Genomic DNA, 72,089 nt, shown 5'->3' with positions numbered 1-72,089 from the left:
ACTCCCATGTCTCCCTATTGCCTTCAGGAACAAGCATAAAATTTTCTGTTTTAAAGGCCTCCATCAGCCCCTTCCTACCTTTCTTGTCTCCTTACACCTTACACCCCATCTATGTATTCTCTGATCCAGTGACTCAGGCCTCCTACTATGCTGCTCTGTCTCATCAACTCTGGGCTGACCCCATTCCTAGAACTTGTCCCCCTCTTCATCTCCAGTCCCTTATTTCTCTCGCTTCCTTCAGATTGCAGCTGAAGTTCCACCTTTTGTAAGAAACCTTTCCTGAACCCCCTTCATGTTAGCGCCTCTCTCTGATACTATCTACAATTTATCCTGGACATAGCTTGTTTGTACATGGTGGTTTGGAGGCTGTCTTGTTGTAGCTGTTCAGTCATTTCAGGTGCATCCCATTCTTCATGACCCCATTTTGGAATTTTCTTGGCAGAGATACTGGACTCGTTTGCCATTTCCTTTTTCAGCTCCTTTTACAGATGAGGAAACTGAGTTAAACAGAGGTTAAGTGACTTGCCCAGGGTCACACCCAGCCAGTAAGTGTCTGAGGTCAGATTTGAACTCAGGAAGATGAATCTTCCTAATTCCAGTACTCTATCCACTAACCCTTGGATGATGTCCACTCCCATTAGATTGCAAGCTGCTTCCGGGCAGGGACAATTTTCCCCTTTCTTTGTATCCCTAGCCCTTAGCCCCATGCCCAGCTCTTAATAAATGTTTATTGATTGATTGGAAATAATTCTCCCTATGGCCCATCTGACAAGGGATCATTTGGCCTTTGCTTGAAGGCATCCAGTCCAAGCCTTGCCAGGCAGTTCATCCCATTCTGGGACATTTCCAGATCTTAAGAAGCTTTTCCTGACATCAAGTCTCATTTTGGCTCCTTGTAACACAAGGCTCCTAGCTCTGCCCTCTAGGGACAGGCAGGAAAAGTCCAGTCCCTCTTCCAAATGGCAGCCTTGAAATACTTCAAAACAGCTGTTAGGTTTCCCCTTCAAATCCCAGCATCTTCTCTTCTCCAAGCTACATGTTACACCCCCAGGTCCTTCAAGCTATCTTCATGATGTGGACTTGAGCTCCCTCCCTACCCTTGGACACTGGGTCCCATCTAGAAGGTAGCACCCAGAAATTATTATTGTTATTAATTTATTAAATTAATATTATAACACAATTATTTCAGATGTGGGCTGAAAATGTGGGCTGGGTTCAATGGGACTAGAACCTCCCAAGTCCCGGAAGCCCTGCCTCTCCAAACACAGCCCCAGGTCGCGTTAACATTTATTTTCCTCTCTATGTCAGCAGTGTTGACTCATCTCAAGCTTGCTGTCCACCGCCACTCAGATGTGTTTTTTTTCTAAGGAAATGTTGTCTAGCTACTCCTCCCCCATCTGGTACTGGTGACGTCTGCCCAATATCCTGTGTGATTGTTGTTGAAGAACAGCTGCTTGGTTTGGCTGTTCTGTGGCTGATGGGTCTATTCTGGCTGCTCGTTGGGTTTACATCTGCTACCTCCAAACCCTGTCCCCTCTGCCCCTCCATTCCTAGGGTAGAAGTAGAGTGTGCTGCCTCTGAAAGGAGGGGGCTCTTCTCCACTGGAGGTCTCCAAGCAAAGGCTGGATGGCCACTTATAGGATATGTTCCTGAGTGAATCCTTTTTTTAGGGATGGATTAGACTATGTGACCACTCTAGCCCTTCCCAAATCTGAAAGTCTGTGTTCTCTCCTTGAGGTATGTTGAGGTTAAGTGATTTGCCTAGGGTCACACAGCTAGTCAGTGTCTAAGTCCAAATTTGAACTCAGGTTCAAATTCCTGACTCCAGTGCCAATGCTCTATCCACTGCATCACCTGGCTGCCCCAGATCAGTCTTAATTAGGCACAGTGGATGGAGCACTAGACATGGAGTCAGGAAAACATGAGTTCAAATCTGGATTCAGACACTTGTTAATTGTGTGACCTGGCCAAGTCTTTGGTCTGCCTCAGTTTCCCCAACTATAAAATGGAGATCATAATAGTACCTACTTCCCAGGGTTGCTATAAGGATGAGGTGAGATAATATTTGTAAAGCACTTAGCACAGTGCCCAGAACATAGTAGGCATTTAATAAATGCTTATTTTCATCCTTATGGAAGGTAACAAAAACCCCTTTTATCACAGTTGGTGCCATGAGACTTTCTTTAGGTTCCAGCCACTGATGGAAATCAGCAACTGGTCTATAAGATATACTCTTACAGATAGCTGGGGCACAGCCTTTTTTTTTTTAATGTCCAGCATCTCAAGCAGAATTACAGTCTAGGGTTTCCTGACTCCAAGGTCTGGTCCCCCACACACTATTGTCAGGCTGTCTGTTAATGAGTTAAGAGGAACATTAAAAATTTGGCAAGTAAGGCACTCACAGACCAAGCATGAGATTTGTCTATCCATCAAAACAGGTAACCAACGTGAGCCTCAGTTTCCAAATTTGTAAAATAGGAATTATTAGTAATACCTGTGGAATCTACCTCACAAGCATGCTGTGGGGAATAAATTTAATAAGGCATTTGGCAAAGGCCATAAGGTATCATTTTCTAAACTTCAAAGGACAGGCTGTAGACCTGTGATTTTACTGACATAGGCAACTGGCAGGTAGGATAATTCCCTCCATCTTCTCTTAGAAAGTTGCCTAGAGCTCTGTATATTGACCAGGGTCATATAGCCAGCATGTCAGAAGAAGGTCTTGAACTCAGGTCTTCCTGGCTTTGAGGCCAGTTTTCTATCCTCTACACCACTCTGTGTAAATCATTTTTTCTTTGAATCAATTGGGGTGAAATGACTTGCTCAGGATCACAGAGCTAGTAAGGCAGGATCAATCAAATCCTGAGGCAGGATTTGAACTCTGGTCTTCTTGACTCCAGGCCTAGAGCACAATACCACCTGAATGTCCCCTGTGTAAAGATTCTAAATTTTGATGCACTATAAAAATGTAGTCATTGTTATTATCATTAAAATATCATTTTCCCTCAGCCTTGTATATTTCTGTCTAGACTCCTGAGTTACACTCTATCTAGAACTTTCTATCCCACTTCTCAAAAAGACCAGGTGGTAAAAAATCTCCCCATTCATTATGAACACCTTTAACAAACACTTTGTAGATAAGATATGAAGCTCTCTGTGTTAGAATTTACAAATGCATAATGAGTTATGGAAAAAGGAGAAAAGTCTACATGCTGACCCTGGCTGGCTTAGGTAAACAGTGGGAAGAAAGTCAAGGCTCAACAAGGTTATCTGTGCGGCAGGAGGAACAGAGAGTAAAGAAAAGACCAGGAGGCAGGAATGAGGTAGGAAGGAAGAAACAATGTTTTTTTTTAAAGTTTACGGAACAAATGTCTTAGAGGAGATGAAAGTGGAGACTTTCACCGGTGCAGACGAAGAGAATGTTGTTCATTGCAATATCACTTTTCCTCAGCCTTGTATATTTCTGTCTAGACCCTGAGTTCCCTCTATTCTAGGTCCTCAACTAGGTTCTAGTCTAGGAATTTATAGTCATAACTCACCTTTACGTTGTGCTTTCAGTTTTGCAACATGCTACACTTTATCCCATTTGCTCCTCATGAATTTTTGTTTTGGTATCCTCAGCTCCTGGCATATAGAAAATCCTTTAAAAAAAAAAGCCAGAGCTGTGATTTCATTCCTCTGCAACCCCAGGACATAGGTGCCAATATTATCCCCATTTTACAGATGAGGAAACTGAGGCTTTGAGAAATTAAGTGACTCGTCTAGGGTCACATAGCTAGCAATTGTTAGGCTGAATTTGAACACAGGTCTTCCTGACTCTAGGTCCATTGCTGTAGCTGCTGGACTTCAGGGGTTATTGAGTATAACCCAGTACCCTGACCAAGAATCCCTCCTCGATCACCCCCAAAAAGCAGCCAGCTAGCTTTGGCTTGAGGGTCACCAGCGAAGTGGACTAATACATATGGTAATAATAATAACAATGACGCTAACATTTCTGCAGCTTTAAGGTTTGCAAAGCACTTTACATATTAGCAATCTCATTTGTTCCTGGAAACAATCCAGTGAGATAAGGGCTATATTTACTCCATTTTACTGGGTAGGAAACAGTCCAGGGGGATTCAATGTCTTGCTCAAGAACTTGTAGCTAGTAAGTGTCTGAGGGAAGATTCCAATGGATTCTTCCTGGCTCCAAACTCAGCCCTCTGTCCACTAGTCCATCCTCCTCCCCAGGTCACCCCTTCCTCTTATTTCAGCAGCTGTAATTGTTAGGAATCTAAATCTTTCTCTTTGTCATTTCAATCAATCTGTTTATTAGGTGAAGGAGGATAGGGAGCTGTCCTCCGAGTCAGAAAGACTCAGGTCCCAGTCTAACTTCTGATACCTCCTGGCTATGTGACCCTGGGCAAGTCCCTACACCTCAAAGCGCCCCAGATAATTCTCCAGCACTATACATTGCAGAATGGGTAGTGACCTGCATTGGTAGAGAGAGTTTCCTCAATGAAATCACAACTGGTTTTTTTTTTTAAAGGATTTACTATGGGCCAAGCACAGTGCTAGAAACTGGAGATAGCAAAACAAAAATGTCCTCAAGGAGTTTATAGTCTATTGTGGAAATATATAACTTGCATGCATTTTAAGTAAAAACAAAATCTATTCGAAGTAAATATAAGATGATTTCAGGAACAGGAAAGGTACTAGAAACTGGATTAGGAAAGCAGTCCTTTAGGTGGTGCTCTTTAAGCTATGCTTTGAAGGAGGCTAAGGATTCCAAGAAGTGGAGGTAAAGAGGTAGTGCACTCCAGGCATGAGGCACAGCCTGTGCAAAGGCATGGAGATGGGAGATAACATATACTATGTAAAAAAACCAGTAAGAACTGTTTAGCTAGATCGTAGATTGAGTAATAGGGGAGTTGTGTTGCATAAATCTGGAAAAATAGGCTGGAATCAAGTTGTGAAAAGCTGTAAATATCAAATAGAAGAGTATGTGTATGGAGCTTTTTGAACAAAAGAATGATCTATGCTTTAGGGCACTGGGTCTAGTTCTGCCTTCTGCAGCAAGCAGAACAAATCTAATTCCCCCTCCAATTAACAGTATAGACAGTCAATATATTCAGAGGAACCTAGTTGGCACAGTGCATAGTATGGATGGACTCATCTTCATGAGTCCAAATCCAGGATCAGACATTTACTAGCCATGTTACACTGAGTGAGTCACTTAACCCTGTTTTCCTCAGTTTCCTCATCTGTAAAATGAGCTGGGGAAGGAAATGACAAACCACTCTAGTATCTTTGCCAAGAAAACTTCAAATGGCATCACAAAGAGTCAGACATGACTGAAAGACAACAATCATGTTGTATCTACATCTTCTCGGTTACATGGATCAGTGGATAGACTAGTTGAATATGAAGCTTGGAAGACCTGAGTTCAAATGTAGCCTCAGACGCCTAAAAAGACCAAAGTCTCCCATTGCATCCTGGGCCATCTCCAGTCATCCTGATGAATATCAGGCCACTAGATCCAGATGGCTCAGGAGGAGAAAGTGAAGTTGGTGACCTTGCACAGCCCTCCCTCACTCAAAACAAAGTCAAGTACAACTTATGTCATCATTTCTCTGATGTCGTGGTCTTCAAAAATGAAGGACAAACACAACAGACACTTACTAGCTATATGGCTTTGGGCAAGTCATTTAACTTTTGTCTGCCTCAGTTTCCTCATCAGTATGAGAATAATAATAGCAGCTACCTCCCAGTGTTGTTGTGTGGATCAAATGAGATGATATTTGTAAAGTACTTTGCAAACCTTACAATGTTATATAAATTCTTCTTTTTCTCCTCTTCCTCTTCATCCTTCTCTTTCTTCATCTTCTTCTCCTCCTCCTCCTTTTGTTAAATGTCCCCAACGACTTCAGCTGATCCTCATATGACATGTTCTCTGACTATGTGAGCTACCCTCCTCTGGATGCTCTCCCTTTTGTCTATTCTCCCCCAAAGGTGGTGCCTATATTTGAATACATTATCTCAGATGTGGTCTAACCAGAGCAGAGGCCAACTGGACTCTCAGTTCCCTTATTTAAAACATTATGCTCCTCCCAATTATCAGTGATTCCCTGCCCCCATCCTTTTCATTATTTTATATTTATGCTGCTCATTTTTTTCATACTTTTTTGTCTAAGGGTTGTGCTGGAACCTTCTTCTAATTGAGTCAGTTGTTAAATGTTTAGTGTGAACATCTTTACCTCAGAAACTAGCAAATTCTATAAATAAATCAGGGCTTAATTTATTGTTTTGTCAATTGTCTCAGCTTAAGAAAGTGATGGAGAAATTAAACAAAGTGTGTCCTATCTATATTTTGGGGGCATTTTTTGATTAATATTCACCAGCACACCCCTGTCTAAGTCCTTATCATTTCTCCATCCGTAGAATGTAAACTCCTTGAAGGAAGGAATTTTCATTTTTGTCTTCGTACCCCCCAGCACCAGCTCATGGCATACAGTAGGCATTTAATAAATGATAGTTGAATTGAATCTCAACAAAGGCTAAGATCACTTTAGCTTTTTTTCCCACTACCTGAAGTATCAAAGAGGCCACCTGGGAGTGATTTGGCATTAAATAAGGATAGATTCTAGAGAACAAGAAAGAATGAATTCTTGAGGGAGCATGTTCCTTGAAGTAAGAGAATCTTAACCTGAATTGGGGATTATGAGGAGTACTGGTGAATCAGCATTGATGATGCTGTGGTTCAGTTGTTTTGGTCATGTCTGACTCTTCATGACCTCATTTGAGTTTTGTTTTGGGCAAAAATACTGGAGTGGTTTGTCATTTCCTTCTCTAGCTCATTTTACAGACAAGGAAACTGAGGCAAAAAGGGTTAAGTGACTTGCCCAGGGTCACACAGCTAGTAAGTGTCAGAAGCTAGATTTGAACTCATGTTTTCCTGACTCAAGGCCTGGCACTTTATCTATTGTGCCACCTAGATCCCTTGCACTGACGATACTATGGATCCGTTGAAATACGGAGGAAAAAAGGAAACGATTTGTACATTAAAACACATTCAGGTTATCTACCATCATGGAAACAGAGACAAATAGGGTCTTAAATAGATGCATATGAATGTATATGTCTATATATGAGTATAATTATAGATATCTAAGTATATGTATGTGTATGTATGGGTATATGTATGTGTGTATGTCTACATATGTATGTGTGTTTGTGTGTGTGTGTGTGTGTGTATACAAGCTTAGGGAGGAAGGGGAAAAATAAGAAAGCAAAAAGGGCACAGCAGAGAACAAAAGGAAACTTACAAAAAAGCAAAAAGATGGACAGCTCTCAGCACAAGGAGTATTTATTAAACAGGCTTTCTTGAAATGGAAATTTATGGCTGTATATTTTGAATCCTCTCTTCCATTCTGCTGTGCACATGACAATGCTTTTTTTCCTTTCTTATTTTGTACTATTTTAGCTTTGTTCTTTTTTTCTTTTCTTATTTTGTATTTAAATTTAAAATAAAATAGAAATTTTTAAAAAAAACTTCTAAATTCAGAAAGAAATAAAAGGCAAAGGGGATAATGAGGGGTGACAGGATAAGAGAAGAATTTTTAGAGAGGAGGGTGGGGGAATAGGATAAGGGCTATGGAAGGGTGTTTAGATTAATGGGAATGGAAGGTTAAAGGAGGGATCCTGGGGGGGGGGGGAGGGACTAGGTTAAGTAATTTTTTTGAAAAAGTACATTCAGAGTGGTGTGTACAGGTACACTGTAGGAGGCAGCTTGGTGTAGTAGGAATAGTGGTAAGCATGGAGTCATGCTATTCTCCATGCCTGGAATGCTCTCCTTCCTGAGTTGCATCTCTTTGCTTCTTTGACTTCCTCCTAGTCCCAGTGAAAACCCCATCTTCTTCAGAAATCTTTCCCTTCTAGTGCCTTCCCTCTGTTGGTTATTTTCCATTTATCCTTTTATTATCTCTTTTGTACCTAGTGATTTGCATATTGTCTATCCTCCATTAGATCCCGAGCTGCTCAAAGGCAGTCTACCTTTTGCCTTTCTTTGTATCCCCATGGCTTGGCACAGTGCTTAGTACATTCTTGGCATTTAATAAATGTTTATTGAACTGACTTAATCTTGCTATGAATCCCAGATCTAACCCTACCCACAAAGACCCCATGTTATATATTCCAAGTCTAAAGGTACTGGCAAATTAGTTTGGAATTAGTTAGTCTAGGGTGTAGTACTTTGTCCTACCCAATGAAAATGGTGCTATTTGGGGGCTAGAACTGACCTAGAAAATCTTTGAGTTCCATTTCTTTCCTAGGAGTCTAAGAAGCTTACAGTGGTCACTAAGTGTGCATCAACCTTCCATTTGTTGATATAAATAAACCTATTTGACAAGGAGAAGGGAATGGAGGTAAGAATAGGCACAAGGACTAAACCTGAGATTGAATTAATATGTTGAACTCACAGGAGCAGAAATTCCTTTTACAATTCAGGTTGGTGCCTTCTCAGCAATATCTTAGAGAAATGTCTAGGGTAGTGATGTAAATGACTTGCCCAGGATCCATAACCAGTATGTGTCAGAGAGTCAAGACTTGATCCCTGATCTTCCATTACCTCACACTGCCTCCCATTTTCAGACAAGAGTCAATGTCTAATGGGCGTTGCTGGATTCAAGAGCAATAAAAAAAAAGTCCTTTCTCTACTTCATTCTTAATCTGTTTCTTTTACCCTCTGTGTCTAAATTCCTGAATTACAATAGGTGCCTCCACTTTCTCCCCCTTACTCTCTTCCTAATCCCTTATAAATGGCTTCTGACTATCATCCCAATGAAACTGCTCTCTCCAGAGTAACTAATGGTCTCTTGGTTGCTCTATCTCTTAGTTGATCTCTTAGTGTGAGACGAAATGTTTTGTATGAAACAGTTATCAGTTCAGTTTACGAAGAGGCAGAAAGTCCATAGAGAAAGACAAGGCTGAAGAGGTGGGTAAGGGCCAATATTGTGGAAGGTAGAGACAGAGGAAATCTTAAAGACAAGTCTGTGACTCTTGCTCATTGGTATCTTCAGGCCAAATGGGGCAATTATACTGTCATTACAATGACTGCTAATGAAAACAATGCAACCCTTTCCCTAGTGATGTAATCCTAATAGCTTGCATTTATATAATGTTTTAAGGTTTCAAAACTTTAATATAACCCATCTTACCTGGTTCTTGCAACAACCCCGTTTGAAGTAGGTGGTATTATTACCATCTCTATTTTACAGATGGAAAAACTGAGGCTCAGAGAAATGATTACACAGCACGTGTCAGAAGCAGGATTCCAGCACAGGTTTTCCTGACTTACACTAGGCTGCCTCTATTAATGACTCATAGCCAGCTTTTCTTTTCACTCTTGCTTGTATACCTCAGCAGGCATTTGGTGGAATTCTCAGTCTGGGGTTAATATGGGAGCAGTTGTAGGAGTAGCCACCCCATGTTCCTCCATCTGGTAGCATACATAACAGCGTGGTCCGTAGACTCCTCAACCTAGAACATTCCTCTGCTCTACCCCTTCCCTTCTCCCTAGACCTCCATTTTGGGGACAATCTTCATTCCACTCCCCATATTTCACCCTCCCTTCTCAGAGTTTCTCTATATCTCCTTTCAGCTAACTTTTATATATTGTTTTCCCCCATGAGAATGTGAGTTCCTTGCGGCAAGGGCTATCTTTCTTCTTGCTTGCGCTTGTAAGCTTAGGACTTAGCACCCTGCCTGGCACATGGTAAAAGCCCTCTTTGCCTTAAGTACATATTTCCCCTATGCCAACCCCCACTATCTCAGGACCCTGGAGAGCGTTAGCCTTGTCCGAGTCCACCCTGCTGTCTAGAGGTGAGAACGCTGTTATTAGGAGAGCTCTCAGGGAGAGAGGAGCTGTAAGCAGGTGGCTTGGGGCCCATGGGGGATGTGTTGGGGAAGTGTGCAGCAGCTGGTTCCCTCTCACAACCTTTGTAAAGTGAATTGTGCTTCTGTTTGGCTACCCTCCCCCACCGCCCCACTCCAGATCACAGGACTCTTCATCAGAAGGGGGGAGAAAGCCCCCAGTCATTGCAGCCTCTTCTTTTTCCACTGTTTTCTTTAGGGATGCCTTGATGAGGAAGGCACCATACGGCACCCAGAACCAGGGACAAAGCCTGAAAGCCAACCTGCTGGTACATGAAATCACACGCTAGAAATATGATTGGATGGCCTTCAAAAACCTCAAGCCAGCCCCCAAACCTTGTGACCCTCGGCTGCGGAAGAGACTCTTATGGGGCTAAACAGGAAGACTTCATATCCTATAAATAGTCAATTACCAGATTCTCCAATGACTGAGTCCAGTTGGCCCAGGGAGAGGATTGTGCGACACCTGGTGGCCATCCCCCTGCATCGCCCTCAGGGTAGGGTGCAAGCTTCCTCAGCATCATTCTATGGGCCAGGTGAACATTTGTAAGGATACTGGTTAAACTCCATAGGACTGCTCTTATTTTTCAGGTATAGAAAATGTTCTGGTACTGAATCATTTCTTCGAAGACGGGGTTACAGTGTTGGATTCTGTTATTTAATTGTTATAGGAAACACTCAAACACACAGTGAGAAAACTCTTACCACCATTGATCAACTCATGTTCTGCAACTTATAATCTTAGAAAATAGGGCCCCAAACCGAAAATAAAATTTAATTTGGAAGAGAGAAAGGAAGGCAGGAGGGAAGGAAGGAAGGAAGGAAGGAAGGAAGGAAGGAAGGAAGGAAGGAAGGAAGGAAAAAAGGTAGGAAAGTAGAAGAGGAAGGGGAGGGAGACATTTCAGAAATGAAAATAAAATTGAACATAGAAAATAAAAGAAAAGAGAGAATTTGGAGCTGAAAATAAAATAAAACTGAATTTAGAAAAAAAAGAAAATGGGATCCATTTTCTAGAGGGTCTCAAGGACCCATCTAGCTATGACCCTATAACTCAAAACCAATCTGGTTTTAAATCTCCCTTTGTGAGCCTCAGTTTCCTCCTCTGTAAAATGAAAAAGTTGGATTAAATGATCTCTAAAATCTATCAGTGTAAAATCGTATTAAAAAAAGAAGCAAATCTCTGCCAGATTTCAAATTCTGTTCCCCATGCTTATTAGACATATAACCCTAGCCAAGTCACTTTACTACCCCAAGTCTCAGTTTCTTCATTTGTAAAGTATGAATAATAATATTTGTACTTTGAGGAAGGTGAGTAGGGGACAAAGAACTGCTCTCAGAGTCAGGAAGGCTTGGATTCAAGTCTTGCCTCTGACACACATTGGCTGTATGACCCTGGAAAAATCATTCAACCTCTCAGTGCCCCAGTCAAGGTTCTAAGACTCTTGAGTTTCAGAACATCTGCTCATCTTCCCATTCATATTAGTAGAAGGAGTTTCCACAGAAATAAACTCACAGATTTCCAGATCTATATGTGTTTACATTCTTGTCTGTGCATATATACATACATGATGTGTCTAAATACATGCATGTATGAACATAGATGTCTGCTTTACCTACTTCTCAGGATATGGAGAGTATGTTGTAAGCCTCACGTGATACTATTTGTTATAATGAGACTTGACCTAAATGGTATTATAAATAATTCTTCTTAATTATCTGTGTGGATTATCTTTTTTAGTTTTTAAAAACAATATATTTTCCCCAATTATAAGTAAAGACAAATTTTAACATTCATTTAAAAAATTATTTTGAGTTCCAAATTTTTTCCTTTCTTTCTTCACCTCCTCCCTCACAACAGTAAGCAATTTGATATAGGCTATATATGTACAATTATGCAGACATATTTCCATATTAGTCATGTTGTTAAAGAAGTCTGCTCATTATCCAACGGTGTTTGGTAGAGGTGTCAAACTGCAGCTAGCTGGTCATAAACAGCCATGAAACTTTCAATTTGACACCTTGATGCAGTGGATAGAAAGCCCAGCTTGAAGTCAGAAAGACTTTGGATTTAAATTCTGACTCTAATATTTGTATCTAATAGTTGTATGACCCTGGACAAGTCAATTAACCTCTAGAAGTACCTAAGTAGCAAAAGATAGAGTGATAGGCCTGGAATCAGGAAGGCCTGAGTTCAAATTTGACATCAGACACTTACTAGCTATATGACCCTGGGCAAATTATTTAACTTCTTTTTAACTCGGTTTCCTCAACTGAAAAATGGGAAGAGGGCTTGTTGTGAAGATCACATGAGATAATATTTATAAAGTGCCTGGCACATAGTTGGTGTTTTGTGGTTGTTCATTTGTGGCCAACTCTCCATGACTCCATGGTCTAACTGTCCATGGGATTTCCCCTGGCAAAGATGCTGGAGTGGTTTGCCATTTCCTTCACCAGCAGATTAAGGCAAACAGAGGTTAAGTGACTTGTCCAAGTTCACATAACTAGTAGTGTCTAAGGCCAGATTTGAGCTCAGGTCTTCCAGACTCCTTGCCCAGCTCTCTATCCACCTAGCCGCCTCCTATATAAGAGCTAGCTATAACTATTGTGACTTTACCTCTATACCACACAGAGGCAACTTTCTAGAACTTATATATTGACTCATAAACTGGTTATGAACTAGGCAAGTCCTCACAATCTAACTGTCCAGACCACAATTCCATATATATACTGACAACATTACAGACCATTAAGTACATAGATGACTGACGATGATTCCTACATTGTTGGCTGCTTTCTTCCTCTGCACGTTTCTGGGCTACTCCGTGCTACTGTGCCCAGGTATGTATACTGGCACTGCAAACCAAGGTTAGCACCAACAACCAAGAAGATTACCATGAAGTTGGTCTGGTGCTGCAGAAAAAATAAAAAATCACATCATGCATCATTGCCTCTTCTCCACTAGGAGGGACTCACTGTGAGTTAACAATAACACTAGTTGGGTAGTTAATGGCTATTTCTACAGCATTCACACAGTGCTGTGTGAATCCATCTGTTTTGTTCAGTCTTGTCTGACCCTCTGTGACCCCATTTGGGGTTTTCTTGAAAGATATACTGGACTGGTTTGTCATTTCTCCAACTCATTTTACAAAGGGAGAAACTGAGGCAAAAGGGGTTAAGTGACTTACCCAGTGTCACACAGCTAGTAAGTGTCTGAGGCCAGATTTAAACTCAAAAAGATGAGCCTTCCTGACTCCAGGTCTGACAGAGTCTGTCTGTTGAGCTCCTTATATGAGGAAAGTCTCTTTCCCCAATCGCCCTCCTGTATCTGTTTATGCCTCAAAGGCACACATTGGATATCCTATCCCATTGAAGGAAAGAACTTTATTTTAAGAGTTTAGTCCGCATCAAATGCCTTCCCTTTAATACAATCAACATTATAGGCCAGACACTGAGGATACAGATAAGAGAAAGAAAGACAGTCCCTGCATTCAAGGAACTTCCAATCTAAAGCGGAAGAACATACAAAGAACATTTCTTTCCCACCCTCTTTGCAACCCCCTTCCCCATCTGCCAGAATTTTTCTGGCATTAAAAATAAATGCATTATGCCACCCATCTTCAGACAGGGGGAGTTTTTTAGACATGGCAAATGGGTAAGATTATTTTGTTTGAGTACACTTTAAAAAAAAGGATTGTTTTTCCTTTTTTTAATTTTGGGGAGATTTGAGGAGAGAAGAGGGGAATTAAAATAGGGTTACCCTCCCAAAAAAGAACAAAAAGAACAAACAAAGAGGATCACTGAACCATTTAAATATATATATACAGAAGAGAACTGGAGGTTCAGAGAACACAGGCAAGTAGGACAGCTTCGAAACTAACATGTTGAATACATTATATACTTAAAGGAAGAGGGAGATTCCTGTGTTCACATGCAGTTCTCCTGTTCCGCTTCATTGATGGAAATCTTATTTATTTTTTCTTGTTCTTGTTCAGAATAAAAATATATAAAAATCAATTATTTTTCAAAATATATTTTATAAAAAGTAGTATGAAAATGTTACCTTCCTTTCACACCCTCTTCTTGGTTCTGTCAGCATGTGCATTTTATCTCTGGGTAATATTTAACAAGAAGGCCTTTTGTCTGGGGTCCTGCTGTTACAGGCAGAAGCAGCACCCTTTGTAGAGGGGAGTCAAAGTCAGGACTGAAAAGGACTTTGAAATCTTAAGCCCATCCTATTCCCCCCAGGTAAACCATCCCACATTGTGTGGTTAAAAGACCTTAGAGGAAAAAGATTCTACCTTCTCAACCAAATAGAAAAATGCTACAATTCACTCAACAGACATTTAAACCTTTACTGCGTGCAATGCACCAAGGAAGCCACAATGTATAGAAACAATCCTTGCTTTCATGGAGCGCTTACATATGCTTACATGAGTACCTGTTGTTTTTCTCAATGAAGTATAAGTTTCTTGAGAGAAGGGACAATTTCATTGTTGTCTTTGTATCACGAATGTCTATCAAAGCAGACCCTTAATAAATAAATTTTTGTCTGCTTGATGGTTAAGACTCAAAACGAAATAAGCCAAGGTCACATAGGTAGTAAATGACAGGGCTTATTTAACAAGCAGCTGCCCCTCCATTGACGAAGTTTAGCAAATAGATCCTGTGCCCACTCTGGCAGGTATGTGTAAGCACCATGCTGCACCAAAGAAAGTCCCAAGCTCTCGACATTCCACAGAAAGTCTCTTCTGTCTCTCATCTCCAACTTTCACTATGAAGGCAGCACCATTCACTATTTGTGTAATCAGAAATGAACTCTGAGGGCTACACACACATACACACGCACGCACGCACACACATACACCTTTTGGTCAAAGCTTGCCTCTTGTTGAACTTCATATGTTTCAGTGAGTTCAGTCATGTTGGGAGCATAATGGAAGGGAATGAGCATTTATGTGGTACCTACTGTGTACCAAGCCCTGTGCTAAGTGCTTTACAATTCTTGTCTCATTTGATTTAAAGGAAGTGTCTCTTCACAGAACAAATCTGTTTGACCACGGGATACAGGGGTTTTGTTATTGAAATAGAATTGATTTTGTTAATAGTGAAATAACAAAAAAAGATGGTGATAAAAATCTACTGAGGGGATGTGAAAATCTCTCTCCCAGACCCTAGAAGTCCCTAGAAAGGATTGATACAAATCTAGAAATTCTAGGAATTTCACAGATTGTGTCAGTCTGTGAGGGCACATGCATTCAGGAGTGTAGAATCTTTGGAATTAAGATGCCAACTCAACCCAAGATGCAGTGAAAAGACTCTGGGTATTGGAATCAGAGGAAATGACTTCTACCACCTTATGTCACCCTAGACAAATCATTTGACCTTTCTGTTCATCAGTTTCACCATCTTCAAAATGAGGGGGTTGGTCTAAACAATTATAACTAGCATTTATACAGTACTTTCAGGTTGGTAAAATGTTTTATGAATATTATCTTGTTCTACCCCCACAAAAGCCCTGGCAGGTAAGTTATGTTTACCCCTATTTTACAGATGAAGAAACTGAGGCAGGTAGAGGTTAAGAGACTTGCCCAAGGTCACACAGCTAGTAAGTGTCTGAAGCAGGATTTGAATTCAGATCCTCCTGACTCTGGGTCCATCAGCTCTATCTATTGTGCCTCCTAGCTGCTTCTAGATGTTCTCTACAGATCTTGCTCAGCTCTAGATCTGGTTAGCTGGGTAGATATCAGTGGGTAGAGCACTGGAGTTGGAGTCAGAAAGATCCAAACATAGGAAATACCTGTTCTGTCAGACCTCACCCCCCCCACCCCGCCCCCACCCCATCCTCCCAACCGTGACAGACCACTCCTAGCCTTGGGTGATCTAGGCAGAAAAATCTGTCTCCACCCAAGCCTGAGTGGAACACAAATGGAACTTTCGTATTTTTGGTTACATCAATTCAGGCTTGGGTTGGAGTTTGACCAGGATAAGACTCCTTGCAATCTCATTATCAGTGATGTCCTTCTGAAGAACTTTAGAGAAGGGGACTGGGGAGAGGGGGGGAGCTCTGAGTCTCCAAGACACAGATTACTAAGAAAACTCATTTTTCACAATACCCAGTACTGGCATTTTTTCTTTTTCTTTTTTGTTTTTAATGGACCTATGATTTCATTGGTGGGATGATTTCACTCGGTGAGCAAACTCCCTCTAGCGAAAAAGATTGGCAATTGTTCTGAAACATAATCTCCAAAACTGTGCCTAGCACTGCTTAATAAAACTCTTGTTTGGTTGATTAACTATGGTATCTCCGAAGGTTTCAGCTCTCTCTGTCTCTCTTCTCTCTGTTTCTCTATCCCCTCTCAAAAATTTGATATGTGACCTTGGGGGAGTCATTTCACTTCTTGGTTTCTTCATACACAAAAGAAGGTTATGCTAGATCTGAGGTGCTTAATCTTTCCATGTATCTTGGATCCCTTTGGCAATCTAACGCTGGATAATGTTCAACAAAACAATAAGGCTTTAAATGCATAGGATTACAAAGGAAACTAATTCATTTGAAATACAGCTATCAAAATACGTTTAAAAATTGTTATAATCTGGCATTCATTCTACTTATATTTACATATAAGTAGATAAGAGGTGTAGTGGATAGAGCCTGGATTCAGGAAGACTTGAGTGCAAATATGACCTCAAACACTTCTTAGCTGTGTGAACCTGTGCAGGCTCTGGGTAAAGCACTTTACAAACCTTATGAAGATAGGTAGATAGTAGGTGCTTAATAATGAAGGAAACAAGCATTTATTAAGCACTTACTATTTACCTGTTCACCTTTAGCACTATGCTAAAGCCTTTACAAATATCATCTCATTTAATCCTCACCACAACCCTGTGAAGTAGGTGCTATTATTAGCCCCATTTTACAAAACTGAGGCATGCAGAGGTTAAGTAACTTGCTCAAGGTCACACAATTAGTAGGTGTCTAAAGTTCAATTTGAATTCAGGTCTTCCTTACTCCAGGCCCAGAGCTCTATCTACTTCAACACCTAGATGTCTATATAAACAATTTCAGGGCCTCCCAGGTTAAAAACTCCTCCACTAGTGGTTTCTAAGGTCTCTTCCAGCTCCAAATTCATGATTCTATGATCCTATGGACTGTGCCTACTGAGTGATGCCAGGTAGATCCTCACTGACCCCTGGGAGGCTTCCTCATGTTATGTGAACATCAATATAGGAAAACTGACCCTGTTGTGATGGGTGCTGGGAGCTCTCTGCTCTTGTAACTGTGCCTTTAGTACTGATAGTGAGAGCCCAGATTCCTGAGACAACCATTCTCTTAGAGGACTCAGGAAAAGGGAAAGAGAAACATCTCAGGGTAGTGACCACAAAGTAGTTGTGCTTGTCCTTTGTTGCCTAAGAAGACCATGCCATCAGAGAAATGATGACATGACTTGACCTTGACTTTGTTTTGAGTGAAAGTACTTTGTAACTCAGCTATTGTGACCTCGTCTAACTCATCTAAGTTCCTGAGGTCTGGGATCCCCATGATTTTGTAGACCATCCAGTTAAGGGAGGCAGCATGGTGACAAGGAAAGGACAGCAGATCCCCCAAAGTCAGGAGCTATCTGTGTTCGAATTGTACCATGACAGTTCCACATGCCATCTGGCCATTCACCCAGGGCCTCTCCTCATCTGCTCCTCCTTCTGTCATCACCCCTCCTCTAAATGTTTCAGAATGGAAGCTCTCCAGGGCAAGGACTCCCTCTCTCTCTCTCTCATACACACACACACACACACACACACACACACGTCAATAAACATTTATTAAGTGCCTATTGTATGCCTTGTACTAAGCATCAGGGATACAAAACAAGGCAAAAGACAGTCTCTGCTGTCACGGAGCTCAGTCTACCTGGGAAGAGAACATAAATTACATACAAATAAACTACAGACAGGACAACTAGAAACTAATTGACAGAAGGAAGGCACTAGAATAAATAAGAAGGAGAAATGGCTTCCAGTAGAAGGTGAGGCTTCAGCCTTGAAAGAGGCCAGGAGGGCAGGAGGCAGAGATGAGGAGGGAGAATGTTCCAGTAATGAGGGACAGTCAGAGAAAATGCTGGAGCCAAGCGGTGGAGTCTTGCCCTAGGAACATCCAGGAGGTCAATGTCACTGGACCAAGGAGGATGTCGGAGTGAGATTTAAGAAGACTGGAAAGAGCGGGGTTATGAAGGGCTCTGAATGCCAAACAGAGGATTTTGTATGTAACACTGGCCACCTGACCCCCACTGCTAAGGCCAAGTAGATTACATTTTACCCCTCCTCCAGGGTACCTTTAAGTACCTCTCAGGGGGATCGAAGGCATCTAGGCTCTTTGCCATTGGTTGCAGTTCCCACTAATGGTGTTCCCCCAAGTGTAGGGGGGTCCCCTGCACTCTAGTTCCATTTAAACACTTATAGGTAGATTAGCTTTCACAAAGAAATATTAACTTCAACGGTACAAAGCTAATACACAAAGAGCTTAGCTGGGTCCTTAGAGAGTCTACAATCCCAGTTCCAAATCTAAAAGGTCCCTTAGGCTTGAGGCCCCGGCCTCACCTTCATTCCTGGAATCACCTCTGATGGAATTTCTGGTCCATGAGAATCACCTCCAGCACCAACAACCCCAGCCAAAGGGTCTACAAGGAGAGAAGAGGAGGAAGAGGTACCTTCCTCCTCCCCACCTCCTGGTTCAGTTCTTGAAGCCCAGGACAATGGTCTTTCTCCTAGGAAGGTAGTCATTTTAAAGATGCCACCTGGTCTGGTCAGACAGCCAATCAAAGCAGGCTCCACATACCATTGCACTTTGGAATTTGGGACTGTAAAAAATAAGCCCATTTGCCCAGGACAGCAAATTTCAGATATGGGAGAAATGTGTTTTGGGGCCTTTGAAACATGCCCAAGCATTCTGTGTCCCCTACCACATGGGTGTGAGTAGGCTCCTCATATGAAAACAGATACAAGTTGGTCCCTCTGCCCTTTCTGGCTAGAGATGCCCTCTGCACTCCTTCCTGTTGTGTCTAGAGGATGATGATCACAGTGTATCCACAGCACAGAAGCTATGACCTAAACCAGGTAGGAGTGGAGATATCTCCCCCCACCCTTCTCTTAGACCCTTGGGGGCTGGGGACATTTGTCTTGGTCGGTGCTCTATACCCTCAGTTTCACGTGCCAGTGGGGAACCCCTCTGACCAGGAGTGTTTGAGCCATGGTGATCTTACTGTGGTTCTGATTACTAGTAGTTAAATGGAACTAGGGTGCAGGGGAGCCCACCCTACAATTGAGGGAATATCATCAGTGGAAGCTGAAGCCAATGACATAGCCTCAGACTCCCAGTCCCCCTTCAGGATTCCAGAGAACCCTGGGGGAGGGGTGAAATGTGACACACCTGACCTTAAGGCAGTGGGGGCCAAGGTGAGCAGTGTTACAAGGGATTTGATCCTGAATATAATGGGGAACCACTGGCCTTTACCGAGTAGAGGAGTGACACGGTTGCACTTTCACTTTAGGAAAATCATTTGAATAGCTGGATGGAAAATGGTATGTAGTGAAAAGATACTTGTAGCAGGGAGACACATTCATGTATCCCCAGCACTTAGCACAGAGCCTTACATATAATAATAATTATAGCTAACATTTATATAAATGCCTACTGTGTGCCAAACATTGTGCTTTACAAGTATTATCTCATTTGATCTTTACAACAACCCTGGGAGGTAGATGTTATTATGACCCTCATTTTAACAGATGAGGAAACTAAGGCAGACGAAGGTTAAATAACTTGGTCAGGACCACATAGCTATTAAGTGTGTGAGGCAGGATTTGAACTCAGGTCTTGTTGACTCCAGGCCCAGTGCTCTATCCACTGCACCACCTAGTAAGCACAATGTTTTTTCATTCATTTTTTGACACTGAATAGCTAGTTAATGATCAGGGAAAAGTCCTAAAGTCATAATTTTAGACCTCCAAGAGAAAGAAGAGGTCACTTAGTCCAATCTCTTTATTTTATAAACAAGAAAATTGAGACCTAGAAAAGTCCCAGAAGTACTTAGAATCACAGGTAAGATATGAACCCAAGTCTTTTGACTCCAAACTGAGCATTTGCTACTTCATACATATATACATCATTACTTATGTTGTTTCTTCCATTAGAACGTGAGTTTTTTGAGAGTAGGGTCTCTATTTTTTGCCTTTCTTTGCATTTCCAGCATCTAGCACAGTCCTCCGCACATAATAAAGGGCTTAACAAATGCTTGTTGACAGATGATTCTCTCTGCTTCAATTTCTCCATCTGTAAAAAGGAGACATCCTCACCTACCCCAAGGATACCCCAAGATTCATGTATCCTGCCTATGGCCTGCACATGAACTGGGGAGGTAGAGAATTCCAAGAAATTCAGAACCTGGGGGAGATTTAACAAAGCTCATAGACCATAGCCAAAGAAAGCTGAGTGTTCAGGGCATCGCTATAGCATGCAGACTTGGGGGAATGAGGTTTTAAAGAGTGATTTCAACTATCTTGATGGCTCATGGCTTCTGGGTGGAACCAGGTCTTTCTACTGTAATGGGAAAAAAAAGACAAGGTTATGGGGCATAGGATCAAATATCTGGAAGTTGAAGGGACTTCAGAGGCCAATTTCTGAACCCTGTCATTTTCCAGAGCAGGAAACTGAGACCTGCAGAGCTTAAGAAACTTACCTAAGGCCACAAAGACGAGCAAAGAGGATAAGATTAAAACCTATCCAGTTTACCAAAGACCATAATTGGCACTACAATTGGCTTCACCAAAAGCCTCCAGGAAGATGAAGAAAGAGCAAGGTCAAGCTCAATCTCACAGGAGGAATCTCTGGAAGGAAAGAGCTTTGTTGCCTGCAGGGCCAGGGACCAGAGCTAGATTTCAAGGAGTTCAAAGTCCAAGGTGCCATCGTGGATGGGGAAAGCTTTGTAGGGAGGCCAAATAGCAATGTCCAGAAGCCCCAGCTCCAAGTCCAAGGACTGGAAAATAGATTCTAGAGTAACTGAGAAGCCAATAGTTTTGCCAAATGTAGACTTACCTGGGTTAGAAATCTAAGTTTGGGCTAGCATGTAACCTCAGACAGGACTGCATCTAGTTGATTCCAGGGACAAAATCTGGGGAAAGAATGAAGCCTAGAAAGTTCTAGGTCAACTGGTCTGCATTAGGTGTAGAAGACTAGAGTTGATATTTAAGACATATCAGTGAGTACCTTTTTCCCTTTAGTGATTTTGAACCCCAACACATTTTATTCAGTCATGACATATAGAGCTGGAAGAGACAGTCATTAATAATAATCACTAGCTTTTAAACAGCACTTTAAGGTTGTAAAACATATCTTCACAACAACCCTGGGAGATAGGTGCAATTATCATCCCCATTTTACATACAAGGAAACTGAGGCAGACAGTGGTTTAAGCATCTTGCTCAAGGTCACATGACTAGTGTCTGAAGCCAGATCTGAGCTCGTCTTCCTTACTCCAGGTCCAGCACGCTATACAGTGGGCTCTCTAGCTGCCTCCACGAATATCAGAGTCCAAACTCTTCTTTTTACAGATGAGAAAACTGAGGCTGGAAAAGATGAAAAGGTTATATGGCTATCCTTTGTGTGGAGGACAGATCCTTTGAGCCCCAAACCAATGTTCTTTCCAGTATACCACATTCTCTTTGGGAATTCTTTTACATTATATTGTTGCTCTTAGGGGCATCTATAGAGTGTGAGGAGGTTACCATTGGAAGGAGTTTGCATATGACTAGGGACTCTTTAGATGGATGCAAGATGCTGAGAAAGGTATTGAAGAAAGAAGACAATATGATTACTCAAATTGTGAGGACTATTTGAAACTGGGGCCCTCAGAGAGCCACCCCAAAGCATGTGAAGACTTTCTCTGACAGAATGGGTACATGAAAACAATGTGTTCCAGCTACCATGAAGGAGGCAACAGAAGCCTGGGCTGAGGGGCTCAGAGATTGTTTGTCATGGAAGAGACCAAGGTCATCCACTGCATCTGGGACCATCACTAGTTATCCTGACTTTTGTCCCGCCACTAGACTTTGATGACTCAGGAAGAGTGAAGCTGATGACTATGCAACTCTGTCTTGAGGACAAGAATTGACTTTTGACTTTTTTAGTACCATAGCACAGTGCCTGGCACATAGTAGGTATTTAATAAATGTTACTTGACTGACCTAAGAGAGAACTACAGGTACCTAGGGAGAGATCTGAATGGAATCCTGAGAACAAAAGTGTTTGGAAGTTACTGTTACCTTTTCCTACTTTAGGGAACTCCATCACATACCTATATAATATACCTATGTAATAAATCTTGGCTCCAATCATCTTCTCCTCATGTATCAGTCTCATGAAGCCTGACTCCTGGCACTAAATCATGTAAGTCTATGTGGGGCACTGGAAGGAGCCCTGCCCTGAAAGACATCAGGAGACTTACATGGTAGTCCCAGCTCTGCCACTAACGAGCTTCTCTGGTCCCCCATTTCCTCATCTCTAAAATGAGAGATTTGGAATAAATGATCTCTAAGGTCCCTTCTCATTAGACTGTGAACTCCTCAATATCAGGAACTGTCTTTTACCTTTCCTCAGCATAGTGCTTGGAACATAGTAAGTCCTTAATTGTTTCATTGACTGACCTTTTAACTCTAACACTCCCTCTCTAAACATGAAGTGTCCTGATAAGGTGCACTGCTTCACCCATAGGGGTCATCTTACCTATCTCAATCATCATCCTCACTCGGTAGAAACCCTCAGGATTTGGCGCTCCTCCAAAGGTGGCTATCAGCCCCCTGTATAAGCCCTCAAATTCACAAGGCTTCAAATCATAGGATTATTTCATTTATGTAAGAAAGAACACAGAATTGTCTTGAACCTACACTGAAGAGGGTCGAGATTCCCAAGGGATCTGGTCTTCCATAATTTACAGCACTTCCCTGAGCAGATCTCCAGGTAAAGGGAAGGACTCTAGGTTTATTCCTTCATGTTAAGACTCTCCCTCCCATTTGATCTTTTCTAGAACTTCTTTCCAAGGTTCTACATTAGGTTGTATCTTCACTGGCAACACCTTTGTTGCTCTGCTCCCCTCTGGTTCAAATTGATCTTTCATTCAATCAATTACAAGTTCATAAGGCTAGAGCTGGAAGGGACCTCAGAGACTGTCAGTTCAATCCTTTGTTTTACATTTAAGGAAACTGAGGCCCAAAGAGGTTAAGTGATTTGCCCTTGGTCACATAGCTAGTTGAGTGTTGGAGGCAAGATCTGAACTCAAGTTGTCCACACACCAAATCCAATGTTCTAGCTGTATGATGCCTCTGGAGATAGACAAAAATGAAACAGTCCTTATTCTCAAAGAGCTTACATTCCATTAAGGAGGACAACATGTACGTATATAAATATGTAGAAAATAAATCCAAAATAAAGACAAAGTAGGAGGGCATTAGCCATTGTGAGTATTGGGAAAGTTTGTTTTGTAGAAAGTAGTTCTTGAGCTGGGTCTTAACAGAAGTAAAGGATTCTGAAAAATGAAGTTGAGGAGGGAGAGCATTCTCACCATGAGGGACTACCTGAGACCCACAAAAGCCTGGAGTTCCATGTGTGACAAACAGCAAAAAGGCCTTTTAGGCTGGATGTAGAGTGTGGGAAGGGGAATCATGTATAATGAGGCTGGCTGAAAAGTTAGGTAGGAGTTTTAAGGGTTGTTAAGGGGTTGACTTGACTTTTTGAGTTGTCATATTTTCCAGAAACACTGGACCCAGAGCACTCAGGAGGCGCTGAATGTGTCAAACACAAAACCCAGCCCCAGCTGACATGATTTGTTGTTTACACCCAAGCTAGATTCCTGTGTGTCCTTGGGAGGCAAGACAGGTGCCAGCCAGTGTGTGCCAGGCTGGGAAAAATGCTTGTGTAGCTAGGGTTCTTTGCAGATAAGCAGACCTCCCCCCCCCCATCTTCATAATCTAGTCGTGGTTCCCAAGGGAAAAGAATGCAGCTTTTGCCATTCCCTCCCTCTTCCCCTTTGGGAGGGGTTGCTGCTCCTTTCCCCTCTCATGCCAAGTCCTTTCCTGTTTTCTCCTCCTCCTTTTGCTGTACTATCGTAAATACTTGGGTTCCACATGCACACTCATCATAAACCCGGTTTTCACATAATTCTCTTGACCTAGTGATCGCCTGTTGACAGAAGCCAGATTGGCAAGGATTCTTAAATACAAATATAAAGGTTTAAGTTTTGTCCTAGAGGCATAGGGAGGCATTGGAGCTTAAGTGAATAGGGGATTTAAATGATCCCACCTGAACTTAGGGACAGACATTAGAGACAGCAAGGTGGTGGGACAGTAGATAGAAACTTGAGTTTAAATCCAGCCTCTGACACTTCCTAGCTGTGTGACCCTAGGCAAGTCACTTTACTTCTCTGCCTTAGTTTCCTCACCTGTAAAATGAAGCTAATAGTAACACCTGCCTCCTAGCAGTTGTTAGGATCATATAAGTTAATAATTAAAAAGTGTGTGGGAAATTTTTAATGCAATGTTTGAACCTTGCCCTGCATGGCTGAGAGACCAGACCGATTGCTTAGAGACCAGATTTGTTTAATGCTTAACTGGTCATGCTGACCCTTTTCAGGGATCTCAAGATTGCTGCAAAGAATGTGAGTAGTCCTGATAGACATCTCTAGCAACTTACCTGTCTTATCTAGAAACTGCCTCTGAGCTGGCCAATCAACTACAGTTTCTTTGTTCCTGTGTTTGAACTCTAATATATAACTAACAGGGTGGAGGACGGGTGGCAGGTGAGGCTCCCCGCACTCCTCTGCCTGATGACTTAATAGCCTTCTTTCTAAATTATTTCAGGTGTGGATTTTGTTCTCTGCCGTGACAATAGACTGGCGCTTAGCAGAGTGCCAGGCCTGTGTGTAGGTAAGCACTGTATAAATACTAGCTATTATTATATAAATGCGAGTAATAATTACGTAAGGAAAGTCACTTCACAGCTGTGAAGATGGATTGGTTCTGAAGTGCTAGCTCCCTGCTTCCTATGGGCATCGTGGGTCTTCCTCACCCTCCTTGCTCTTCTCCTCTTTAGGGAGTCAGGGCTGATCTAGCTCTTGAGCTCCCAGATGAAGGCTGGATCCATTGTGGCCCCTGAGCTCTCTGGGAAAACCCTGCCTCCTTGGCCCTTCTTTACAACTGTGAGCCCAGTTAGGGGAAGCCCTCAGATTCTCCTGACCCAGTTTCACAATCTGACAAGACAAAGATGCCTCAGCAATCTGAGGAGCCTGGGAGGGAGGAGCCAGTTATGTGGCACCAGATGCCATTGGTAAAGGTAGAGCCTACTCTGCCCCATTCTCAGCAAAGAGAATCCAAAAAATCCTGAGTTTTTTCTTTTTTTTTGGTGGTGGTGGGGGTGTACTTTCACATACCATCTTGGAGCAGGCTGTGCCTGCTCTTGAAATGCACCCTCTCCCTGGCTAATGCCCACTTCTTTCCTGGAATCATCCACATCTGGAAAGTTCTAAGCCTTGTGATTATAAAGAGTAGGAAGGAAGGAACGAGCATTTATTAAATGCCTACTGTGTGCCAGGTGCTAATGCTGAATGCTTTGCAAATATCATCCTATTCGATCCTCATAACCACCCTGGGAAGTAGGTCCTATTATGATCCCCATTTTACAGTTGAGGAAACTGAGGCAGATAGAGATTAAGTGCCTTGCTCAGAGTCACACTAAAGCTAGTAAGTATCTGAGGCCAGATCTGAACTCAAGGTTAGCACTCTATCCACTGGACCACTTAGCTACCATCCAATTAGTTTGTTATATCATGACCCATTCAAAAATCATGTTTTGAAGAGAAAGCTGATACACAGCAATCATGTTAATATGTATAATTAACACAGGTCTTTAAAAGTACTCCACCAATCTGAATGTACTTCCCCAGCAATGTCACTCCCTCTCATCTAATGACTTTCAGAGACTTCTAAATTGATGGAAAGCCTTTTTGCACTTAGCCTAGACTTTGATTTATAAATTGCTTGCTTGAACCGGTGTCTAGGCCTTGTTCACCCTTAGTTCAGACCTCTGATTGGTTGACTATATGGGCATATTCTCAGCCCATAAAGCTGATAAAACTAAGTGGGAAGCAGTGGTTAATTAATTAACTCAGGAACAACCTGTAGGCAAGCTGGTTTACCAAAGGCCACACGCCCTGCCTATGTCAGAGGCAAGACTTCAAGAAGCCGGCGCTATCAATGCTGCCTCTTTGAAGAGGGAAAGCCCATTAAAATTTATTTACATTTCTGTAGTCCTTCGTGGTTTATCAGATACTTTCACATACGTTACAAAAGGAAGCAACACGGGCAATGGAAATAATACCGGACATGAAAGACTTAGAATCAGGAGATTAGGTTTCAAATCCAAGCTCTGACATTGACTAGCTCTATAAGTCTGGACAAGCCTCACTTTCATAATATGCAAAATGGGCATAATGGTACTCTTAGTACTTTGTTTCATAAGGTGGTTGCAAATCTTTTTAACCTTAAAAACTGTGTAGGTTGACTATTATCATAGCTGATCCTCACAACAAATCTATGCAGATAAGTAGGACAGGTGGTGCTCTTGCTCAGTCATTTCTCAGTCATGTCCAACTCTTTCTGACCCCATTTGGGGTTTTCTTGGCAAAGATACTGGAATGGTTTGTTATTTCCTTCTCTAGCTCATTTTACAGATGAAGAAACTGACGCAAAAAGGGTTAAGTGATGTGACCAGAGTCACACAGCCAGTAAGTAGCTAAGGTTAGATTTGAACTCAGGTCTTCCTGACTCCAGCCCTGAGATCTATGCCCTGTGGCACCACCTAGCTGCCCCATGACATGTAATTGTACCTATTTTACATATGAGGACACTGAGGCTGTCTTGGCAGTCAGAAACTCTGAATCACATGGATGATGTAGGAAGATGGCTCAGAAGGGTAATTTGCATAAGACTGTCCTCGTTGGTAGAGAATGATTAATCAGTGCTCCATGTCTGTATGAGGGGAAGCATTGTAGAAAGTTTGGGATCCTAGTCTTCTTGCTTCCCACATTGAGAAAGAAGACATGTGATTCTGAACTCTCTTCAGGTCCCTAAAGGGAAAGAAAGACTCTGGAAAGAAGCCAAGATGTGGAAGAACTAGTAACTTTGATCATATCCTTAACCTCAGCGGACTGCAGTGAATACTTCAGGGAATTTCCCCTTAGGTGAGATCTGAAACTTTCTTGGTTCAGCTGAGTTGTCTCACAATAGGAGAGCTCATTGACAGTGTATTGTCTGGTATATGGTTTCATATATATATGTGTGTATATGTGTGTGTATGTGTGTGTATGTATATGTGTGTATATACATATAATTGACAGTGTATTGTCTGGTATATGGTTTCATGTATATATGTGTGTATATGTATGTGTGTATGTGTGTGTGTATGTGTGTATATACATATATACACACATATACATATACACGCATATATGTATATACATATATATACAGAAGATGTAGGAATTTCCTAGCCTTAAGATATATAGTATAAAAGGATGTTGGACTTGATTAGGCCCTGAATCTAGGATGGACGCTGCCTACATAGCTTTGGCTAGACAAATACTTTGATCTTTCTGGACCTCAGCCACCTCAACTATAACAGAAAATAGACTAGATGACACCCAGTGTCCCTTCCATCTCTCACGCCATTATCCTATGACAAGAAGAAAAATACTGCTTCACTAGGGCTTCAACCCTTCAAGGTTCTGATCCAACAGGGTTTGTTGTTTCTCCAAACACCAGGGAGGGAGGGAGGGATAGAGCTAACAGAAATCAGACTGGGTGCCAGGAAGCACCTGAAGATTGTACCTCCCAAAACGCTCTCTGCATTTACACTTTGGTGCCAACATCTTTGTCTTTGTCATGGCACCACCTTGGCTACCATTGTATCTCCCCTCCCCTCTTTAAACTTCCTTTTTTATGTTATCTTTCCCCCATCAGAATGTAGCTCCTTGAGGACAGGGGCTGTCTTTCTTTCTGCTTGATTTGTATTCAGAGTGCTTAGTATTTGGCACATCATAAAAACTGAATAAATACTGACATAATTATAGATACATACACATAAATACTCAAATAATGAATGTTGTTGTATGCTGCTGTGTGTTGTGCAGTTTTGTGATGCCCAATAGGATGTATGTGTCTATATGGATCTGTCTAGATATGGCTCACAGTAAGGCCAAAATAGATACCTCTAGTTTCCTCTTCCTATCCTTTCTCCAAGGAGATTTCGATTTCTGCCAGGAGGAAAAGTGGAAGACTGGGGCCAGAGGCTGGCCACTTTGTTCTCCTCAGTGAGAGGAGAATAGAATAGAATTTTATCTATCCTTTAAATATGTCATGGGAAAATAATTTTTAGGTTCTACCTGTTCTCATGACTTATCTTTAATGGGAAGTGTCCCAAGCTCTCTATCCAAGACTTGACTTCCTTCCCACCAGATGCCAGTTTCCCAATGAAATCAACACATTTATCCAAGTCAATAACAAAACAGAAATCAAAGACCACGTACGTATACATATACATACACACATAGAAATACATACATATACACATTTATGTTTGTATAAATATGTTTGTGCGTATATAAACATGAATATATATAAATATGTAAACACATATACATATATATACATATATGAAACTTTATACCAGACAATACATTGTCAATGAGTTCTCCTGCTAGGAGTGAGATAACTCAGCTAAATCAAGAGAGTGTCAGATCTCACCTAAGAGGAAATTCCCCGAAGCATCTAGTGTGGTCAGCTGAGGTTGGGGATATGATCAAAGTTACTAGTTCTTCCACATCTTGGCTTCTTCCCAGAGTCTCTCTTTCCTTTAGGGACCTGAAGAAAGTTCAGAATCATGTCTCCTTTCTCAGTGTGGCAAGCAAGAAGGCTAGGATCCCAAGCTTTCCACAATTCTTCCCCTTACACAGACATGGAGCATGAGGAATCAATCTCCACCAATGAGAAGACTTATGCAAATTACACTTTGAGCCAAGAATTACACACACACACACACACACACACACACACACACACACACATACACAGAGTATAGTTACATATGTATTACATATATACTATATGTATGTGTGGTGTACACAAACATATGTTGATACCCTATCAAACACCATGATTTCCTATCTAATCAGTTCCCAGTTGTTCTATATCATCACTCTACCTCAACCACCAACAAATAGATGAGCAACATAATTTGGATCTACCCATCACCCATAACTGTCTCACTTTCATGATCCTGAACTTTGATTGTAAATTCACATCTATCCATTTTTCATCATTCTTCTGTCTTCCTAAACCCATTCTTTATCTTCACTAGTGAGTTCTGACCTATGTCAGGAGGTTGGAAGATGAAAGAAAGTGACAATGAGAAAGAAGGGAAGAAGGGTTACTGAAGTTGCCAACATTCATTAAGCACCTACCATTTGCCTACTCTCACGGAACTCACCAGTATGTATGTGATACACATGAACCTGTTCCTGTAGAGGGCAGAGCTGCACCATGTAAATAACAACTTTGTGCTTCTAGGAATGATGATGTAAGGTCTCAAGAGAGGTCATATGGAAATGGCCAAAGTAAGAAAAGATGAATATAAGTAGTGGATCACGCCTCCAGAAAAAGAATAGACACTGTCTGAAAGCAGACTGAAGCATACTGTTTTCTTTTCTTTCTTCCTTCCTTCCTTCCTTTCTTTCTTTTTTCCTTTCCTTCCTTTCTTTCTTAGTATTCTTGTACAAAATGGCTAATATGGAAATATTTTCCATGATTGCACATGTATAAACTTTATCAGATTACTTACCATCTCAGGGAGTGGGGAGCAAAGTGAGGAAGAAAGAGATAGAATTTGGAATTCAAAACTTTTCTTAAAAAATGTTATAAAATTGTTTTAACATGTGATTGGGGAAAAAGTAAAATATTATACTAAAAAAAACAAGTGGTGGATAAATATAAGTGGAAGGGGGATATTGAGGCAGCCCATTGTTAGTCTGATTCAGTAACAGAGCAGCACATGGTCTTCCTGACACACTTAGCCATGATATGATGGAGAGTCTCAAATGATATGTCCAATCTGAGACCACTTCTCCCTTCTAGAGATTTATGTAGGGACTAATGATGTAATGAGGACCAAGTAAGACTAAACCTTAATGCCCTTATCTATAAAATGGGGATAATCCCATCTGTAAAATAGGGATAATAATAGTATTTGCCTCCCAGAGTTGTGAGGATGAAATGAGATAACATTTACAAAGAGTTTACCACAGTACCTGGCACACAGTAAGCAATTAATAAATGCTTTTTTAAAAATGGAAACTATATTGCCAAATGAATATGTGACAGACCACCTGGACAAAAAAGTTCCTGAAACAGATCATAATAATGTTAGGGAAACAAGATATAGTAGTGATTAGGAGACTTAAAATACATAAACATTTATTTCAAAAAGAAAGACAGTAGTGAGTCTAGTCTTACAGACTCACAGATTCAGAGTTGGAAGAGACCTTATAGATCATCGAGTCCAATGCCCTTATTTTACAAATGAGGATTTGTTTTAGTACAATTTAATTATTCAAAATGTGGAAAGAATGAGGGGAAACTTTTTTCCTTTCATTTTAAAATTTATAAGCATTTATTTTCTCTCCTTCCTATCCCACCCCTCTCAGTTTGAAAACAAGTACTTGAGACAAATATAGAGAGTGAAGCAAAAGAAATTCCTGCGTTAGCCATGTCTAAAAATGAGCGTCTCATACAGCACACCCCCTTCCAAGTCCATTGCCTTTCTGCCAAGTGATGGGCAACATTCCTCAGCATCAAACCTGCAATATCCTGCTTGGTCTTTGCATTGGTCAGCGTTCTTAAGTCTTTCTAAGCTGTTTGTCTTGGATCAGTTGTTCTGCTGAGTCTGTTTACTTCACCCTACATCATTTCATGCATATCTTCCCAGTTTCTCTAAACCCATCCATACTGTCTTTACTTAATGCACAAGAGTATTCCGTCACACTCATATACCATAACAAACTAATAAGGAGGAAAAATTATGGAAGCATTGGAAGGAAGTAATAGCTCTCTTTAAGAACTCAGGATAGAAAAGGAGAGGGAGTCAAACAAGATTTTTATAGGATGGAACAGTGGGCTGCATCCCCTAAAATGAAATTTAATCAGAATAAATGTATAGTGTTTGATTCAAGTATTTGAAGAGTTATGTTTGTCCTTGCGGACAGAACCTGAAGCAAAGGGGAGTCAGATTCTGGTTTAGATAACAATTTGAGCCATCTGGGTGGGAATGGGCTCCCCAAAAAGTAGGAGGTTCCCCTCTTGGGGTCTCTAAGCAGTGGCTAGGTGACCCTTTTAGTAGGTACATGATAGAACACATTCTTTTTAAAGGTGAAGGTGCCTCTTTGGCCTTCCAGGTCCCTCCATCTTGGATTCTGTGATATGAAGTGGGATCAGATCTCTGGCCTGGGCCTTGAGCAACATTGGGCAGATGGTGCTGATTAGACCTATGAGAGCAGATATGCCAAGGAAGAAGGAAGGATCCTTTCAAGGGCTTTATAATCCAAGGTGGAAGAGAATCTGGAGCAGAAAATGCTCATGTGACAGATCCATTAGCCCAAAGCTGGCTATATCATTCCTTTTCTACTCTTAAATTCTCATGGATTGAGAGGGAAGAAGGCAGAGGATTTATGGGTTGTTTGGAGGTGGACCCGTTCTGGGGCACATGAGGCAAACTCAGAACAATATAAGTCTCTTGAGAATAAAGGCTTTCCTTTTTTTTCTGTCACTCTTTGTATCCTCAGTGGCTAATACATGATGAGTTCTTGATAAATTAAATTAAATTAAATGTAGAATTGAATGTAGAATTGTAGAACCTAGTGAGGGCCATTAAGAAAACAATCCCCTATCAGGTACCTGCCCCCTACAATAAACGAAAAGCCATCGTGGGCCAACATCAACACCTCTTCCAGCAGAGCTACAAATAACCCACTTTTCTCTGCTTCACTGGAGGTGAGGTCTTCACACAGTGCTGTGTATCTGCCTCAGGGAGCCTATTATCCCGTAACAATGGCTAGCCATGTGCTGACTCTGAGCCTGGACAGGACCATGATTGACTCTGACATGTCTCCTTAATCTGATCACTGTTTCCCTTCCTCCCTTCTCCCTTCCCTCCCTTGTCCTTTCCTTTCTTTTATTCAAATATTTTTTGATGCCTTTTGTTTTCATATCCTAAGAACTCTATGGTCAAGTCCCCTATGAGAAAAAAAAAATCTCCTGGGATTCTTCAAGATGTAGTTAATCTAGAAATCAGGAACAGTCAAAGGCCAGTACAGGACAGACTGGCCAAGTGCCTAAAGGAATGCCTCATCCTTATGTAATCCTGAAAGTCTATCCTCACACAGTCAACACCCTGGTGCAGGCCTCATGCCCGGCTATCGCAAGAATTTCCTGGTTCTTCCTATTTCAAGTCTCTCCCTGCTTCAGTAAATTCTCTACTCAGCTTTCAAATTTACTTCACTAAAGTATAGCTTTCTGTCTCTCTATCTCTTTCTCCCTCCCTCCCTTCCTTCCTCCCACCCCTTATCTCTGTCTTTCTCCCTCTTTGCTTTTGAAGCCCTTGTGTGCTCTACCCAGCTCCATGCTTTTCACTGGCTGGCCCTCGGGCCTGGAATGTTCTCCCTCTCCTTCCTGGTTTTTTTCAAAATTCATCTCAAATTCCACTTTTTAAAAGGAACTTTTCCTTTAGCTCCCTTTTTCCCATCTCCCTCTGAGATCACCTCCAATTTACACTGTGTATATCTTGTACAAGTTGTTAGCATGTTTTTCTCTCCCACTACAATAGGAGCTTTGAGAAGGGGAATGTGTTTTTGTTTCTGCCTTCCTTTTTATTTCCAGAGCTTAGCATGGCACCTGCACAGACTTAAGAGCTCAATAAATGGATACTGATTGACTGTCTTCTGTCAGCTGAATGGCTGATGGGGGTGACAGGGTGAGAGGGGCCACTCCCTCCCCTTTCCCTCTTGTTTTTCTTTAGAATTTGTATCCTTTCCCTGATGACCTACCTTGCCATTTACTTCTTACTCTAATTTGTGAAAATAAGAAGAAAATTTCTTCATTGTGAGATTTGCACGCTGTATGGCCTGAATTTAAAAGAGACACAATGCACTTTCCTTCCATCTATTAAATCAGATCATGTATACAAAAATCCTATGTGCCAATAAACTCTAAAAAGTCAAACAGAATTCAACAGAAAAGCAGTTCAGAAGCAGCCACAAACAGGTATTTAAAAAAAAAAACTACTGAGTTAAATTTAACATATGCTTTTAGACAAACTGTATAAATCTCTGGACCTCCTTGAGGGCAGGGGGCTGTCCTGGCCTCCCTATGCAGTGAAGTGGGCAGTGGATGGAGTGCTGCAGGATGACCTGAGTTCAATTCCAGCCTCAGAAACTTACTATCTGTATGACCCTGTTTGCCTCAGTTTCCTCATCTGTAAATGAGCTAGAGAAGGAAATAGTAAACCACTCTAGTATCTTTGCCAAGAAAACCCCAGATAGGGTCATGGGTGGGTCAGATACAACTGAACAACAACCAACGTAGCCCAAGCACAGTGTACAACACAGAGTAGGGACTTAATAACTGTTGACTTAATGACTTAAATTTCATACAGAATCCTCTTTTCAATTTGGAATGTTTGTGACTGCTGGTGAAAAAAGAAAAATGCAAATGAAACCACTTTGCAAATCAAACAGCACTATAGAAATGTTGATGATGCTAATTTTTAATTATTAACCCTAATGTCAGACATTCTGTAGCCATTCATTGGTAATAGCAATGAAAGAAAATATCATGTACCACTGGATGTCACTGGTGGGCCTGATGAGTGAGGCACGATGGCAGAGGAAGGAGAGAGAGGAAAATGACGAGGAAGGAGGGAAGGGGAGGGGAGAGGAGAAACGTGACAGAGAAGAATATGGTGCTGTAGGGTAGTAGAGGGCCACCAGCACCTGCCACCAATGCCCCTCTTAGTGGTACCTTGGCCCCAGGATGCTGGCTGAATCCTACATTAAGCTGTTAAGATCACCAAATCCAGTCGATTCATGTTACTGATAAGGAAACTGAGGCCCAGAGTGATAGTGACTTTTCCAGCGTCACACGTATAGTAAATGAGAGCTGGGATCAGACCTCCAGCTCCAGGGTCTTCCCACTGTGTCAGTTTTATTTGACTTTGACGGACACAGGTCAGCATGTTCCTCAATGGCAGCAGTCAGCCTGGATGCTTCCGGTCCACACTTCGCAAATATCTCTGTGTGAGGGAAGGCCTTTGGGAAAGTACTTTTGGAAACAGTTATTTCTCACTCCAGCATACCCTCCACTTAGCTTCAGTGATGACTCTTAATCTCCTGTCAGACTACCCCCATCATCTCCCACCAGGATCAGACATGAACTCCTCTGTTTGACATTTAAAGTCCTTCAAAATCCATCCCCCTCCTCCCTTTCTCTTTTTATATTTTACTCTCCTCTATGATCTAGTTTCATTGACCCATTTGTTGTGCCTCCATTTCCCAACCCCACTCTTTTGCATTGGCTGTCCCCCATGTCTGGTGTTCTCACCTGCTGTTTTCCCTTACTGAGATCAAGTTCCATCTACTCTTTATTTATATTGTATGTACCTAGTTAGTTACATACATGTTCTCTCCCTGATAAACTCCTATAGTTACAGGAATGATTTTTACCTCTTTCTACCCATAGCTAAGTGCCTGGCATACAATAAGCTCTTTATAAATGCCTCTTAATTGATTGACTTTAAAACAGAGATGGGACCAGAATGATCTCCAAGGCCCCTTCCAGCTCTTGATCTATAGTCCTATGAATTGTGTGTGTGAGGGGGAAGGAGAGAGAGCAAAGCTACATAAGGAACAATAGCAAAGGTCCCTCCCATGTCTTTGCAAACTAGGAAGTCTGCAACTTCCTTCCGTATATCTGCCCTGTGAGCAAGGCTGTGCAAACATGATAGTTGCCAATTCGTAGCTAAAGATATGGATGCTCTGAGTAATTAAGTGACTTACTTAATGTCACATAGGATTCAAACCCAGATCTACTGGTCTTGCTGCATGCAGAGATTAATCTTATGATCAAATATGATTTGCCAGAATGAACTTGACCCACATTTCATAACATGCTTACAGGTCATTGTGCTCTATGGGAATTAGTCACCATTCCTCTTATTTATGTAACCTTCGTGATAGTGATTCTCCTGACTTGAAGATCCTGGGGAGATTTTCTCACTTTTTTTTGGCTTTGATACAGAGATGGCCTTGGAGTCAGGAAGTCTTGGGTTCAAATTCTGCTTCTGTTACATACTGACTACATGACTGAACAAGCCCCCCCACTTACCCTCTCAGTATCCTCAGGCAACTCCTAAAGAAATAATTTACAGAGTACCTGCCAATCTATATTGGTTGAGGGAGTTTCATTGGTCAGAGTTCCCTACACTGATGAAATTACAGGTCTGATTCCCTCCCCACCTGAACTGCCCCCTCCCCCCCAAAAAAACTTACCCTAGTAATCTAAGGAGATATATGTAAAGTAGCCTTTGCAAAAGGAGATGGTTTTCCCCTCTTTTATGAACATACAAGAAGTATGAAAGGATGAACACAAATTAACTTTGAACAAAATTCAGTTTGGAGACAGCCTTAGCTCTTCTAACACCAAGCCTTCCCTGGGGAGAGATCCCAGGAGAGGAGGTAATTTCCCAGGGGGCTGCTTGGGGCGGGAGAAGTTAGGCCAGGAAGGAATCCAGCTGAGTTGCAGCTGATGTGCAGAAGAATCATGCCATCTGATGATTTCCCATCTTAACCAATGATCCTTGATATCTAGAAGCTGAACATAGTCATTTCTACTTGTTGAAGATGATGCTATCAGTGTCCTCTAAAGGCTGGTGTCCTGGGACAAAGCCTCGATCACCCTGTCCTGGTTACAGCTCTCACCCTTTCCATTGGTCAGCACAATTTGTCCAGCTGGGAGAAGCTGCCACCTTTCAGTGCCCCAAGTCCCAGAAACAAGGACAAAGCCTCCACAACCCCTTTTTTCTCTCCTAGTACCGCTTCAGGCCCCTTTCTGTGCAATGAAAGGAGAGCGATATCAAAGTAGTTGTGTTTGGCCTTTGTTCTGGAAGAGGACTGTGACATCAAGATGATGACATGACTTGCAGCTGATTTGGATTTGAGTGAGGAAAGGCTGTGCAAGGTCACCAACCTCACTTTCTTCTCCTCGATACCAAAGTAGACTCTTTTGGAGACACTGACTTTACTTGAAGTGACATGAAGAGTCACTGATTTTTCATCCTGTAAGGTTAACTTCTTCAGAAGGCAGTGTGGTATAACAGATAGAGCAGAAGACCTGGGTTCAGATCCCACCATTTACTAGGTATATCACATGTCACAAGTTACAAGTTGAAGACAAGGCCTCAGTTTCTTCATCTATAAATTGGATAAAATAATACTTACAGTTCCTACCTCATAAAATTGGGAAGCCCACATGAGACAATCTATATAAAGTACTCTATAACTTTAAAATATTATATACATGGCAACAATTATTAATAATTATTGTCATTCTTCTCATGTGAGAGACATGTTGGCAAAGGCAGGAAGTCTGAAGAGTAATTATCCTAGCACCATTCCCCCCTCCCCAGTCCCTCCTCCCCTCCCCCTACCCCAGTACCCCATCCCTTATACAGAAAGGGGTCAGAGCACTGAGGGATGGGACTCTGGAAGGATGAAAATAACAAGCAATAATAGTCACTCCCTCAAAGTGGGGAGGAAGGCACCATGTGCCTTGTCCAGAGCGCATGGGATGTAAAGTCAGAGGTGTTGGCTCCCAGTCCTACCACAGCTACTTAGCTGTATCATCTTCAGGAGGTGACCGACCTGCTCTGTCTATGTGTAATGAGGGGGCTAGATGAGATGGATGACTTCCAAGGTTTTTTCTGGCTCCAACATTCTATGATTTGGGGGCAAGGATACTGAACTCTGGGGCTCTCTCCAGACATCTGAAGGGGCACCACTCAGAAGAGGGATGGACTCACCCTGTATTTCTTGGCCCCAGAGGCAGAACCAGGTGGAAGTTACACAGGGGATTTAGGTTGGATGGGAGCAAATACATGTCAAGAGTTAGAGATGTATAAAATTTGTACTAAACTCTGGGTCTCACCTCTGTGTCTTCGCATCAGTTGTCCTTCACACCTAGCATGTCCTCTCTCCCCACATCTCAGAATCTCTGGCGTCCTTCAGGACTCTGCTCAAATGCTGTTATCAGCTGAAGATTCCTGGTCCTCCCAGCCCTGCTAGGCTCCCCCTAGATGTTACCTTTCAGCTACTCTATGTGTATCTGGTAGGTATGTATATATTCATATGGTGTCTCCCCCATTAGGAAATCAGCTCCAGAAGATCAAGGACTTTCTTACCTTAGTATTTGCTTCCCCAATAATTAGACTTGAGAATGCTTGGCACAGGGCAAATGCTTAATAAATCCTCTGTCCCTCTCAGGGTTGCCCTGCTGAGCCATCTCTGCCCAAACCCTCCTCTTCAGCTCACTTTTATGTGTCATCTTACCCCGTTACAGAGTAAGCTCCTTGAAGGTAGGGATTGACTTTCTGCTTGCCTGTGCTTTACCCAGTGCCTGGCACTTGGTATGGCTTAAACAATGCCTGTTGACTGACTGACTACTTGTTCATGGATCAAGAGGCATTTGGGGACCCTTATATGTACATCAGGTTTGTATTTTCTTAGCAGTTCACAAGATCTATATCTTCTGGTCAGCCAGGGATATCTCTTTAGTCTTGTCAGATTTAGGAATGGTCCTGTCTGTAGTACCCTCCAGAGGGGATACCAATCAATCAACATTTATTAAGCTCCTACCATGTGCCAGCCACTGTGCTGAGTATTGGCAGAAATAATCTCCCTCTAGGAAGTAGACATCGACTCAGGAACCCATGGTCAGATATCAGAAGACTCACAGGGCAGCAGCCAAGGCTGGAAGCACCTTTCTAAGGATTGTGGTGACTCGTGCTCAGGAAAGAAACAGAAAGGTAGAAGAAGACAGCACTGGACTTGGATGTTGTTTGTCATCTCCGATTGTTTGTGCTAGGGCTACCATTGCCACTAGGGGTGGATAGGAGAGAAATTCCCTCCCCTGCCTTGCTGGAAGTTCAGGCTGGGGCTGGACAGTGGAGAGAGGGAACCCTTCTAAAAGTATTCTAAGGGGAGAGGTTTCTTTACAAAAGTTTAATCCCCATGATACTTGGTGGCCAATCCCCTTGGACACAATCTCCTAGAACAGGTGCCTTATTAAGCACTTACTTTGTGCCAAGCATTGTGCTAAGGACTTTACAAATATCATCTCAATGGGTCTTCACCAAAATGCTGTGAGGTAGGAGCTACTATTATCACCCCTCAACCCCCCAATTTTATAGCTGAGGTAACTGAGGCAGAGTTAAGTGACTTGCCCAGGGTCACATGGCTAGGAAGCATCTGAGACCAAATTTGAACTCAAGCTTTCCTGACTCCATGTCCAGTGTTCTGTCCACTTCGCCATCTAGACTCCATTATACAGTTCTACGATTGTGGGGACCAATACAAGTTGCTGCATTGTCTCAGCAAAGTGAAGGCCTTGCATTTCACTCAGCAAGAAGTCAAGGAGCAGGTTCATCCCTGCAGGGCCTGAGCATATACCCAGTTCCATGGAATCACCCATTTTATTTATCTTCTAGTATCCACAGTCAGCATCAAATTGGACAATATATCTTGGTACCATGGTCAGTCTTCATCTTATACACCCACAGACAGGTGGTTAGATCTGATTCCCCAAGAGCTGGAGATCCTTTTCTCCTCTTTCCCCCTGTCCCCTGTCATGGCCAGGAATTAAGCTCCAGTTAGTCCTTCCCTATCTGAGTACCAAGCAGTGAGATAAATGATTATTTCTCCCTCATATAACCAATTATTGATTTAGGACCAGGATTTTTTCAGAACTCTGTAGGTTGTTAAATCTCTGAAGGTCACTGCTGATAATGATACTGAATTAACTTTCTCCTCTTGGTTCTTCGGACCCCACCCAACCTTACAAAGAATTTAATCAAGCCCATTTACTCTACACAGTTTTGGGTGGGGATAAATTCTTTGATTAAATTCCCTAGGCTGGGCAATTGAGAAGTAAATGATGTAATCAATTACATCCCCCACCCCAGCCCCTCATTAGGTCTACCTCTCATTGTAATATTAATTTTCTCCATTAATTGTCAATCAATCAGAGTTGATTGACACCCTCAAGAATACCCACTCTTCCAAGGGCATGTAAACTGTGAGCCCACCACCATGATTCATCTTCAGTCTGAGATAGACAGTCAAGCGACCAATCCTTTTATTAACAAAATGCTAGCATTATTAATAAAATGACTAATTACCCAGGAACCATGTCTCGAACTTTTTAAACATCACAGTAGCATGAGGGCTCATGATGGGGCAGAGAAGATATTGGGGGACAAAGGAGCTTAGGAATTAGAGACAATTGTGTCCAACGCTTTGTTCTATAAAGGAGTAAACCAAGGCCCATAGAACTTAAATGACTTTATCAATTAAAAAAAAACCCCAAAAAACAGGAGGTAGCAGAACTAAGATTTGAACCCTAGGCCTCTAAACTTCAGGGCAGCTAGATGGTGCAGTGAATACAGTGCCAGACCTGAAATCAGGAAGATCTGAATTCCAATCTGGTTTCAGAGACTTTGCTAGCAGTATGACCCTGGGCAAGTCACTTAACCCTATTTGCCTCAGTTCCCTCATCTGGAAAATTAGTTGGAGAAAGAAATGGCAAACCACTTCAGTATCTTTATTAAGAAAACCCAAAATGGAGTCAAAGAGAGTCAGACACGACTGAAATGACTGAACAACAACAAAAGTTCTCCACCCCATCTCAACTACACAGTTAAACTCTTGATCTGATCATCTCCTGTAAGTGTTTAATTTCCAAGTTCATGATCTCTTGAATTCCCTCATCTGATCATAATTTAACATCATTCTACTTCTCCTTCTGCCTTGTAACCCTTAACAGTATTCCTCATAACAATCTCCAATCCCTTTACTTCTCATTTTTTTCTCAAGCCATCACCCCTTCATTAGCTACATTCTCCTCCTTTTCTTATCTTGACCCCTTTGGGATCCAATTAATGTCTACACTGTCTTCTTGTCCCACTTTTCTATCAAAGATCTTGCCCTGCCAGCCTTCAACCATGGATTTGTTGTTGCTGCTGAGTCATTTCAGTTGTGTCCGGCTCTCCAAGACCCCACTTGGGGTTTTCTTGGCAAAGATATTGGAGTGGTTTGCCATTTCCTTCTCCAGTTGATTTTACAGACATGGAAATTGAGGCAAACAGGGTTAAGTGACTTGTCCACACAAGTAGTGGGTTTGAGGCTGGATTTGAACTCAGGTCTTCCTGATTCTAGATTTGGCACTCCATCCAGTTTGACAAACAGCCATGGGTTATTCATTCCCAGAATTCAATATCCATTGGCTTGGCACAAACTGCTGAACAGAGCTGAAGAAATAAAAGTGATTTTTTAAAAAAAGATATAGAATAAACCTTTTAAAATGTGTTTTAGATTTTTGTCAGGAATATAAGTCAAGTTGCCCGGACCATATAGTTTGCAGATTTCATCTTTGACCCCTTTTTGAAAACTCCTCATGATTTAGAAGTTGTATATTGATTTAACTATTCTAGAGAGCAATTTGGAACTATGCCCAAAGGGCTATAAAACTGTGCCTACCCTTTGATCCAGCAACACAACTACTAGGTCTGTAATCCTAAAGAGATGATAAAAAAGGGCAAAGGGTTTGCATGTACAAAAATATTGATAGCAGCTCTTTTTGTGGTGTCCAGGAAAGAACTGGAAATCAACTGCAGAAAGCCTGAACAAGCTGTGGTATACGAATAGAATGGAATACTATTGATCCATAAGAAACGATGAGCAGGCAGATTTCAGAAAAACCTAGAAAGACTCGAATGAACTGATGCTGAGTGAAGTGAGTAGAACATAGAAAACATTATACACAGTAATGTGTGATGACCGAGTTTGACAGACTTAGTTCTTCCAAGACAGTTCTAAAAGACTCATGAAGAAAAAAGCTATCCACATATCCACATCCAGAGAAAGAACTGTGGAGTCTGGATACCGATCAAAACATACTATTTTTAATTTTTTGTTGTTTTTTTCCCCCTTTTTGTTCTGTTTTTCTCTTCACATGACTAATGTAGAAATATGTTTAACACGATTGCACACATATGACCTATATCAGATTACTTGGAGAAGCAATGGAAAGGAGGGAAAAAAATTTGGAACTCAAAATCTAATAAAAAATGAATGTGGAAAAAAATAAAAGAAAAAAGAAAGCTCCTTCTCCAGGCCATTAGCATTCCAATCCCTTTCCACCAGTTTGGGCAGTTATCACATGTACCAGATCTCAGCACTCTAGAATGTGGCAGCTGTGTGACTGCTGACGTCATGGAGTTACATACTGCCTGACCTGCAGGTCCCTTGGGTTCCCCCCTCCCTGTTAATTTAATAGTAATAAGGCAGCTAGCTTTAAAGTTTGTGAAGCACTTTATGAATATTATTTCACTTAATCTTTGGGAAGATTTATTGCGCTTTTACCATGCTTCCCACGCCTCTCTTGACAGATGAAGGGACTGAGGACCATGGGTCATCCTTTCAAAAAGGGGTGGGAGATGGAAGTCCCTGTGGGAGGGGGTTATCTATATAAAAGGTGTAACGTTTAATCCGATGAGAAGGTGCCTGTAGCTCCTTCCCTCCCTCAATCGCCTCCACTGCCCCATCCCCAGGCTGATGAATTCCACGACCTTCCCGCAGGCCCCAGCCCCCCACCATCACCCACGTGCGCTCTTCTCCACGTGGAAGGCGAAGTCGCGAGGTCTTAGCGCTCTGGTGTCTGTGGCCTGGGCCCCATGCCTGGGGCCTGGCACTTAACAAAGGCTCTTCCCTCCGCTCATTTATTCGGTGCTCTGTTGGCGATTATTATTTAATTTCTTCAAAAGTAACCTCGGGGGGTTGCCCGCTTGGATAACCAAAGCACTTCCAAGGTCTGCGAAGCCACGTACCAATGTGATCTCGTTTAATCCTGGCAACAACCCCGAGAGGGAGGCGCTATCCCCCCATCTTCACACTCGGAGCTAAGCCTTTACGACTGTCTCAGGGTGAGCGTCGAGGGCTGGGGTCCAGGCCAGCGCTCTTTCCACCGAGGGCACGCACGCCAAAGGAGGCTTGTCCTTGGGGGCCCCCCATTTCATAGGGGGGCACTGGCGGCTGGATCAAAGACCTTGGTTCAAATGCACCTGCCGCCCCCCTCGGCGTGGTGACCTCGGACGAGTCATTTAGCTGCACCTGTACAACCGGCGCGTGCTTGTGCGCACCGCCTCTGGTTCCAAGGCCGCCTCGGGGCTCAAGCACGTGAGCAGGTGTTCTCAGACCAGGATAGGATAAGCCGGGGCGTGCCCCGGACAGCCGTGAGGCCGTAGGCGCGCTGCCTTCTGGGGCTGGTAGTCCGAGCTCCCGGACAGTTGCGGGGGTCTGCCCCTCTCCCGAACTACATTTCCCAGCGGCGCCGGCTCGCGCGGCGCCCTCCCTCCTGAGCGGGCCCGATTTCCGGGGCGGTCCGGGGCGGGGCGAGCCGAGGCAGGCGCGGCTGGGCCGGCGGAGGCAGGGATGCAGCGCCCGGGGCCCTTCAGCACGCTCTACGGGCGGGTCCTGGCCCCACTGCCCGGGCGGGCCGGGGCCGGGGGCGGGGCCTCGTCCGGGGGCGGGGGGAGCTGGCGCGCGGGAGAGCCGCACGTGCCGCCGCCCCAGCGCCAGCCCTCGGGCGGGGGCAGCGGACACTTAGTGGCCTCGGCCGCGGCCCCGGCGCGCGCTCCGCTCGCTCCCGCTCCCGCGCTCGCTCCCGCGCCCCCGCTCCTTCCCTCACTCGCCGCCCGGACCATGTCCAAGACCGAGGAAGCCAAGCGTCAGGCCGGCCGCGCGGCCGTGGAAAACCACGTGAAGGTGAGTGCCCCCCGCCCCGGGTCAGCCTCCTCCGGGAAGCCCTCCAGGTTCCACCCGGGGCCGCGCCGTGGAGAGCGCCGCTGGGAGACGAGTTCGAATCCCGCCCCTGGCGCGCCCAGGCTCCGGGAACCCCGCTCCCAGTCTCAGTTTCCCAATCTGTAAAAGGCGAGCGGGGAGGGTCTCTTGTGCCCGGCAGCCTCCGGTCCTAGAATGGAAGCCCCTCGAGGGCAGGCGCCCCAGCGTGCCCGCCACTGGTGGGATGGAGGGGGCCAGAGGCGGCCCCCCGGAAAGTTGGATTTGGAGGGGAGCAGGGCGGGGCGGGCGGGGAAGCCCCCCCAGTGACTCGGGGGACCCACGAGGCGGGGGCGGAGCGGGCCATGTGGCGGGCCCCGGCCTGGGCGGCTTCCTCATCCGCACACTGGACCCCGGGGGTTTGGGGGTCCGGGAGCGTGTTGGGAGGTGAGGCGGGGCAGATCCCCCCAGCTCCAGGTGCCGCTCGGTCCTGTTCCTCGGCCTGGTTCCGGCCCGGGTCCGAGGGAACCTGTAGCCTGCTTACAGACTTGGGCGGGGTGAGGCAAGGAGGCCGCGGGGGGCGGGGGGCGGGGGGCAGGGGGCGGGCCGACCTTGGCCCGCAGTGGGCCGGGGTCTGCCGAAGTCCTGGTTTTTCTTCCCCCGCCTCAGCCCCGAAAATGCCTGTTTATAAAGATGTGAGCCGGCTCCCGAGAACTGTTTGGGGAAAAAAGTTGGGCGGAGCCCATTTCCTTGAGTTAATTTACAACCGATCAAGTTAATTATGTCCATTATCCCTCCTGGAAGGAGAATATCCCTGCCCCGTGGGAGTTCCCGGGCTTGGTCCTGCCCGGTGCCCTGGCACCCTGGCAGGCACCCCATTTCTGCGCCTCCGCCTTCGGAAGGTGGTGAATGTGCGGGCAGGACCTCGCGCCTCGCCGGGTCGGGGGTCCTTGCGTGGCCAGTGCTGTCCTGGAGTACCCGGGGGGTGCTGGGGTGTATTCAGAGCAGAAGAGGACCCAGACTCGGAGCCCCCTCCCCTTTTAGTCTATCCTGCATCTTAAAGCAGATTCCTGTGGGGTGAAGTTCTGATCGTGTGCGCGCCCGCGTTGGCAGAGTCGGTAGCGAGGTCTAGCTCTTTTGGGGCGACAGAAACCTCCCCTCCCCAGCAGGCTCCTGGACCCCTGTCCGGCCTTCTGCCCATCACTGCCACCGGGCTCCAGGGGGACTTACTGGGAGGGGACGTTGGGCTTGGCCGTTCTGACTGGCTCCCACCCTGCTTCCTTTTATGAGATGTTCAAGCTGTTCAGTCCCACTTCCCTTTGAAATTCCTGTATGTGTTCATCGGGTACTTAACTACCACCAGTGGGCAAGGGCACTCTACTAGGGGCTCCCTCAAATCAAAAAGGATCTCTTGGAGATCTTTGTGGGAAAGTTTAAAATCATTTGTTGATCAGTTGTTTAAAATCGCGTCCAACTCTCTGTGACCCCTTCTGAGGTTTTCTTGGCAAAGATACCCGAGTGGTTTGCCATTTCCTTCTCCAGCTCGTTTTCCAGATGAGGAAACTGAGACAAACAGCAAGTAAGTGACTTGCTCAGGGTCTCACAGCTAGGAAGTGCCTGAGGCCAGATTTGAACTCACAAAGATGAGGCTTCCTGCTCCATACCTAGCGTTCTATGTACTGTCCCACCTAGCTGCCCCTTACAGTTAGACCCACCATTATTATCTGTATATGCATTTATCATGGGGGAGGAGGAGGAAGTAGTTGAACATAAATTTAGTTGAAAGCCTTGAGATCATCTCTAATCCTCCCCCCACCTCTACCATTTATAGATGAGGAAACTGAGACCCTCAGCACACACAAGTTGTAACAAGGTATTCTCCAGGCTTTTTTCTACACTTTAGTGATACAGGTTGAAATTCATTCGTTCCGCCTAACCTTTGCGCCCTGTTATCTGTGTTGGGAGCCCACTCCCACTCCAAGTGCCAAAGTACTTACTCAAGATCTTATTTAGATGGTTCTGAGCCGTTCAGGGGCTCCATGCAGTGATTACAATGTCATCTTTGGAAGAGGAGCCCCTGGACATCTTCCTTATTGTTCTCCTCACTATCTTCATTGAGTTCTTCTGCTTGGACCCTGCCCCTGATAGCCTTTGCCCTTGGTAAACATTTAATGTATTTCATTCATTCATTTGACTTTATATGAATTTCAGTGGAGCGTGTGGGCCGTTCATGGGTTATCCCTTAGGTTCACTACATGACCAGCCCCATCCTGACCTTTCAGGTCTTGGAGAACAACTTTGGCTTCTTCTCTTGGACAGTTCTATGGCCCATTGTTCCGTGAGTGCTCCTCAGCTTGTGTTCTTAGGAGAATGTAGATTTCCATGGCTTATTGTAAAATACAGCATCACCAGAAGACTGTTTCTGTGGAAAAAAGATAGGTCTTTGTTTCAGGGAGAAACTTGGGGTCATTGAGAGAACAGCAGCAGTCCATCCCTTTCTCCTCCTGTTGAGCTCTGGGCTTAACCCATTGCCCACTCACAAGGCCCATACCAGATTGGTATTGGTAGCAGGGCTGACCGTCCAAGAGCTGCATATCACTGCCCGATTAAAGGGCATTTTCCATTGACTTTTTCATATTGTTGCCTGGTCAGTGGGCATTTTCCATCTACTTTGTGGATGAACCTATTTCTTTTCAGTGATTGTAGATCCACATTTAGGAGACTCTGAGATGTTCAGTGGCTTCTTAATGCTGTGATCTCAGTGGCATTCACAATCAGAACGTCACTCACCATCTATACTATAGATTCAGTAGGAATTCCTTCTTTTACTAGTTGCTTTGAACTGAGTGTCCTCTATGACAGTAAGCCTTTTGCTTCCTTGACTTTATGCCTTATTCCTCATCTAATATTAATAATCAGAGAGACATCAAAAATGTTAACTACTTCTGTCAATATCTTTCAAGGATTTTTCCACATGCATGGAAGCCACCATGTTGAAAGAGAACCTTTAGGTGGTGTTTTGCTCGACCAAATCAAATGCTTTTTTATGGTCAACAAACAAATGTAATGAAATCCTAAATATTTTCTACATTTTTCAGTCTCCAGTGTGATGATAAAGACATGATCTGCTTTGGATTATAGCTGGTGAAAATTTGCCTGTTCTCTTTTAATACCCTTATCAAGAGTACCTGCAGTATGTGTGTAAAATCATATGTATGAAACCACATATTGATGGGTGGTCCTGTAGGTCTGTAAGGACAGGATCTGACCCTGTGATTCCATTAGTATAGAGAGCTCCCAGGTCAGGAAATTTCCTTCTAGCAATTCAGATGGGCACCTTCTCTTTGAGGCTAAATGGTAGCCAGTATGGATCAGAGGTAGGACTTCTATCCACTGCACTACACAGCCTCCTCTCTTTGGGTTGGGTATTGAGATTTGCATCTCTTTTAGGTAGTAGTGAGTCCTCCTGTATTTTTTCAAACCTTTGGTGTTTTTCCCTATTTCAGATGCCTTGAGATTCAGTCCCTTAACACACTCAAAATCCCTGCCTCGTCTGCACCTTTGGTCTAGTCCAGCTGTTTTTCCCCATCTCTGTTTTCTTCAGTGACGTTTCTACTTCCTCCATAAACTCATCTGGTCCTGGGATGTTAGTCTTCAAATATGGGAGCTGCCCTTGATGGAGCAAAGTTTGTTATAGACATCTTTGCAGATGTTTTTCCCCATTTTTCTTCCATTTTCATCCTTCAGTTTCCCTGGAACAGTTTAGGTCTCTTGCCAAGCTTTCTGCCGTGGCCTTTCCTGCCACTGTTCTCATTGTTTATAATCATGTTAACAGCTAATATCTACAAGCCCTCTAGGGTTTATAGATAGAGAGTTTGCTGTGTGCCAGGTGCTTTACATGTGTTATCTCATTTGATCCTCACAGTTACCATGGCAGGTAGGGGCTATTATTATCCCTGTTTTTGCAGTTGAGGAAGCTGAGGCCTAGAGAGGTGAAATGAGTTACCCAAGGTCACACAGCTGTCAGGTCCCTGAGGGAGAGTTTGAACTGAGTTCTTTCTTACCTCCAAGGCTTGCATCAATCCTCTCCAACAGCTCGCTGCACTCATGCAGTTTACAAGCCTTTGGATTCTTTTTCATTTTTTACTCATGAATAGTATTTTCCATCCACCTTTGGAAGGGTCTGTTAATAACAGCATGATGATATAATAGGGGCAACATGATGAAGTGCACAGAAAGCAGGCCCGGAACCAAGGGGACCAGTGCTGCTTCTGACATACTAGCCATGGGACCTTCATCAAGCCTCTTAACTTCTTGGTGTTCTGGGCAGTGTCAGCTTGGAGTTGAAGAAACGGGCTGTGACCTGCATTAGTGGAAGGAATTTCCTCATTTAGAAGTTCTCAGTGCCAAAGAAGTCGCAGTTGTCCCCTGCCTCCATCCTTTGCTTGTCATAAACACTGTGAGGTAGGTAGTGTTATTATCACCATTTTCCAGGTGAAGAAAGTGAGGCCAAGGCAGGTAAAGGCCCTTACTCAGTTTCACACAGCTAATACTGGCAGCACCAGGATTTGATCCCAGGTCCCTTGACCTCAGTGTTCTTTCTGCACCCCAGTTGTGTCTTTAAGGAAATGCCAGCGAAGGTATTTGCTGATCAGGCAGTGCTGGGAGGAAGTCACAGAAGTTGGGACGGAGAGGGGGATCCCCATGGGCCCCTGGGGAAGACAGCCTCTCAGTGCCATTATTGCATGGTCCTAGGCCCTTGCTTCATTGCCCTGTAACTTCCCCTATAAGTCCTGTGGCTTCCTTCAGCCTGGGGCTTTCTCTGAGGTCCCAAGCTGCTTCCAGGACCCTTCTCTGCCCTAGGAGAGCAGCTCCCAAGGTGTAGGGTTTCCCTCAGCCTAGCTGGTAATCTGTAACTGGCCCATGGGCGAGATCCAAGACACTTGAGAGGAGATGAAGTTTCAGCAAACTGAGCTATTTACTTGAGGCCTGCTGACCTGAAAGGGAGGTTACACAGGCAGCCTGGCTCTAAATCACAGGGTCCTGGGGCCAGGGAGATCAGGAGAGCGGTTTGAGGTTTGGACTTTGTTAATCAGAGATTACTAGGGGGTGATGCTCAGGAAGGCGGGCTTAGGGCCTCAGTCCTCATACACATCTGGCCTTCATTCCCAGTCTAGCAGCTGGGCTAAAACTCATCAGCAAAGAATGCTTTGTTAATTTTCTTGATGCCATATTCTCACGGGCTTCTGCTTCAAAAGGAGCCTCTCCCATGGGAGATAGAGTATGGGAGGATTGCAGATTGAAAGCTGAAATGAAAACCCATTCTTTCACAGGAGGGGAAACTGAGGCTGGATGATTTGGCAGTTACTTAGGCAGGGTTGAAGGGAGGAGTAGGTTTCTTGCTTCCAGGGCCAGTCTTTCTGCCTTTGTACCACATTGTAAGAGATGGGCACTTACTTAATGTGCCCAGGAGTTCCAAACCATTCCTGAGTCTTACTTCTCAGTGACTTTGGGGGATTTCAGAAGCTGGGACCGGGACTACCACAAAATTTATTCATTCATTCAACAAACATTGGCATATGTCAAAACAGCAGCTGGGCTTCCTTCTCAATGGATTACCAGGGACTAAAGCCAGAGGGATCTACATCTTAACCCCTGAAAATTCCTTTAGCTTCCCTCCCTCCCTGCACTTGTCTCTCAGCTGTGAGCTACAGCAGCCTGAGAGCAAGAAAAGGTGCTCCTCCCAGAGGACACTGCCTGGCTTTTGTACTTAGGCTACTTGTGTAACTGGTAAAGTAATGGTGACTACTTTTGGTCTTGTGTGACATTTGGGGCTCTGGGATCTCCTAGGACAGAGCCAGATGAAAATGTAATTGAGAAATAGTCTGAAAATGCAGTAGAACATAGATAATGGTAATGTGTAGTTTCCTAAGCCCTGTGTGGCCCACAGGGTCCTTATTTCTCTTTGAATCTGACACTGGTGTTTTAGGAAATGAAGAGCACAGCTTTTTTATTTTCCAATTAATTTACTAGTCCACGTATTCTAAAAATATTTTGTTACTTTTTAAAATTACCTTTTTAATCGCCATTTCTGAATATTATAATACTTTCCCTTATAACAAAGACAGACAGCCTGAATGAGTAGCATGCTTCATTCTACCCTATGGCCCTCTACATGTGCTCCAAGAGGAGGGAGGAGGATCATGTGCCGTCCTGCTTGAGTCAACAGCCCTGTCTGTGCTGCTTTCCCCTTTCCCGGTGTCAGGGAAAGTGAGGTGGCTGCTTGGGGAGAGGATGGCTTCCCCCTCTTTGGGCATGGGTTGGACTCTCTGGCCAGCCTTCTTCTGGGGCCAGGATGGGTCGTAGCAGTTCTGTCCTCTTCTCTTACCTTGGTGTACTTGTACAGGTGCTAGAAGAGGGTGTTTTAGGGAAAGGATTCACTAAGCTAGTCTGTAGCTACTGGGTTTTCTCCCCAAATGGGGAAGATACACAGCTCAGATGTATAGGAAGAAACTGTGAGCTTGTGATCCTGGAGCGGGTTACTGACGTCTTTGTGCTCTTCTTTACATTTGGCAGAATAATCAAGTGCTGGGGATCGGCAGCGGCTCCACCATTGTCCATGCTGTACAGAGGATAGGTATGTCACTGTCCCCGTTTTTCTCATTCTCAGATTCAGGTTGCCTGGGGGTTATCAGAGAATTAGCCAAGACCTCCCCTGCTCTGCCCACTTGCCCCAGATCACTTCCTGGGACTGGGTGGACTGGTTTGGTCAGGGCAGGGCCCAGTCTGACACTATCAGTGGCTCCTCTTTTTCCCTCCTGTCCTCCATCTCCAACTCTCTACATCTTGCAGGGACATTTTTTTTGCCTGTTGCCAACCCCCTTCAAATGTGGGATCCTTAAAGGCAAGGACCATGTTGTTCTACTATCTTTGTACCCCCCCAGTGCTAAGCACAGTGCTTGGCACATAGTACACCCTTTATAAATGCTTGTGGACTGGCATTGGCCACTGATTCTATTGTTAGTGTCAGAGAAATAGAATTGGCCCCAGAGCCCACAGAGGCCTGGATTTAGAGCTGGAAGGAAGCTTAGAAGTTTTCTGGTGTCACCCCTACTGTGTGCCAAGTACTGTGCTAGGCTTCAGGGGTACAAATACCCTGCTCTCAAGAAGTGTCCAATCTGATGAGGAAAGACAGTGCACAAAAGAAAGCTGAAAGGAGGGGAGAGGGGGGAAGTGTACCCAAATGGGCAATGGAGGGAGTTAGAGATTCCCAGCATAGTGCAGCCAGATGAGAAAGGAGGCATTTTGAAGTAGGGGTTTGGGACTTCCTGGGCCCACCTTCTGTGGTGGAGAGGCAGAGTCCAAGGATAGTGGGATATTGCAGGATAATGAGGTTTATCCAGAGACATGTCCCAGGGTAGCACAAACAGTGAAGACTGAGGAAATCTCATTGAACAGACAACATAAATAGAGACATTCAAGGCAAGAGTTACCTAAGCAAGATAGCTCTGAAGTCCACAGGGGTTATGGGACCTGTTGGAGGTCACAGGCAGCGAGCTCTAAAGTCAAGATTTAAATGTGGGGCCAGTTGATGCTGATGTCCCTGCACCTCAGTGCTCTGTCCCTGACCTTCTTTTGTTGGTGGTTATATTTACATTCAGGCCTGGCTAGAATGGCTCTGAGCCAGTTGTGACCTGTACGTTTGTGCCTTGGCAGGTGGTGGAGGTCAGTCTTTCCTGGAGTTCTCAGGTCAAGCTAGTACCTTTGACCCAGTGCAGCCAGGATCACCTGTTTGGGCTGGAAAGGGGAAGATTGGCCCTGCCAATGAAGCCACACTCCCTCTGCTAGGCCCCAGTCCAGCTTCTCACTTGCTTTTCCTCTTTACCCTGGAGTCCTTGAGGCCACTCCCAGATTCTGATCTGGCCATTTCAGTGTGTTCAAGGCCCGGGATCATTTAGCTTTGGTGGCTGCTCAGCAGGTTTTAATAACCTGTTTTCCTGCATTAGTGACAAAACACCAACCTGATGACTCTTCTGGGCTGATGTAACCATCTCCCAAGTGCCCCAAAACCCAGGCCTAGAACCCTTGGTCATTAAATGCCAATTGAGAGATGTTCCACCTGTCAGCTTGTTGACAACACAAACAGTCTTCTCATATAGCCCACAGCTGTCTCCTGTTTAGTGTTGGGTACATTTGTATGACTTCCGAAATTGAAGGTGCCTGCAATTTTAACTCGATGAACTGTTTTCTTGTTTATTTTTATGGTAACTTCAAACCTCTGAATTTGATGCACAAGATTTGTGCCAGATAAGTTGAATTTTCAGCATAATGGCTACAATGAACCCTTACGCTGAGCTTCCTTGGCAAAAGACGTGACCTGACATCCTGCCCCTGTTACGTACCAGCTGTGTGTGACCCCCTCATTGTCCAGAGGTCCCAATCTAGAGGTGCCTCAGTGGAGTAGAGGTTCTACACTCAGAATTCTTCACACCCAATGAAACCACACATCTGACACCTCCCTCCCCCCCCCCCCCCCCCCACCAGTCCCAGACCCTCTTGACAAAAGCAGGGCCATTGTCCCACACAAGAAATCTGGAGTAGAAAAGGATTGGAAGGGTCACTGAGTCTAATGTCCTCATCTTTTTAGACCAGTTTCAACAGGTTAAAGGACTTGCCTAATGTCACTGACTATTTTGGAACAGAGTTGATTTTGCGATTCAAATCCTGAGCCCAAATTTAATGTTTCTCTCCCCCAGACTAGACTTGGCAGCAATGTGGAACACTTGTCTGGAGCATTTCTTGGCTTTTTTTTTTTAATGACTTTCTGGGTAAAATATAGAAGTTCAAACCTTTCTCTTTCCCCCTCAGCTGAAAGAGTAAAACAAGAAAACCTGAACATTGTCTGTATTCCCACATCCTTTCAGGTATGTGTCCGGTTCTGTGACTTTTCCACATTTGGGGCGGCCCTCATTTTGATTTTTCTTCTTCATTTTGTTAGCGTTTGGATATGTGAAGGAGGCATCATCACTTGAGTTGAGCCTTAAAGGAAGATAAGGGCTTTTCGTTTGACTTCCTTTCACCATCTTATTGCCCATCATTACCCTCTTGCTTTCTGGTTGTATTTCACACATGGTCCTCCATCTCTCATCTCTGGGTCTTTGCCGTGGTTGGACCTCATGCCTGAGACCTCCCCTCCTTACCCGCCCTCCCCAGCCTCTTAGAATGCTTTGTTTCCTTCGAAACTCATCTCAAGCAATACATTCTACATGATACCCCAGCTCCTAATGACTTGTATTAGCATATACTTAGATACGTGCCTTTTGTGTCCCTTGCCCCCACCGAGGCTCTTTGAAGGCAGGAACTATATTAGTTTGTCTTGTAGCCACAGCATCTAGCACGTGGCCTAAATAAATGCTTGGCAATTGGTGGGGTGTGTTGCAGGCATGGTGAATGGTTTGTACAGATGAGCAGAGAGGTAGGAACCTCTCCAGCCTTATCTCAAACCTTCCTCATCACCAGCCAAATGGGGCTCTCCATTCCCCTGAATTTGTCCTGAACTGTTCTTCCTTTGTTCATTCAATTGTTTCTGTTTGGGATGCAGAGGAGACCCCCAAGCTATGGAAGCAGCGGCTTTCATTTTGGGCCACGGAGAGATGCTAATACCAGGTTCCTTGTTTTGAACTGAAATCTGCCTCAGTTGTGGAGCTACCCACTGGTCCTTGTTGGGACGTTTCAGGCCAAGCAAAAGAGTCTCTTCCTGCTAATCCACCTTCACTAAACTCTTTTTAAAAAACAAATAATATATTTATTTTATTAAATATTTCCCAATTATATGTAAAAATGTTTAATGTTCATTTAAAAAATTTTTGAATTCCAAATTCTTTCCCTCCTTCCTGTCCCTCCCCTCCCCTTTGAGAAAGCAAGTGATAAAATGTCAGTATCATATTATGATATATCAGGGGAAGCACGTGACAATTGTTAAAAATAAAAATACTTATGAAATAGGCCCTGGGGATATTGTTATCCTCATCAGGATGGTTTTGAAAATCAGGTGAGAAAATAGATATCAAATGTAAAAGGCTATAAAAGTCAGTTGTCATTGATAACAACAATTATGATACTGCTCTGGACGAATGATGTACCAGCTGTGCTCTGACAACAACACTCCATGTCTCACTTCTAGTTGAGAGCTTTGCCCACCTATCTCCTCAGCTGGGGATGCCACCCTCTGTCCTGTGCCAGGAGCCTCTCTCAGCTCCCTGGGAGGCTCAGCTGCAGGACTAGGTTTCCTGACTTCTCTAATAGGGGAGATGGGTTAAGCTAAGCTGTCTAACCTAGCAGTGAGATGAATGAATGAGCATTTATCCAATACTTTTGATGCACGAAGCATTCTGCTAAATTCTGGTCACGTAGATAGCAGCTTACATTATAATGGGGAGCCAACACAGGGAAGGGGAATGGAGCCACAGGACAGTAGATTGACATTCTTCTCCGTACTGATAATGATGCCAGAGCTGGAAAGCTGGGGTGGGGGAAAGGACAGGATTGGCAGAAGGGAAGGAAAAGAAGGTGGCCTTGGTCCAAGGTAAAGGGAGTGGCATGTAGATGGAGTGAGTCCAGAGGCGCTCACCACTTAGGGGCCCCAGGACATGCCCCCTGAGGCTTCAGACAGAATTAAGCCTTGACCTAGGCTTCATTAGTACTGCCCTCTGAACCAGTGGGCCTCACAGCACTGTGGTTCTGGGCCACATTTGGGGCTGCCATGCTGACCTGAATGAGTGTCACTTCCTTATCAGAAATCTCTGGCTTCAGACTAAATAGGCTTCTCAGGTTGGTACTTCCTTAAGCCTCCCAGTGGTCTGGCTCCTACAGGACCAGGAGACAGTCCTTGCCAGGGCGGAACAGACACTTAAGTGATCTTCCTGGGCATATGTAGCCGTATGGGTCAGAGCTAAGACCTGAACTGGGGATTTCTGACTTAACTGCTGCCTCTTCCTCTGTAAAACGAGGGTTAGGGTCAGAGTTCAAGTCAGTCAGCTTCCAACTTTATAGGTCCATGGATCATTTAGTCATTTCACAGATGGAGAAACTGAGGCTCAGGAAAGTGACTTCCCCAAGATCATGGCAATAAGAAGTCCCTAGAGCCAAGGCTCTTTCCCTGTTTTCCTGAGTTTCTATTGGCCCACCTTGGGGGGGGGGGGGGGGCAAGAAGCAGGGGAACCAGCTTTCAGCCCCTGTGGTGCTAGAGGTGAGAACTGCTGGCTCGAGTTGCGAGCTCAAGAACAATTTATTTGTGACCTCAGAAGTAAGAGCTAATGATTACCTCTTGTTTTCTCCACACTCTTCATTCCCACCTTTTTTAATGGATGGATCACAGTCTCCTTGGTGTGCTCTTGGACAACACTTTGTGCCTCGGTTTCCTCATCAGTAAAAAAGGACTGGACTAGATACTGTCTGAAGGGCCTTGATGTTTATTAAACACTTGCTGTATGCAAGCCCTATAGCTCTGGATTCCTGTGGTTCCTGTTACCTGGGAGGAAGGGGAGCCTTCTCAGCACTGAGCTTTGTCCTGAGCCTGGTGGCATTCAGAAGCTCACACCGACTCCTATCCAAGCAGTTGGGACAAAGGTGCTTTGTAAAGTGGAGGCAGCAATTAGTGTGATTTACAGTGTCATCTTTACTACCAGCCAGCATGTGAGGGGTTTCCAGAACCTGTTTGCTAAATCCTTTTTAGACTTTCATGAGTATTTTAGGTCTGCTTGATTAAAAGAAAACTCTGCCATGTTACAAGTTTGGTTCCCCAGTCTGGGGAGTTGCTGGTTTGGCATTTGTGTGCCAGGCAGGTTGCTGAGTGTTGGTTTCAGAGGCAGAGGAGTTTATAGGCTGCCTGAACATGGGATCATCGGAGAAGGAAGGTTGGAGTAGGGAATTTAGATCTAGACAGGATGGAAGCCTTCTAGGTTGGCTCTCTCATCTGACAGGAAACGGAGCCTGGAGAATTGAAATGAGCTTGTCCAGGCTCCACAGGTGATAATCCTGGTCCCCTGACTTGGGGACTCTTTCTTCCATAGACAGATTTCCCTGCTCCCTCCCCGCCCCTCATTTGTACACATCACCTGGCTAGTGACTGGAGGGACTTGTGACAAGCATCATTGGGGAGCCTTAATTAAAAGTAATCCCATAAAGTATTAAAGTATTTATTAAAGTATGTCTCCATTGCATTCCACACCCTCATTCCCATCCTCCTCCATCCACCCCAGAGGCTGGCTTCTCCTACTTTGCCTCTTGGGGAGAAGACCCTCATTGGGTGAGTTGATTTAGAATTTGGAAAAAAGCCTGCGTCAAAGCTAAGGATCTGAAATTGGAAGGGGCAGCTATTCCAAGAGTCAAGAATTCGGAAGAAATGTGAATGATGACCCCTTTTCTTCATTTGTGCAGGCCCGGCAGCTAATTCTTCAGAATGGCTTACCCCTAAGTGACCTGGACCGCCACCCAGAGGTAAGGAAGAGGCCTCATCCTTCTCACAGCCTCCCTTTCCTTCCCATGCTCTGGGATCATACCCTTTATTCTGTGTCAGGTTGAAAGAAAAGAGCCCAGCATTTGCCAGTTTTGGTCTGAGCTGAAGTTGGTGGGACCTGAGTGGCCATCTGGCCCAATCCACATGCCAAAGAAATCTCCCACTGTAACATACACCAAAGAGGTCTCATTTGAGTCTGGCCAAGGAGGGTGCCCACCATCTCCTGAGACAGCTCTTGCTGCTTGGAGGCAGCTCTAATTGTGAGGTCAAGTCTAATTTGCCCTGTTTGCTGCTTCTCCACATACCTGGTCACATGGTTGAAGGCTTATCCTGCCCCTTCTGACCTAAATTCCTTCTACCAGTCTTCAGGTTGTGGACTCAAGGTGATCCTCTTGAGCAATGCCCTACTCATCATGTCCCTCTTAAATTACCCTGAACTCAGTACCCAGAGGAGGCCTGAGAAAGGCACATGGCCTGAGGCTATTACCTCCCTGCTTCTGGGGGCTATGGGTCCTGTGAGCTCTGACACTCACAGAGAGACTTTGGTCCCTTCAAACCCCAAGAGGTTTTGTCCTATAGGGAGAGAGTGAGGAGTCCTAGAGCCCAGACTGATGAGGGTCATTAAAAGGAAGCGGGACACTTTGCTGGCGAGAAGAGACGATTCAGAAGGGATTGGCTGCATGTAGTCGATTTGGAGTTCATTTCTTTGGCACTAGAGAGCCCACTCAGGAGCAAAGGCACGAAGGTGCCAAGAGCCCAACTAAGGCAGGATGTCAGGGAAGTCTGGCTAAACCAATGAGAAGGCTTTTGTTGTAAATGGAGGGGAGGTAATGGGTTCCCCCTTGTTAAAGGCCTTCATACCACCTTGGGGGATGTCTGCTTGGACAGAAGCATCTTGGTCTTGGAGATCCCTGCCACCTCTGAGGTCTAGGAAGTCAGTGCGATGTGGGAGTGGGACAGTACCAGATTGGGTTAGTTAGAAGATTTTGGACGGATGCTGGAACAAATAGGAAAAGTAAGAAAGGCTTATTGAGACTGGGGAGATTCGAAAGATGTAGGCAGGCAGAAATGAGCAAGAACCCACTTAGAGTTATGAAGGGTGGAGGCCAAGGGACCCAACCTGAACCTGTGGCCTAGAGCTAGCAGCTGAGTTTGAAGAGCCTGGGCTTGGAGCTCAGACGAGCTTTTCTGTGGAGATGGAGTTCAGTTGGTACCAGGGTTTGGGTATAGAAAGAATCGGACTTGGGACAAGAGTCACCATCCCATGAACATGGGAATAAATGATTGGGAAGGCCAGAAAATGACTAAGGCATTAAATTTGTGTGAGTGCCACTAAGTACGCACACTACAAGGCCACATGCTACAAAGCTGGACTGTAGATGTATCTGTCCATGGTTCTTATCTTGGGGGGCTGGATTGGAGGTGTGCATGCTTGTGTGAGTGAGTGTGTATGTGTGCACACATTTGCTATAGTGGGCCAAGGTATGGGAAGTGTCTGACTCCTTGTGTGTGGCCTTTGGATTTCACTGGACCAAATGTCCAGGGCTGGAAGCAGAGGGGACACTTCAGGTCATTCATCGATAGACTTGCCTGAGCTAGAGTTGTCTAAAAGAGCAGGCTACCTTGAGCTGGCATTCCAAAGCAGAGGGTTGTACCAGATGATCTCTAGGGTCTCCTCCAGTGCTAAACTCCAGGGACTAAATAGTTGGAGAGTTTGCCTAGTGAGAGGGAGGAGAAGCCACATCAGATGTGGATAACCGTTGTGTTAGAACTGTCTTCCTGATATTATAATACCATTTGATCCCTCTCTGTGGGCCATTCATTCAAGAGCTATTCATAATCATGATTTTTTTTCTTTTTCAGTTTCTAAGCAATCACGTTGTGCGCTGTTCTCTGATTTATTCTGGGTCGGTTTCAGACTTCACTGGTCACTCATTTACCTTGGTTTCTTTCCATCAGCTTGATCTTGCTATTGATGGTGCTGACGAAGTCGATGCAGACCTCAACCTCATCAAAGGTGGTGGGTGAGTGTTACGAGACAGGATCTTTTGCCAGACAGATTTCTGCAGATTTCTGTTCAGAATTCATCAGAGTTGTAGTGCGTTCATCACTGAACTTGGTTATGGCACAAGTGAATCAACTCCATCCCCTCCATAGGCCCCCTGGAAAACTCTGGGACCCTTACCTGTTCTGACTAGCAATTTCTCATCACTCTATCCCCAGGGTAAATTCCTGGGAATCTGTGCTGAGACCAGCAATTTCTAACTGCCCCTGTTCCCAGACGGAGATAGCTCCTAGGACTCTTCTGCAGTCCCTCCCTTCCCTCAGTTCAGTTAATCTGATAACCCTACAGGTGACCCTGATGAGGTGCTGGGGTCCACAGCCTGCCTCTGTTGGCTGGAAGTGGCCTAAACTGATCCTGTGGTTTTTCTAGGAAATTGCTGTCACCCTGCAGTAGATAATCTGCGACCCGCCTGCTCTTCAGCCTCCTCTCCTGAGTGTCTGTAACCTCTGTAACTCCTCTCACAGAACTTTGCTGTCTGAGTAGGACAGTGCCTTGTTCCAAACTGTAATTCCTTGACCCTGAATAAACGCCTGATCTGATCTTTATATATCTTGACCCGCCCCAGGCCTGAGCCTTTCTCAGAGGTTTGTGACCTCCAGTTGAAGGGTGCACAGGCCCAGGAGTACCATTGTACAGCCCGCATTGCTGGGGCTTCTATCAAAAGCAGACCCCCTTTGTCCACATGAGGCCTGCTGAGCTCACTGATCACTGCTGAGCCAGGCACACAACAGTTAGAGCAAGTTAGAAACAACAACGAACTCCTAGGTCCCAATTGAGAACCTTTCTTTTTATACTGAGATGTTATTGTGTATTTCTCAGGCTATCTTACCCCACCCGTTGGGTGTTCCTGGGGCTTAGTCACTGTCTTGGCACCCCACCCCAGCTGCTTCTCAGCTGTTTTGTCGGGAAAGTGCTCATTATGCCCACTGTATTGGGAGAAAGAGGTCCTGGGTTCAAATCCTGGCTTTGTCTCCAATTATTTATATATCATCACTTAACTGGGCCTTTGTTATCTGTAAAATGAAGGGGATTAGGGTGCTAGATAATTTCTAAGCCTTTTCCAGCTCTAAAATCTCCACTTTCTCTGACTTTGCTCAGCTCTAGAATGCTCTTGCTCCTTATCTCCAGCTCTCAGCTTCCCTGGCTTCCTTCAAGTCTCAGCTAAAATCCCACCTTTTACAGGAAACCTGTCCTAGCCCCATCATCATCATCACCATTATTTCCACCTTCTCTCTTATTTCCTATTTATCCTGTGTTGCTTGTTTGTACATACCTATTAGAATGAGAGTTCCTGGGGTGGGGGGGCGTTTTCTTTTCCCTTTATGTCCCCAGTACTTAGCACAGTGCCTGGAGTAGTCAGTAAGCATTTAAGTGTCTACTCACTCAAAACCTGTGATCCTAAATTGCTTCTGCTTTGTTCAGGCAAAGGCCCACCTGTTGGCCATAGCCCTGCCTGGTAGCTTTCTAGCCCTTTGACCAAAGCACTTCACCCATGAAGGTTTGGACTCCTGTTCCTTATTTAGTGCCCCCTCCCTGCCCTTGGCAGCCTGCTAGTGCCTGATTCACACACCTTTCTTAAATGCAGTAAGATAGTTGTATAAAGGGATTTACTTTGGTCAGGGAGCTGTAGTACTATAGTACAGTATGGATTAAACTCAGAAGACCTGGGTTCAGATCTTGCATATCTCACGCACACACGCACACACACACACACACTCACTCTCACAGACACACACTCTCACAGACACACACACACACACACACCTTCTCCCCATCAGAATGCAAGTTCCTTGTGAGCAGGGCTTGTTTCCTGGCTTGCACTTGTCACCCCTTCTCCCCCTCCCTCCCCTCCAGTCCCAGTTTACTGATGACTGGTACATGGCAGATATTTATTTGGTCACTGATTGAGAGCTGGGTGACTGGGCAGATTCTTTATCTGAAAATGAAGGGTCTGGAATCCCAGCAGGAGCTACTTAACTAGGGTGATAAAGACTGTGGAGACTTTACTAGGACTTTATTAGTCTTTGATGCAGGAAACTGGAGTGCTGGCTTTAGGTGGAGGAAAACCTGGCTTCATGTTCTTCTCTGACCGCTGGGCTGTTTCACTCTGGGCAGTCACTTGGGTAGCTCTCTCAGCTCTCTAAGACCATAAAGTGCAGAGAAGATGTCAGATCTGGAGGTTCCCTGTATCCATAAAATGGTAGGTCTAGTCCTCAGCCCCATCCGTGTTATTCAGAAGTTTAGAATTTTTTCTGCAGCTACATTTTACAGAAAAAGCTTCTGATTTTAGTGAGTGGCCCACTATTAACTAATAACATCAGTTATAAAGCAGCGACTATGTGCCAGGTGCTGTTCTCAGAGCTATACTTCCATTCTGAAGGGGAGGCCTGGTGATGGGCAAGTTAGAATTCTGTTCAGTAGCAGGGGAATAAGTGGATTTCCTAGTCTCTGAATTTCATTGTCCTTACCTGTCGATCAGTCAAATCCCCCTGAAAAGTATGCTGGGGGGCATTTACCTTTATCCCAGCTAATGTATGAACTGACAAAGAAGAGAAGGGCCTTGGGTGACGGGGGCCATGGTGGCAGAACTGGAGGTGGGAGGGAGGGGCATGGGTCACCATGTAGATGCTTTAGGGCACCTTTAAAAGTCATCTGTGCCTTCATCTGGACTAGGCTGGACATAAGAATATGTCATCACAGAATTGGAATGGGCCTCAGGTTATCAACATACCTGGAGAAAAAGTCCTTTCTGGAACAGGTTGGAACCAGTTTAAAAGATCCTAGATTACAGTCAGGAGGGTCCCTAGCAGCCATCCAATCCAAGCTCATTTTACGGATGAGCAAACTTCTCATCTGCCTTTGTTTGAAGACCTTTAAAAAGGGAGGGGAAGGAGCCTGTTACCTCCCTGAGTGTCTCTCTTTAAGGATGCACACCTCTGAGCATTGGAAGGTTCTTCCTGCCATGGAGCTGAATTCTCCTTCTCTGCTTTCTACCCATTTCTCTTAGGGGGACTCTTGTCCGGCCTTTTCCTTCTAAACATGTACTAATGCTTTTGTGATAGCCAGGCCCATTGAGAGAGCTTCAGGGGCTTGGATATGTCTTTTAGAACCTAAGCATTTTATTTCCCAGAAGGTTGGGAGTTGGCTTTTAAGTTTTTCCAGACCTGATCCAAGCATCTATTTTTCACATTAATTTGATTTCTCTTCTAATTCTTTTGCTTTGCTTCTTGCCATTTTCAGAGGCTGTCTGACTCAGGAGAAGATTGTAGCTGGCTATGCCAAGTGTTTCATCGTTATTGCTGATTATAGGTAAGGCAAGACCTGAGATGATGTCTACTTGGTATTATCTTGGCGACATATAATGTATAGGCTGAGCTTAGGTAAGGCTGGCTCATTCCCATGTTGTGAATAAGGAAATAAAAGCAAAGGGTCTAAGTGATTTTTCTGAAAGTCCCAGAGAAAGGTTGGGTGCCCAGAGCACATCCACTAACCTCGTGGTGGTCAGCCCACCCCATGAGCTCCCACGGTGGGAGCCAGAATGTAGGGAAATGTGCAGACTGGGTGATTTAGCAGGAGCTGAATGTCAGGCTTGTTTGGGGGGTTTTGTGATGTTATCAGGGCCCTGTCATCCAGATGCAGGCAGTCCCCCTTCCTCCCTCCTCTACAAGCCGGCCACTGACACGCTACACATCACTAACATTCTTGAGAGAGCCCATTTCAGGCCATTTGATTTCTATTTAGCACGATGCTGTTTGTGCTGAGAGTGGTCATCTTGGCTTTGTTGTCTAACCTGGTTTCTGCAGGAAGGATTCAAAAAACCTCGGTGACCACTGGGTGAAGGGAATTCCCATTGAAGTCATCCCAATGGCATATGTCCCTGTGACCAGGGCCCTGTCCCGGAAGTTCGGCGGAGTGGCTGAACTGCGGATGGCTGAGCGCAAGGCTGTAAGTGACCAAGGCTGGAAACACCAGGCATGGGTCTGTGGCTGGCTGGCTGCTCACTGCCCCTTCCTCTCTCTGTCTTCAGTGGACCAACTGCTAAGGGACAGACAGATTACCTATGCTTCCCTCTCTTCTCAAGGGCCCTCATTAACATGAATACCTCTTCTTAGGGCCCTGTGGTGACAGATAATGGAAACTTTCTGCTGGACTGGAAGTTTGACCGGGTACATAAATGGAGTGAAGTGAACACAGCCATCAAAATGATACCAGGTAACCCAGCAGTGTTGGCTGGGGGAGCCTTGGGGTCCCTGGTACACATTACCCTGCTTTGACCTGGGATGATAAGTCTAGAGAAGGAAAGACTAAGGAGGGGCATCACTGCCAGAGCTGGAAGGAACCCCAGAGGTCACCTCATTCAACCCTCCTCATTTACAAATGAGGTAACTGAGAGCCTGGCCTTGTTCATATAGGTGGTATCAGAGGTGGGATTCGAACTCAGGTCCTTTGCCTTTAGACCGAAGGCTCTTTCCAGTGTACCAGGCTGCCTCATGGAAGAGGGAATGGATTTCTTCATGTTGGCCCTAGAGGGCAGAACTAGGGGAAGTGTGGGTTAGATTCAGGCTTGATGTATTTAAAAAGTAGTGCTGTCCATAGGCAGAACGTCTCAGCGGGTGGTGGGCTCCCATCCCTGTGGGTCTTCAGGCCAACCTGCCTGGGTTTTGTTCAGGTATGTGTTGGACCGGGTGGTCTGGCAGCGTCTCCCAACCTGTAGCAGAACCAGCATAGCCTGACATGGTATTCCATATTGCGTGTGAGAACCGGTCCTAAGCTTTGGCAGCCACCTTTGTCCCTGGTGCCTGTGGGTGCTAAAAGTGGAGACGGCTGACTATTCATGACCTTCAGTTTTTAGAAACTTTCTGTAGCTTCTTATTTCAAATTCTGTAGATGTCAGAACTTGGGCCTCCTGGTGTAGGAATGTTCTGAGGCCATTTGAATGTTGGGGGTGTGGGTAGGGGCTACTTAGCGTTCTTTATGCCTAGGAATTTAGAAAATACATATAAAATACATGATCTTGTCTGACACCCCATGGACTTGGATTAGAGGCTGACTGTTGTGACCCCATTTTCTGTTTGGACAAACAAACTGAGTAAGGATGGGGTTTAACTGAGTCGCAGGGCTAGAGCGTGCCTGGCTGTGTGCTCCACAGTGCTTAGTGAAACCAGGTCTGTTTGCTGTCTTTGCAGTTGGGATACCCACTACACATCTGTGCCTTGCACCTCTACTCGATAGGGAGGCAAAAGTATCTATATTTATTTATTTGTTCAATCCTGTCCTGCCCTCCGAAGCCAAGGAGAGGTGGGTCCGAGTGCTGCCTTTGACACATGCTGGTTGTGGGCCCTGCTGGGCAATTCCCCTGACCTCTTGGGGGTGTTGGCAACTCCTGAAGACTCTTAAGTCAGAGAAGCTGCCAGAGATGTCCTCTCCTGAGAGGACCTTATACAGGTCCAGATCTTAGACTCTGATTATAGGTAAGGCAAGACCTGAGATGATGTCTACTTGGTATTATCTTGGCGACATATAATGTATAGGCTGAGCTTAGGTAAGGCTGGCTCATTCCCATGTTGTGAATAAGGAAATAAAAGCAAAGGGTCTAAGTGATTTTTCTGAAAGTCCCAGAGAAAGGTTGGGTGCCCAGAGCACATCCACTAACCTCGTGGTGGTCAGCCCACCCCATGAGCAGGTAGCAGGTGGGACTGAACCTACTTCTTATGAGAGAGGGAGAGTCTTTCCCCAAGGACCCCAGTTGTCTGAGATGGGATGGGAGAAGCATGAAAATGGGCAGTGTTGTTCATAGGTGATCAGAAAAGCCTTCACTTCAGTCTCTTCACCCAAGCATTAAGAACAATTAATGATAATTTTAAAAATTACCTTCATTTCCCAAAGTTCCCTTCCCCACATTAGTCCTAGAATGGAGAATGAACGGGAGCACAGTACACAGTACATTGCCATCATGAGATCGAAGAATCTGACAGGTCCCGTAGCCCCCACTCCTACAAAGAAGCAGGGGCTGTGATCTCTGTGTAAGGGAGTCAGAGAATTGGGTTGAACTTGATCGAGTCTCTTGTACCCATCTTCCCTTTGATAGAGGTGCTGTAGAGCAGCCAAGGTGGAGGGAGGAAAGCAGGGAGGGCTCAGTGATGGCTGAGTAATTGCCTGAATGATGAAAGGCAGCCCCAGAGGCAGGAGAATGCTAGGCTGCTTCTTTTTAGCGGAATTTCTCGTGGTCTCCACTAGAGGGCGGCATGTCCCTGGCCCAGAGCCCAGGCTTCCTGGCTGGACCTTAGCCATCGAGTTCAGCTCCCGTCCTTTTACAGATGAGTAAACTGAGGCTGAGTGGGCTGCTAAAAGGCACTAATGAGGCGTGTGTTGAGAGATGCCAGGGTTCATCAGGGACACAGTAGAATTCTGCACAGAGTCACAGATGACCTCCCTCTGCACCAGAACTTCTGACCCTGAGCCCATCAGCTTGCTTTTTAAAATGTGTTATTTGTATTTCAATAGAATTGATTTCTTCTGTAGTACAATGAATTTTATTAATTTGAAAACATGATTCTGAGAAGGGATCCCTAGGTTTCCTCAGGCTGTCCATGGCACAGACAAGGTCATGAAGCCCGATTCTCCAGTGTGTCCACAGAGGGTTGTCCAGCCTTTGCTGGAGATTCCCAGGGAGGCAGCTCATTCCTCTTTGGGCAGCTCTAACCTGTTAGGGATGTTTCCCTAATGCACAGTTCCAGAGCTACCGTGTGATCTTGACTTCCACATTCAGGGATGAGGCACAAGAAGTGTCATCCCTGTTCATGTGGCTGCCCCTCTAGATACCAGACAGTGAATACAGATTCAGTTAGGGCTAAGGGCCTTTGTCACTAGCACTCATTCTTTTCTCCCACCCACTCTGGTGCAGTAGATTATATCTTAGAATATAAGAAGAGAGTTCACACTTCTTAGGGGAAAGTGTTATTTTCATGTGAAAATAGAGGTATGTCTCAGAAGGACTCTTGAATTAGTAAGAGCTTGTACTTAGTATTTCATTAACCCCTGCTCCTCTCAGGCCCAGCAGCTCTTCTGGAGCTGATGTCATGCCTGGAGTAGTGGGTTCAGTTCCATTTTAGGAAGGTTTTTGATGTCTTGGTTTGCTGGTTCCTGTTTATACATCAGCCTGTCTCTGCCCTTTTTTGGAGAGGAGGACTGGACATGTGATTCCATTGGTGAGCCACCCAGCCAACAAACATCAGAGGCAGGACTGGAACCCAGATCCTGCTTCTGAAGCCAGCTTTCTGTTCATATACCACAATTATCTCTTTGCCTTTGACCATCACTACCAGAGCTGTACAAACCTGAAAAGGGATCATTTCTTCCTTCTCCTTTCCTCTTGTTGCTGCTAAATCCCACACGTGTTACCTAATGTCACAGCATTTGACCTGGAGAGGATTGTGTTGCAATCAGTCACCAAGCATTTATTTAAGGTCCTACTGGGTGCCAGGCACTAGCATTGGGGATCCAAATGGCTGAGTGTGGCAGGTAGCCTTGCCCTAAAGGAACTGCTAGAATCCTTGGTGACAGCATCACAAACTCATTGCTGGCAGGAGTCTCTGAAGCCATCTGGTATGGCCTGTACCTTGTCCAAGAATTCTTTAGATGGCATAGCCAAGAAATGACCAGCTCGCCTTTGCCTGAAGACCTCTAGAGAGGGGTGACCCTCCACCTCACAGAGGCATATAGGCCACTTTGGCCAGCTCTGACCCTTAGGAAATCTGTCCTGGCATCCAGCCTCAGTTGAGTTCTGGGCAGCTCCCACCTGCTGTTTTGAGTTCAGATTCTTGGGGTGTCACCTTCATTGTTGTGTCTCAGCCTCAACTTGTCCACTGCTCTCCATCTCCATCTCCAGTTCTATACCTGTCCCTCTTGGGGCATAAGTTTCAGGCCATGTACCATCCTGCTTGAGCTTAGCTAAAACTCTTCTTTGTTTTATCATTGTCTTTCTTACAAGGAACCATGACCCCACAGCTCTTCCTTCCTTGGTTTGTCTCATAGTTTCCTTTAAAAAAAATAATAAATTTCATGGAGCCTGGTAGAGGAACTTGGCTCCACCCACAGAATTAGTGGGAAGAGTCCTCAGGAGGTATCAGACCCACCCTCACTCACAAGAAGTCCCAACTCCTATTTTCGGGCTCCATTTTTGTCATGGATCCAGAGATTCTCTGGTGGAAGAGGAGCATAGAATACATGGAGATACTGGAGACCTTAGGGAGAATCTTGTCCAGTGCCCTCCTTTCACAGGTGAGGAAGGAAGAACCAGGTTGCTGCAGGACACCCAGGCAGTGACAGGAACTAGGTGGGAAACCCCAGCCTGTGGGAGGCCCAGGCCAAGGTTTCTTGGGTAGCCTTGGGGTGAAGTTCATAGAGCAGGGATTTACAGCTTCTCAGAAGCTTTTTTGTCTTTGGCCTCCCTCAAGGGTCTTGAACATCACAGAAACCAGTAAAACCATTCAAGTACTGTGCTGAAGGGGAGAAGGAAAGGCCCCAGCAAGGAGGGTGTGGGGTGGTCATGAGGGGTAGGTCAGGCACAGACTGAAGCCTGTCTCAGAAAGATTCTGTCTATCTTTTCACTTCAGTTCTTTACATACACCTGGTGTACTTTATTCAGTTCTGGTTGCTCCACAATTCAGGGAGGATTTTGGTGTCTGTTCAGAGGAAGACAGATTCTGTGCCAAGTGAAGGTTGACTAGAGAAATAGCTTGGGGGTGGAGAAGGCTTGGGGTGGGGGCGGCTTTCTTCTTGGTGCACTAGAGGGATTGTCATCACGTGAGAGATGGCTTGGGTTCATTCTGTTTGTGACTTCCTCCCCACTTCTGCCCAGGATGGCTGCTGTGAATGTAGGCCTGATGTTAGAAAAAGCTTCCCAGTGACTAGAGCTGTCCAGCAGTGAGATGGGGCAGTCCCTTCTAAGGGGTCAGAGATTTTCAAGCAAGGGATGGTCACATTGCTTAGGGGCCTCAGCATCTGGTGTCCCTTCTGACTCAGATTCTAGTGTAAGAAGCAGAATTAAAATTCTCTTTCACTGGAGGTCATTCTTTGTCCATGCCTTGCTTTTCATCGCTGCCCTTCCTGATTGTACTGACAGAAGCATTTAACCCTAGACTGTGTGGGCTGGCAGGGCCTGCTGATCACCTCATTCAGCTTCTTTGGTTTCCAGTTGAGAGGTGGAATTTGCCCGGAGTCCTGCCCTAGTAATACTTCGTGATAACTCCCATTTCTGACTATGTAGGGTGACACATTTGCCTGTCTGTTAGGAGGTCATGGCTTAGCTCTTCCTTGTTTCTTCTAGGAGTTGTGGACACGGGTCTCTTTATCAACATGGCTGAAAGAGTTTACTTTGGCATGGAAGATGGCTCCGTCACCGTGAGGGAAAGACCATCTCACTGACCGAGGCCTCACGGGTCGTCGCCGAGGCAGAGAAGCCCGGGAGCCTTTGCCCAGGACGACCAGTCAGAGCGTGGGGGTGTCCTGCAATGTTGGACGCCCCTGCTCTTTTTTTAAGGAAATAGAGAAGCATATATTTTTTCTATCTAAAAATACTCACTTTTTTAAAGAAAAAAAAAACTTGATTTCATGTTTTATATGAAATACTACAAAAAAAAGAGACAGTTTTTGAATCCTTGACTTGAGGCTCCTGGTTCCTCATTAAGTTTCTGAGTGTTTGGTTTGCTGGGGAATCCCAAAATGTCAGCCACTGTGCCAGCCCGGTCTATAAAGGGCCAAGCCAGTAGCCCCCGATGCCTTACTAGAACCACTGATGATCTTTATGCCTTCATTCTTGGTTTGTTTTTGAGTTTACAGTTTAATAACTCGCAGTATGTAGTCCCACTTTTAGATCAAGCGTGTTCAGAGCTGAGTGATGCCCTTGACGGTGCCCTTCATGGACAAGCTGTATTGACCTCAGTACCATCACCCCTTGGCCAAGGTCAGGTTACTCACCCAAACTGGGAGACATACGAACCCTCGGCTTCCTTGCCTGGAAAGACTTTCCTAGTACACCTAATACTGCTGGGAGATCCCTCTCTTGTTGGGTGGATTTTTTCTGTTGTCTACCTTTTTTGGATTGTCTGCCTTGCTCACCCTTGAGTTCATCATTTGCACAGTTGGGCATCAGATGTCTCTTTATGTTCTGTGTGTGTTAAAATAAAACAACTCAGTGCCACTTCAATCTTCTCATGGGTGCTGGATTTTCTTCTCATGCACTAGCACCAGAGATGCAGCTCAGTGTAATGAACAGAGAGACTGGAGTCTAGTCCTGTCTCTGACACTGCTTACTGTGTGATCCAGGTCAAGTCATTTCACTTCTCATGCTCTGATTGAGAAGGAGATGCCCTGCTATGTGGTGGAGTTGTGTTGTTTTAGCATGAGATCACATCTGTTTATCTGGCCTTGGAAGAAAGCAAGGCAGCTTCCTGTTCTTCCAAGACCAAAGCTTTCTACAGAACTCCCAAAGGACTGGGTTTACTGAGGAACCTTGGGAGGAGGTTTTGGGGTCCTGGTCGCAGACTTAGTCCCTCTGGGATGGCCTTTATTTAACAAGACAGATTTGCCCTCTCCTCCCTCAGGACCTTGTGGAGCAGTAAAATTCCAAGGTCAAACCTGATTGTAGCCAGTGGTTCCCATCTTTAGGAATCTTCTTTGGCCACGGGTGCTCACGTGACCAGCTTTTTTCTCCCATCTCCTCTTCCTGCCCCAGCCCCAAATACAGGGAGTTCTTAACTTGGGCTCCAAGAACGTGTTTTTGTTTTTAAAAAGTTTTTTAATCATCATTTATTGATGCTTTTTGGGTTAATTTTTTTTTTAACCATCATAGTCATTTCTGCACAAACCACATCCTCCACCTAGCCTTTTCTTTGTAACAACAGCCACTCGTTAAGCAAAACCACCCAAAACAACAACCATCCTGATAGCATATGGGATGTTTTTCACCCATTTTCTCCCACTTCTTCAAAGGAATCAACCAATATGTATTTCTTAAGCATCTGTTGTAGGCCAGATACAGAAACAAAAATGAAAATACTGCTCTTACCTCAAGAACTTTTTTTTTTTTAATATTTTGATAATATTTCAGTATAAATTGTTCCCTTTGTAATCCCAGGTATTTTATGCATTTAAAAACTACTCCGATCAAGAGTTCATGGGCAGACCACCAGAGAGGTCCAGGACAGAGAAGTGTTGGATGGCCTTGTTCTGCTCCAGTACTCCATTACCCCCACAGTGCTGCTGTGTCGGTACAGATCCCAACCCCTCCATGGCTGCCTTGTCCATTCCTTTCCATGAGAAAGGTTCACACCACTTGCTGGGCACCTTCCTTGATTTCTCTTGATATGGAGAGGATATAATTGGAAGGCCCTAGTTCCCATCAAGGACTACAGATAAGAGAAACGGTCATAAGTCAGCCAAGCAGTGTGGGAGAGTAAGAGGTGAAAGGCCAGGAGACTAGGAATGAAGGAATGGTCGTGCATTTATTAGGTGCCTACTGTGTGACATATGCCAAGACCTGAGGGTCCAAACAAACATGAGACAGGAGCCTAGTCCTGATGGGGTTGGGGTGGCCCACAAGGAAGTCAGTGAAGTTGGTTGACATGCCCTATCTAGAGAGGGAACTCTACCTTCTATGTTGACAGGAGCAGATAGCAAGAAGATGACCAGGGTGGGATGTGAAGCCTGGTTAGGGGCCGTGTGATGCATCATCAGTTAAGATAGGTAGCGCTCTGGGTAAGAAGTCCTTAGCTAAGAGGGCCTGGTCACCAGTCTGGAGGATACAGCCCCACAGTAGAGTTCTAGGACCAATGGTTTAGAGGGTACAGCAAGAAGGTAACTGGAGTTTGCTCTCTGTAAAGGCCCTGGTGATGTGTATGTGTCTGTATCATAAGTGTCGTGTATGTTCCTGTGGAAAAATCAGGGTGAAAGATATCTAAAGGTATGTTCCATCTCCACTAGATTCCAAAACAAAACCATCTCAGGCAAGTCTTGGTGTAGGGGTCACCATGCCTAATGACAGCTCACATTTAGTTAACACTTTACTCACAACAAGCCCATGAGTGTGAGCATTGTTATTTTACAAATGGGGAAACTGAGTCTCGGGGTGCAAGTGCCTTACCCACAGTCTCATAGTTTATAGGTGTCAAGGCAAGTTCTCTGGCTTGACATCCAGTGTTCTCTCCCACCATACTCCTTGAGCAAATCAATTTACACCTCAAGACTATAGTTTTCTACTTGTAAGGAAGGGGATCTTCACCTGTTTTGGGTCATGGACCCCTTTTACAGTTTGATAGAGCCTATGGACTCCTCAGAACCATGGTTTTAAGTGTATAAAAGTATACAGGATTATAAGGGAAACTGATTATACTGAAAGTTATAAAAAAAAATTTTTTTTAACCATTCATGGATCACTTGAAATCTATTCATGAACATCTGGACTAAATGATCTCTCATCTGAGGTAGCTCTGCTCTGACATGCTGTGATTCTAAATGGACCCTCTATCCGTGTCCCAAAGATGGTACCACCGGAAAGAGGTGTCTTTGGAGTCAAAATCTGGTTACAAAACCTGATCCTGACACCGTCTTGCTATGTGACCTTGGGCAAGTCAGTTTACTGGGTTTCAGTCTCATCTGTGAAAGAAGAGGCCAGACCAGCTCACCTCTGAATCACCTCTAAATCTCTTATGTCTAGGTTAAGAGATTCCCTACCTTCCTTGGCAACATACTTTACGTTACTGGGTTGATTTTAGTTTCCAAGATGTTTGTTGTCCTGAAGTTTGGATTCTCTTGTTTATCCTCTAATTGTTTACTGCAGAATGGCAGACTCAAAGTTAATCCGGATATCTGAAAAACAGGTGCATATTACGTGTCACATGTAAATCATCAGCAAGTTTTGCAGCCTTCGCCACAGGTGGCTGAGCTGTAGTTCCTTCTGGTGTTAAACTGAGATTTTCATCTAATGACCTGAAAGCACACTTGTAAACACCCAACTTCTGCTCTTTTTTAGAACAATCTCCTTGTGTATTCCTTAGCTTGAGAAAATCTGTGATGATGCCCTTTCAATAGTCATTACTGAATATGGGATCAGAGGTTAACAGGCCCAGATTGATACTATGGTGTGTCCAAAGTCACTGAGGGAGTAACCAGGGGCTGCATTTGAACCGGGTCCTCAGACCTCCAAATCCAACTCCCTTTTTCCATGCTTCCACCTTTAGTAACTGAGGCCATTTACCATCTCGGGATCAAAAGACTATTAAAGTTTGAAGTGATGTCACCTTCGGGAGACCAGCTAGTCCAATGTCTTCTTGTCACAGGTTTGGAAACGGAGGTCCATTTGACCTCCATGAGGCCCAGAGAGGACAAGGACTTACTCTGGCCCTAGTTAAAGAGCAGTATCATTTGGTGGAAAGATCACTTCATCTGAGGTCAAAGATAATGTGTGTGAGGGCCGGTGAGGGAAGGGAAAAAGCTTCCAGCTGAATCAGATGACATCTAGTTTCTCATGTATACATGTATGTGTATGTGTGTATATATATATATATGGATAGCATATATTGCATTATATATACTATACTCATGTATATGTGTGTTTACATGCATGCATGTGTGTATAATAGACATGTGTATATATATTGAGCCATTGTGAACACCTGCATATTGCTCCAGGCCCTTGTACTTATGTCTGTGTCTATCTCAGTATCAATAGACATAGATATTGAATTATCAGCTATGTATATATGTACATATGTGTATATACATGTGTGTGTATGTATCTATATCTTACAGAGAGAAAGAATTGACAAATCAATATCCACCATCCTTTTCCCCACTCCCCAAAAGAGTGATCAGAGCTAAAGAGTAATTCTGTTTTTATCAATTCCTTTTGGTGGCAGCTAGGACCCTTCTTTGTATTTTTACATCACAAATTCACAATATTAAGAGCTGAAAGGGGCCTTTGAGATCTTTTGCTCCAAACGCCCCATTTTGTAGAGGAGGAGACAAAGACTCTGAGAGGTTTGGTTAATTCAGGGCATGGGGTTAGTAACTGGCAGAGCCAATATCCAAAACTAGGTGCTTTGTTATCCACCATTTTAACTTTGGTGACTCAGAGTGGAGAGAAAGTGTGGCATCATGGAAAGAACGCTAGGTTTGGAGTCAGAGGAGACCCGACTCCCCCTCCCAGTACTCTATGTAACTTTCTCTAAGACTATAAGTTGGGGGCAGCTAGGTGGTGCAGTGGATAGAGCACTAGCCCTGGTGTTAGGAAGACCTGAGTTCAAATCCAACCTCAGACATTTACTAACTATGTGACCCTGGGCAAGTCACTTAA

At 44.5% G+C, this 72,089-nt stretch overlaps 1 protein-coding gene across 1 annotated transcript; it reads left to right on the top strand.

Annotated features, from left to right (window-relative positions):
* The first annotated feature begins 42,773 nt into the window (after nt 1–42,773).
* RPIA (ribose 5-phosphate isomerase A) lies at nt 42,774–67,943 on the top strand. Its single transcript, XM_072636896.1, has 9 exons — nt 42,774–43,142; nt 49,731–49,791; nt 52,023–52,078; nt 55,593–55,652; nt 57,631–57,695; nt 60,977–61,045; nt 61,540–61,681; nt 61,849–61,948; nt 67,065–67,943. The coding sequence occupies exons 1-9, from the start codon at nt 42,810–42,812 to the stop codon at nt 67,160–67,162; spliced, it is 984 nt and encodes a 327-aa protein (XP_072492997.1). The 5' UTR covers nt 42,774–42,809; the 3' UTR covers nt 67,163–67,943.
* The last annotated feature ends 4,146 nt before the right edge of the window (nt 67,944–72,089 follow it).

Source organism: Notamacropus eugenii, chromosome 1 (assembly GCF_028372415.1).
Source record: "Notamacropus eugenii isolate mMacEug1 chromosome 1, mMacEug1.pri_v2, whole genome shotgun sequence".
Taxonomy (NCBI): Eukaryota; Metazoa; Chordata; class Mammalia; order Diprotodontia; family Macropodidae; genus Notamacropus; species Notamacropus eugenii.
Note: the sequence above shows the minus strand (reverse complement) of the source record. Positions and strands in the feature narration are given on the sequence as shown.

Bases quoted from the DNA above. Each gene is read 5' to 3' on its own strand.
- RPIA (XM_072636896.1), top strand. From the start codon at position 42,810: ATGCAGCGCCCGGGGCCCTTCAGCACGCTCTACGGGCGGGTCCTGGCC. The intron at 52,079-55,592 runs GTATGTGTCCGG...TCATTTGTGCAG, and splicing joins GTATTCCCACATCCTTTCAG to GCCCGGCAGCTAATTCTTCA. The intron at 61,949-67,064 runs GTAACCCAGCAG...TGTTTCTTCTAG, and splicing joins AGCCATCAAAATGATACCAG to GAGTTGTGGACACGGGTCTC.